Source organism: Pipistrellus hanaki (assembly GCF_964339955.1).
Source record: "Pipistrellus hanaki genome assembly, chromosome: X".
In the NCBI taxonomy this organism is placed as follows: domain Eukaryota; kingdom Metazoa; phylum Chordata; class Mammalia; order Chiroptera; family Vespertilionidae; genus Pipistrellus; species Pipistrellus hanaki.
In genome coordinates this window covers 73,463,534-73,524,481 of record NC_140524.1, presented here as the reverse complement: position 1 = coordinate 73,524,481, position 60,948 = coordinate 73,463,534, and the positions used below count along the sequence as shown (strand labels likewise).

General features: G+C 42.6%; 1 pseudogene across 1 annotated transcript; it reads right to left on the bottom strand.

Annotated features, from left to right (window-relative positions):
* Positions 1-9,771: 9,771 nt before the first annotated feature.
* LOC311614847 (cell division cycle-associated protein 4-like) lies at positions 9,772-29,975 on the bottom strand (annotated as a pseudogene). Its single transcript has 3 exons — positions 29,898-29,975; positions 12,150-12,938; positions 9,772-9,824 (listed from the first exon to the last, which is right to left on the bottom strand). The product of its transcript is annotated as a cell division cycle-associated protein 4-like (transcript).
* Positions 29,976-60,948: the final 30,973 nt, after the last annotated feature.

Here is a 60,948-nt window from a genome sequence, read left to right as displayed (position 1 = left end):
TTATGTTTTCAGAACAGCCTTTCTTAGGAATTTAACACAAACTGTACACCATGTATTTGTTCACTTACTACTTTTGTCATACACTGGCAACCTCTATCACATCTAGAAAGACTATATGTTATAAATTAGGACTCATTTGTCCATTATAAATACTATCTACACAGCTAAGTAAAACACAATGCATGAACATAAAGAACAATGGTTTATCTGCCTCATTTTGAAACACACTGGCATCCAGCTCTTTGCCTTTCCTTCTCCCTTGAACCAGTGCACAAATGTGTACTGTCAAAGAGGTAGTTTGGCCATTCTCACAATAACAGTATTTGAATTTTAACAAGATATTGACTAAAATGTCTTTCTTTACTACCTCTACTTTTATGAGGCACTTCAGAACATACAGAAAGATAGATATTTTTAAAAAGTACTTAGCATTGTCAACTATTATACAATAGTGAGGAATAAAATGCACATATAAAACAATGGTTATAATATGAAAATGTCTTCTAAATATGATCTCTTTTCTTCCTCCTTAAGGTCTTCTCCTTCATGACCTCTAACTCACAGGGCAAATGTGGATGCGTGTCATTCCTGATGTCACATGCCCTTTCTAGAGGTAGTCTGACAATTCCATCTCAAAGTCATTTCCAGAAGACATTTCTTTTGATTTATTTTGTTTTAAATGGGTGTTTGCAAGACGAGTGATTTCCTAACTCTACTTCGGCAACCTCTTTACATCTAAAAGGCCTGGATGTAGCAAAGTTCTCCTTTGGAAGGTTAGAGGGAAAGTTGAGAGCAACTTTTTCATATTATATACAGAGGCGCCTATAAAAGGCCAGTAAATCTTGGCAAAGGGTGGTGGACAGTTCCTATTAGCCAAATGTGGCATGTGCTTCTGCCATTTCTCTTCAGAAACCAAGTTTTACAGTAGAATGAAGACCACCTGCCTGATGGCCTGGCCGTGGATGGGGCTCCACTCACCTTGAGCCCATTAAGGCCTTTGTCCATCATGGTCAGGGCAAGGTGAGGTTTACTCCAACTTGTACAGAGGAGTTACCCAGGAACCCATCCCCACTGCTTCAAGCTCTGAGGGTGGATGCTGTGTCCACGCAGACCCAACTCTCAGACCCGACTCTCAGTCTGAGGCCCTCACAGCCTCCCTTTGCACATCCCAGCCCCTACCATTCTTCTTGTTCGGCCACGCCCGCCCATTGCTCAAGGCAGCTGGCCTTGTCCTGGGGCTTGTTGTGGTAGCTTGGCAGGGGCTCCACCTAGGCCCCAGAGGGGCCTGGAGACCCTGTAGTCCACAGATGTGCCTGGAGGAGGCCACCACCATCAGGTAGCAGAAATAAAGGTGGGGGTGGTAAGAGAGGTTCATTGCTGCTTCAAGACTGGGCCTGGCCAATGGGCAACCACAGGGAGGCCTCTGGGTCTGCAGGACCCCCCAAATCACCTGCCGGCTGGGCAGGAGGGCTCTGGAGGAGCCCGGAGGAGCCTGGAGGAGCCCAGAGGAGAAGGCTGCAATCTACTTCTCACTGCACACTCTGCCAAAACTGTGATTAAAACTTCTTAAAACAGATTACTGGGCTCCACCTCCAGAGCCTCTGATTCGTTGGCTGAAATAGAGCCTGAGAATTTGCCTTTCTAATAAGTTCTCAGGGGCTACTGATGCTTCTGTTCCATTGACCACACTAGGAAAGCCACTGCTCTAGAGTATAGAGTAGACTAACACTTTCCTGGTATAGATGGAGTCTCAGAGAAAGAAGGGACTTATCTAAGGTTACACATGCAGTTGGGCAGATAAGGATCTAGAACTTGCTTTCTGATTTTTCTATGGGCCTTCTCTGCTATCCAGGAATAGTGCTCCCTTATCTGCTTTCCTATATTCCTTAATTATGAGGACTTAACAGGAAGGACTAGAAGAGATTCCTGGTTTTAATCCTTCTTCACTGAATAGAGTGAGACATTGAGGCCCAAGAATCAAAGGCACTTGTCCACAGTCACAATGGCAGGACATGACCATGAACTGTTTCCTACCTCTACCTCAAACCAATACATGGGAGCCTTCACAAGAGAATGAAGACTCAAAGAAGTGACCAGAGCAGCCGAAACCGGTTTGGCTCAATGGATAGAGAGTCGGCTTGGGGACTGAAGGGTCCCGGGTTCGATTCCGGTCAAGGGCATGTACCTTGGTTGCGGGCACATCCCCGGTAGGGGGTGTGCAAGAGGCAGCTGATCGATGACTCTCTCTCATCGATGTTTCTAACTCTCTATCTCTCTCCCTTCCTCTCTGTACAAAATCAATAAAATATATGTAAAAAAAAAAAAAAAAAAAAAGAAGTGACCAGAGCAGAAAGCTTTTTTAGATAAAGAAACAATAAATTTGTGAAGAATTGATAAACAAAGGGGTTCAGATAAGGGTAGTGAATGGTGAGGAAATAACTCAAAAGATAAGGGTTAGTTTAACCAGGTTTGTTTACACGGATCTCCAGGTCCCAAATTCTCTGTCTCTGGTGATAAGACTGTCTTCCTTCCCTCTGATACAAGGAGAGTACCTTTTACTTAGGAGTTGTTGTTTTTTTTTTTTTAAATAAATCTTTATTGTTCAGATTATACAGGTGTACCTCTTTTTGCCCCACCCATAGCTCCCCTCCACCTGATTTCCCACCCCACCCCATGCCCTTACTCCTGCCACTATCTTCATCCATAGGTGTAAGATTTTTGTCCAATCTCTTCCTGCACCCGTCAGACCCCCTTTATCCCTGAGAATTGTCAGTCCACTCCCTTTCTATGTCCCTGATTCTATTATATTCACCAATACATTCTGTTCTTCAGATTTTTTATTCACTTGATTTTTAGATTCACTTGTTGGTAGGTATATATTTGATGTCTTTTTCTTTTCTTTTTTTAATTAAATTATTATCTGTGTACATATCTTACCATTCCCCCGCCTCCCATTCATACCCTCCCTCCCCAGAGTTTTGTATCCATTCGTTGTACTTATATGCATGTATACAAGTCCTTCGGTTGATCTATTATCTCCCCCAGATCTCCCTACCCTCCCCGCTGTAATTTGACAGTCTGCTTGCTGCTTTACTGTCTCTATATCTATCTTTTGGTTCATCAGTTTATAATGTTCTTTATTATCCATAAATGAGTGAGGTCATGTGGTGTTTCCCTTTCATTGACTGGCTTATTTCACTCAGCATGATGTTCTCCAATTCCATCCAGGTTGCTGCAAATGATGAGAATTCCTTCTTTTTTATGGCAGCATAGTATTCCACTGTGTAGCTGTACCATAGTTTTTCGATCCAATCATCTGCTGACAGGCACCTAGGCTGTTTCCAAATTCTAGTTATTGTAGATTGTGCTGCTATGAACATAGGGGTGCATATATCCTTTCTGATTGGTGTTTCTAGTTACTTGGGGTATATTCCTAGGAGTAGGATTACTGGGTCAAATGGGGGATCCATTTTCAGTTTTTTGAGGAAACTCCATACTGTTCTTCACAGTGGTTGCACCAGTCTGCATTCCCACCAGCAGTGCACGAGGGTTCCTTTTTCTCTGTAACCTCACCAACACTTGTCGTTTGTTGATGTTGGCCATTCTGACAGATGTGAGATGGTACCGCATTGTTGTTTTGATTTGCATCTCTCAGATAATTATTGACTTTGAACATGTTTTTACGTGCCTTTTAGCCTTCCTTCTGTCTTCTTTTGAAAATATTCTATTTAGTTCCATTGCCCATTTTTAAAATATATATATTTTTATTGATTTTGTACAGAGAGGAAGGGAGAGAGATAGAGAGTTAGAAACATCGATGAGAGAGAGTCATTGATCAGCTGCCTCTTGCACACCCCCCACTGGGGATATGCCCGCAACCAAGGTACATGCCCTTGACTGGAATCGAACCCAGGACCCTTCAGTCCCCAAGCCGATGCTCTATCCATTGAGCCAAACCGGTCTTGGCATTGCCCATTTTTTAATTGGATCATTCATCTGATGTCTTTTTCTTGTTCATAATTTTTATCTTTACCTTTTCATCTTCTTCCTCTTATTTTTTAAAATATATTTTTATTGATTTTTTACAGAGAGGAAGAGAGAGGAATAGAGAGTTAGAAACATCGATGAGAGAGAATCATTGATCAGCTGCCTCTTGCACACCCCCTACTGGGAATGTGCCCACAACCAAGGTACATGCCCTTGACCAGAATCGAACCCGGGACATTTCAGTCTGCAGGCCGATGCTCCATCCACTGAGTCAAACTGGTTTCAGCTTCTTCCTCTTCTTAAAGAATACCCTTCAGCATTTCATGTTATCCTGGTTTGGTGGTGATAAACTCCTTTAACTTTTTCTTATCTGTGAAGCTCTTTATCTGACCTTCAATTCTGAATGATAGCTTTGCTGGGTAGAGTAATCTATGTAGTTTCTTGCTCTTCATCACTTTGAATATTTCTTGCCACTCCCTTCTGGCCTGCATAGTTTCTGTTGAGAAATCAGCTGACAGTCATGTGGGTACTCCCTTGTATATAATTAACTGTTTTTCTCTTGCTGCTTTCAAGATTCTCTCTTTGTCTTTTGCCCTTGGCTTTTTTTGTTTGTTTGTTTGTTTAAATTTCTTTATTGATTAAGATATCACATATTTGTCCTCATCCCCCATTCCCATTCCAAACTCCTCCCATGGATGGCCCCACCACCCTGTTGTCCTTGACTACTGGTTAGGCTCATATGGATGCACAGAAGTCCTTTGGTTGATCTCTGCCCTTAATCCCCACCCTCTCTAACCTTCCCTCTGAGGTCCGACAGTCTGATCCATGACTCCTTGTCTCTGGGTCTGTTCTTGTTCATCAGTCTATGTTGTTCATCATTTCCCCTAGATGAGTGAGCTCATGTGATACTAGAAATACACTTATAAGAACCAAAAATGAGACAGGCAATAATGTTTATGCTGAGAGGCAAATGAATCAGTCTATTGTGAGTTTCTTTCTGGGCCAACAGTTCTTTTGAGTCCCAATTTCTATGTCAAACAGTTCCTTAATGTACATGTCAGCAATGATATTTCAGTTCTGGATAGTGAACAAATGGTGGTAATGCAGGTCTGATCCTCTCTGGTTTGATCATGGGCAACTTGCAGCAATGCACAGCTGCTGACTGCTAGTATGGCAAAGCATCATCAGTGTCTTCCATCTCTGGACTGTTACTCTTCTGTTTTCATGGCTGCAGCACTCCTGTCAATCTCTCTCTGTTGCAGGAATCCACATGGTCTTGGAGTTGTTTTCTGAAAATATACAAACATATTCTCAACCAAAAGTTAATAAAGGAATCTTTTCTATAAATTTGACTTGAAATCCTTTTTCATTTTTTGCCCAAACAGTTTTCCTTTGGCTTGGTTTGACACCATGTATGTTTTACATGGGTGTCTTGCTGTTAGCATTACAAATGAAAGTTAATTTTCTAAAGTAAAAATTTTCTAGATGTAATTTACTTACAGGATATTTTTCCTTACATGATATTCTTCTACTATCCCCCCTTTTTTATTTAAATATTAGGAGACTTTTGGAAATTTTATAATGTGATCTTGATAGCTTTTAAATTTTAATTTTTTGCACTAAAATATGACTGCTTTAGGTTCATTACATGTTACACAATTTTACCATGAGATGAATTACCAATAAAAATTTTAGTTAACACTTTAGGAACAGCCTTTTGTCCAGTACAATTAATTTTTCTAGAATATTTGCTTATTTCAATTAGCCAATTTAAATTAGTCTGAAAACTTGACTACAGTACTATTTTACTGTCAAATTTAATACTCTAACAACAATCTTATTTTACCCTGTGTATATTAGCGGAAAGGATTATTTGTGTTCTTGAGTAGGCCCTGAGTATTCCTGGTACTAGGCAGAATTTAGATATCAAAAACCCACTTTCCCACACCATGGGTACAAGACAACTCTAACAAGTCTTGTTGCAATGAGAGGGCAGCTGCTGTCGGCCAAGTCTCTGTCTGTTACCTGGGTCCCAATTTGAGCTGGGCATGGGAAGTTAAGCAGCCATGGGGACAGGAGACTTCCCTCAGAAGGGGTGAGGGTTCAGGCCCCTGCAAAGTTGGGGGTGTGAGGGTCTGTGCCCCACCTCTGTTGACCCCCAAGTTCTCTCCTGATGGCCCCTCTGCGACTGTGCCTGTCTTAGTTTGTTCCTTCCCTGAGGAATCTTACCATTCTCTGGCTAACCAGCCATCCTCTGAGGCCAAGCAGGGTGATGTGAGGTTCAGTTCTGTCTCCTTGGTAGCCTATGCCCCCGTGACCTCCACACCCAGCACTACCTTGGGATCCTGGGATCCCCTCACCTACTGGTGGGGTACAACCCCCTTCTGCATGAATTTCATACACCAGGCCTCTAGTATATATATATAGAGAGAGATATATGGAAGCCCATGTCCTGGGTGCCTGCAACCAACCAGAGGAGGGAATCCTGGGTCCCAGGTGCGAGGTGAGGCAGAGGTGGTTTGGAGTGATTAGGTCAGCAGGGAAGCAGGGCCAATCAGGCCAGTAGGGGAACAATTAGGGGTGCTCAGGCAGGCAGGCAGGCAGGCAAGAGGTTAGGATCCAGCAGTCTTGGATTGTGAGAGGCAGTTGGTGGACATCCCCCAACAGGTCCCAGATTGCAGAGGGTGCAGGCTGAGCTGAGGGACTCCCTGCCTTCTCCATCCCCTCCCCCTCAGTACACAAATTTGTTCACTAGCCTCTAGTATGAATGCATATATTTTTATCAGGGTTATATCCTCTGGTTGGGTCAATCTTTTTAGTATTATATAGTGACAATTATTGTTTCTTCTGATGGCTTTTATTTTGAAGTCTATTTTGCCAGATATGAATATTGCTACCCCATCTTTTTTTATGTCCATTTGCATGGAAATTTTTTTCTATCCCTTCATTCTCATCCTGTGTGAGTCTTTTGTTCTGAGGTGAGTGCCTTGTAGATAGCATTGTACTGGTCATGTTTTATTATCCATTCAGCTACACTATGTCTTTTGATTGGAACATTTCACTCATTTATATTTAAGGTTATAATTGATAGACACTCAATTATTGCCATTTTTATGTTTTATGTGTATGTTTCACTCTATATTTTTTTCTTATTATTACAGCAGTCCCTTTAACACTTATTGCAATGCTGTTTTTGTGGTGACCAACTCCTTTAGCAGTTTTTTGGGTAGGAAGCTCTTTATTTCACCATTTATTTTGAATGATAGCCACGCTAGCTATAGTAGTTTTAACTTCAGATCCTTGCTTTTCATTACCTTTAATACTTCATGCCACTCTCTCTGGCCTATAGAACGTCTGTTAAAAAAAAAAAATCAACTGACAGACTTATGGGAGCTCCTTTGTAGGTAAATTGTTTTTCTCTTGCTGCCTTTAAGAATTTCTCTTTGTCTTTTAATTTTTGGCATTTTAATTATGATATATCTGGGCATGGACCTGTTTGGGTTCTTCTTGTTTGAGATTCTCAGTGCCTCCTGGACTTATGTGACTTTTTCTTTACCATGTTAGGGAAGTTTTCTGCCATTATTTCTTCAAACAGGTTCTCTATCCCTTGCTCCCTTCATCTTTTGGCACTCCTATGATGAGAATATTGTTAATTTTCATGTTTTCCCACACTTCTCTTAAGCTATACTCCTGGTTTTAAATTATTTTCCCCGTTTGGTTCTCTGATTGAGTCAAATTTTTCTACTGTGTCTTCTAATTCACTGTTCTGGTCCTTTGCTTCCCATAATCCGCTGTGTATTCTTTCCAATATGTTCTCTTTATAAATATTAAATCTTTATTTTTGAAAGTAATATATATGTCTTTTTTTCCTTATTGATCTCTTCTAGCCTATCCTCATCCCCAACCCCCAGCCTTCACCACCCTATTGTCTGTGTCCATGGGTTATGAATATATCCATGCAAGTTCTTTGGTTGATTTCTTTCCATCCACCCACCCTCCCCTGCCTTTTCTCTGAGATTCTGCAGTATGTTCTATGCTTCTATGTCTCTGGATCTATTTTTTTCATCAGTTTATTTTTTCATTTGATTCCACATATGACTGAGAGCATGTGATCTTGTCTTTTTCTGACTGGCTTATTTCACTTAGTGTAATACTCTCCTGCTCCTTCCATGCTGTCTGATAGGGATCCATATATATATATATTTTTTTTTTTTTTTACTGCTGCATAGTATTCTATGGTGTAAATGTACCACAGCTTTTTTATCCACTCATCTACTGATGGGCACTTGGGTTGTTTCCAGATCTTAGCTATTGTAAATTGTGCTGCTATGAACATAGGGGTTCATATTGTACATTCTTGTAGAGAGCCGCCTGAGAAGGCACATGGACATTCTTTTAATTCTTATCAGCTGAGCCCAAGGGCACTGGCAGAATCCTGTTATCAGTACTGATTTCTTAATCCATGTGCTTGGAATGATGAACAAATAGGACCTTGACTCACCCAGGTCTTGATATGCTAAATCTTGTACCAAAAAATAAGGAGCTTACCCAGATTTTGATGAATAGGATCTGGGCACACCCGAAACTCCTTTTGACCTTAAACTCCCCTTTGGAAGCCAATAAATATGCTGTGTTGTCTATGGTGAGTGTGACTGTCTCTCCATCAGAGAGATGGCACCCACCTAGCTCCCAGCTTTATGAATCTATTTCTGCCTCTTGTCTCTTTCTTTCTCTAATTTCTCAATCCCCAGCTCCTCCCCTCAGGAACCTATCGTTTTTCCATGCAGGATGCGGAAAAAGGAGAAACACCACACATTCTTTATGAATTGTGTTTTGATTTTCTTAGGATATATTCTTAGAAATGGGATCACAGGTTCAAATAGCAATTCCATATTTAATTTTTTGAGGAAACTCCATACTGTTTTCCATAAAGTGGCTCCAGTCTGCATTCCAATGTTTTCTTTACTAGTGCTATGTCATTTTTCATTTCCTACTGGTGATTTTTTTATAGTTTCTGTATCTTTTCTCATGCTGTTCACCATCCTTGTAATCATTATTCTGATCTCTATATATGATAAATTTCTTATATCCATTTAATTTAGCTGTTCTTCTGGAGAATTCTCTTGTTCTTTCATTTGTTGTTGTTGTTAATCCTCACCTGAGGATATTTTAAAATTGATTTTTAGAGAGTGTGAAAGGGAAGGGGAGAGATACACAGAGAGAAGCATCAATGTAAGACAGACACATCGATTGGTTGCCTCCTAAACATGCCCAACCATGTCTGAGAATCAAGCCTACAACCAAGATACATGTCCTTTACTGTAATCAAACCCAGGACCCTTCAGTTCACAAGCTGACAGTCTATTCACTGAGCCAAACTGGCTAGGGCTTGGGCTTTTTCTTTTTTTTCTCCCCATTTTGGTTGTCTGCTTGAGTTTGTGCCTATGTATTAGGCAGATCTGCTACAATTCCCAGTCTCTGGTGCAGGACAATTTCAGACATTTGTGAGTGGCCCTGAGTACTGTTTGGAGCTCTCAGCAATCCAAAACTTGTGGATTCCTCTGCTGTGGCTTTGGGAAAGACCAAGATGTGCACCAAGGTCTGCTTTTCTTAGCCCCATATCCAAAATGAGATCATAAAAAGACTCAAAACCTGCAGATATCCATCTCTACCTGTAGTCTGATTGTTATTCTCAGAATCCACATGTGTCTCAAGCTGTAGACCACAAGGCACAGACTACACAGGGTGAGATGACTGATTTTCCAACAGGGTGGGACAATTGCTTCAGATCCTGTCAAAAGCTGCCTGGATGGTAATGGTCTGCTGAGAAAGATATCCTGTGAAGTTTGAGGGGTATCTCAAGAAGGCAGCACAAAAACCTGGTCAGCTGCCTTCTGAGCTCTAATCCCAGAGCCCCCAAACCTGGATTCTCCTCACACAGTTCTAGTGCACTCTGCCCTCCCTGTGTCAGAAACCAAGGTGAGTGGATGCACATGAAATTTTGTATATTGGCACTTTAAAGGGTGCTTGCCTCTCTAGCCTTCTCTCCCTGGCAGACAGCAACCCCACTGCTTTTCACAACCAGATGTTATATAGACACCTTTCTTAGTTTTGGTGCTCTTTGCTGGGGAGCCCAGCTTTGTGTATAGATCCTAGAGTTCCTAGTGAGATTACCCCATAGTTGAGATATCCCTCTGAAACGTCTGCTGCTCTCTGTGGGAGCCCAGCCAGCCCTTTCGTGTCTCTATCCTTCCTACCAGTCTCTATGCTATCTCCATTTTAAATCTTTGGTTATTAGGGTTCAATCCATCTAGTCTTCAGTTGATTATTCAGGATGGTTTTTCTGTTTTTTAGTTATACTGGTAATTTGTTTCCTTTTGGGTGAATGTCAGTATAGTTTCCACTTAATCTGCCACCATTTTGAAACTTTTTCTAGTTCTATAAGGTGAACTGTTAGATTGTTCATTTGAGATATTTCTTATTTCTTTGTTTAAAATTTTTTTCTTTATTTTTCAAATATAATTTACATTTAATAGTATATTACTTTCAAGTATACAGTATAGTGGTTAGGCATTTATATAACATACTAGAGGCTCAGTGCTCAAAAATCCATGCACTTGGAGGGGGGGGGGTCCCCTCAGCCCAGCCTGAACCCTCTCACAATCTGGGACCCCTCGGGTAGGGTCCGTAGGCCTAGCCTGAACCAGGGCCCATTGGGGCTTTCTTTCCCCTGGCTGCAGGCAGCTGGCCCCATCCTCACTGCTGCCACTGCTTGCCATCTGTGCAGCACTGCCCCGCCCCTGCTATTGGTGGCCTCCCTCTGCAGGCAACAGGCTGGGGTGCAATGGCTTGGCTGGCCTAGGCCTCCCTCTTTCTTTGCTGGGGGTGGAGCCAGCCCTGCAAGGGGCTGTCTCCCTACCTGATCACCCCTAACCACTTGCCTACCTATCTGATCACTCCTTACCTCTGGTCTGCCTACCTGATTCCTTACCACTCTGCCTGCCTGCCTACCTGATTGTCCCTCACCGCTTACTTGGGGGCAGATCCAGCTTGATCACCCCTAACTGCTACTCTGCCTATCTGATCAACCCTAACCACTCTGCCTGCCTGATTGCCCTTAACTGCTTGCTTGGGGGCAAGGCCAGCCCAGGGAAGGGTTGTCAACCTACCTGATCACCACTAACCACTGGTCTGCCTACCTGATCACCCCTAACCACTCTGCCTGCCTGCCTGCCTGATTACCCCTAATTGCTTGCTTAGGGGTGAGACCAGCATTGACTTCCTGTTGGTCAGCTTCCAGTGTTACTGGTTGTTACAACCCAGGGTTTTTATATATTAGGATAATGTGATCCTCTAATAAGCCTAGTACTCCCCTGACACCATACATAGTTATTACAATATTGGTTACTATATTTCCTATGTTGTATTTTACATATCCGTGATTATTTGGTAACTGCTGATTTGTATTTCTTAATAATTGTTTTCACTCAGCCCCCACACCCATTCCCCCTGGCTATCCTCTGTTGGTTATCTATAAATTTGTTTATGATTTTGTTATTTATGTTCCATATCTAAGTAAAACCATATGGTATTTGTCTTTCTCTGTCTGACTTACTGCACTTAGCTTTATACTTTCTAGGCCCATCCATGTTGTTGCAAATGGTAAGATAATAATAATCTGGCCACTCAGTGTATAAACAATGGAATATTATTTGGGTATAAAAAAAGATGACATCTAATCGTGGCTGCAAATGGAGGCAGTTTCATGTAAATTTACAGAGAGAAGTAGAGATGTGCTCGCACTGCTGACTTGGGAAGTGACACTGGTAAGGAAGAACAAATCTTAAAAAGTTAAACACGCCAACTGCCAGTGTGCAGGTCATAAAAGTTTCTAATTAGCAGTAGAAGATGTTTATAAAAATATATATATTTTTAAGAAAGTAGCTGAAAAAATCTAGAGATAAAAATATAAAAAGTTTACAAAATATATTTTAAGTGAAAATGTTTCCCCAGACTTATAAAGCTTAATTTTTAAAAATGCACCTATTTAAAGTTAAACGAGGCTGATGCAGCTGGTCACATCCTCCACGGAGCTGTGTTGGGACTCAGAATAGATGAGAATCCAGGGCTCGTGGCATCTGAGGCAGGCCTGGGCAACCAACCTGTAGGAAACTGCCCAGTCCCTGGGGGAAGGAGGGCAAGCAGTGGGTGGACTGGGTGCTGTTCCTGGACTTCCCTGTAATCACAAAGCAGGGCTGACACCATGGTCAGATGGTGCTTTGGGGGTGTTTGTGGTCTGACAGGGCGAGGCAGATTGGTCTCCACCAGGATCTCCACCACCTGGTCCAGCTCTTCCAGGACCCACTTGCAGCTGGAGCCAGGGGTAGAATGCCCGCGGAGCCCAAGGTCTCAAACCCGTCTCCAGGGACTGACTTGCTGCTCACAATGCTTATCATCATGGAGTCCAAGTTGTGGTAGGGACTGTCAATGTCCACAAATAACTCTTCCACTGAGCTGGGGGCTTTACTCACTAGTGTTTCGAATATTTGATCAGCAATTTCTGAAACCTTCCCCTATTTCCTTGAGGGCTGTCTACTTCCCAAACACATCTCTGCACACATGGGGCAATGGACAATTTGGAGATCAGGTCTGGTTCAGAACCACTGGCTGAATCAGAAGGGAACTCCCCCTGCTGCTCCCATGCTGTTTGATGAAAATGAGGCAGATCAGAGGCACCCGCCCCGCACTCTGGGACAGATGCCAGCACCTGCCAAGTCCCATCCTGGGTCATCATTTCTTGAATCTGCTGGACAGTGTTGGTTATGAGGACCGAGGGGCAGAGAGTGGGTTCAGCCAGCACGTGGCACAGCTGCAGCTTGTCCAGGGACATCCAGGAGCCACTGCTGCTGCAGGCAGTAAGAGCGCGTGGCCAGGACACCCTCAGTGTCCTCCTAGCTGTGGCAACACTTTCTCTTTAACCCTCAGGCAAACATCATTTCATTCTTTCTCCATCTCCTCCTACTCCTCTTCTTCTTCCTCTTCCTTATCAAGAAGTCACTTTTTAAAAATATATTTTTATTGATTTCAGAGAGGGAGAGGGAGAGAGAAATAGAAACATCAATGAGGAGAGAGAATTATTGATAGGCTATCTCCTGAATGTCCCTTACTGGGGATTGAGCCACCAACCCATGCATGTGCCCTTGACTGGAATCAAACCTGGGGCCCTTAAGTCTGCACGCTGACGCTCTATCCACTGAGCAAAACCAGCCAGGGCAAGAAGTCACTTTAACATTTCTTGTAATACTGGTATGGTGGTAATGAACACCTTCAGCTTTATCTTGTATGGTAAGGTTTTTTTAATCTCTCTGTTTCTGAATGGTATAGCCTTGCTTTTAGATTTTTTGAGCTTCCTGGACTTGTATGTCTATTTTCTTTTTAAAATATTTTTATTGGTTTCAGAGAGGAAGAGAGAGGGAGAGAGACACAGAAACATTAATGATGAGAAAGAATCATTGATAAGCTTCCTGCTGCACTCCCCACACTGGGAATCAGAGCCCACAACTCCAGAATATGCTCCCACCAGAATTAAACCATGACCTCCTGATTCATGGATCAATGCTCAACCACGAAGCCATGGCCGGCCAAGCTTCTTATGTGTATTTTCTTTGTCAGGTTAGGGAAGTTTCCAGTCATTATTTCTTCAAATATGTTTTCAACATCATGCCTCTCTTCTCTTTCTGGTAACCCTATGATGCCAATAGTGTTATTATTGAGATCTCAGAGGTTCCTTAAACTATCCTCATTTTTTAAAAAAATATTTTTTTCTCTTCCGATTGTGTGTTTTCCACTACCTTGTCTTTCAAATAGCCGATTTGATTCTCTGCTTCATCTAATCTATTGATTCTAATGTATTCTTTATTTCAATTCATCTATTCTTCAGTTCTGACTGGTTCTTTTTAATGGTTTCTATGCCCTTTTAAAAAATATATATTTTATTGATTTTTTACAGAGAGTAGGAGAGAGTGATAGAGAGCTAGAAACGTCGACGAGAGAGAAACATCGACCAGCTGCCTCTTGCACACCCCCTACCGGGGATGTGCCTGCAACCAAGGTACATGCCCTTGACCGGAATTGAACCTGGGACCTTTCAGTCCGCAGACCAACGCTCTACCACTGAGCCAAACCGGTTTCGGCTCTATGCCGTTTTTTTATGTTTACTAGCTCTTTATTGAAGTTCTTCCTGAGTTAATCTATTCTTCCAGTAAGGTCTTTGCACATCCTTTTAACCAGTATTTTGAACTCCGCATCTGATAGATTGCTTGCCTTCATTTTCTTTTGTTCTTTTTCTGAAGTTTGTCCTGTTCTTTCAATTAGGACATGCTTCTTTGTCTCCTCATTTGTCTGCCTCCCTGTGTTTGTTTCTATATATCAGATAGATCTGCTATATCTCCCACTCTTGGTAGAGCAGTCTTAATTAGTAGGTATCCTATGGTGCCCAGTGGTGCAGTCTCCCTGGTCATCAAAGCTGGGTATTCCAAGGGTATCCATTGTGTGGGTTGCATTTGTCTTACTGTTGTAGTTAAGCCTTGATTACTTTTGGCACGTCAGAGGGTAAAATTGACCCTCAGGCTGACTGCCTGTGAGAACTAAGGGTAAATACAGTGGACAAGCTGTTGTGTGGTGGCTAATGCAATGGAGTGGGATTTGCAAGATCATGGCTCTGATGTCATCTGAGTCCACCCTATGGGTATGTCATTTTTGAAGCTAACTGAGTGGTCCTCTGGTATGGTTTGAAGCCAATCACTGGGTATGTTGGTTCTGTAGCCTCTTGGCAGGATCTCTAGAGAAGGTCTAGGTCAGCCCCTGCCTGAACCTGCCCTGATGCCACCTGGTGAGAATTACAAATAATGTGCTGTTGGTAGCTGCCTGTGCTAGATTTGGGGGTGCTTGGGTAAGGCTATGCTCTGAGTGGAGGCTGTCTGCCACTAGTGCCAACTGGGGGCTGCTAAGCATGTGGTACAGGGAACACTGAGGCCAGTTGCTATTATGGGGTTTGAAAATTTTTACAGTTTTTATGGAAATCCACAGCATGAGCTGAGTCCAGCTACTTGTGAGTAGCAGCTGTTGTGTGTGAGCTGGCTAGGAGTAGTTCTCAGGAAATAATCTGGGTGGGGCAAGTTTAATGATTCACACTCTTCAGCCCCTGCCAGCTCTGTTGGGGGAGAGCAAAACAGAGAATCAAAATGGCTGACAGAGCTTCCCCTCTAACCCTCTCCATGAAACCAGACAGTTTTCTTCTTTCCCATATGTCACTGGTATCACTCAAGCTCAGTATTGGAATGCAGAGTGAGTGCATCTATCAATGAGTAAGTCTGAGCACAGGCCTTTTAAAAGGAATGCCTGGGATTCCAGCAGCCCTCTGTCTCACCTGGATGGACTTCCCATTTTCACAGAAATTGAAAATTTTGGCCAATCACCTTCCCAGCAATGGTGGCCTATGCTGAGGAGCATGGTGTGGGGCTGGGAACATTTACTCCTTAGGGGAGACCTTGCAGGCAAGATATACCTTCTGAGTCTTAACTACCTCATTGATGTATGGGACTAACCTGTTTTGCATGTCTATCCTTCCCACTAGTCTTTTAAAAAAATTAATTTATTGGAGTGACATGGGTCGACATGACCATATAGGTTGCAGGTGTGGGTTTCTTAGTTACAAGATCTGTATATTCCACCATGTGCCCACAACCCAAAGTGAAATTTTCTCTTTTCATCATATATTAGACTTCCTTCTCCCCCGCCACCTCTTCCTCTGTCAACCACCACACTGCTGTTTATGTTAACAAGTTTCAGCTTTATATCCCAGGTATGAGTGAAATCATATGGTTCTTAGCTTTTTCTGACTGACTTATTTCACTCAGCATAATATTCTCAAGATCCATTTATGTTTTTGCAAATGGCACTATTTCATTCTTTCTTATGGTCAAGTAGTATTCTATTGTGTATATGTACACATCTTTATGCAGTCCACTATCGCAGGATACTTTAATTGTTTCCAATTCTTGGCCACCATGAATAATGATGCATATATCTTAGGGTTTTTTTTGTTTTTTTGGGTTTTTTTTTTTTGGTGTATACTCAGGAGAGGAATTTCTGGTTAATATGGTTGCTCTATTCTTAATTTTTGAGGAATTACCAGACTGCTTTCCACAGTGGTTGTACCAGCTGCATTCCCACCAGCAGTAAATAAGGGTTTTCTTTTTTTTCACAACCTCTCCAACACTTGTTATTGCTTGTCTTATTGATAATGGCCATTCTAACAGGTGTAAGGTGGTATCTTATTGTAGTTTTTATTTGCATTTCCCTAAGCTAGTGAGGTTGAAAATCTTTTCATATATCTATTGGTTGTTCATATCTTCTTTGGAGAGGTATATTTTCAGGTTTGCCCACTTTTTGATTGGGTTGTTTGTTAGGTGTTGATTTTTATGAGTTCTTTATATATTTTGTAAATTAAACCTTTGTCAGAGCTACTGTTTGCAAATATCCCCATCTGGTTGGCTCTCTGCTTTGTTGTTCATTTCTTTTGTGTGCAGAAGCTTTTTAGTTTGATATAGTCCTATTCATTTATTTTTGCCTTTACTTCTCTTGCCTTTGGGGTCAAGTTCATAAAATGTTCTCTACGACCAAGGTCTTTAAGTTTGGTGCCTATTTTTTCTTTATGTAACTTATTGTTTCTGGTCTTATAGTTAAGTCTTTGATCCATTTTGTATTAATTTTTGTACATGGGGACAAACTGTAATCCAGTTTCATATGACTTCCAAGTTTTCCCAGCAAAGAGGAAACTATCTTTACTCCATTGTGTGTTTCTGGCCCCTTTGTTGAAAATTATCTGTCCATATACATATGGCTTTATGGCTGGGCTTTCTATTCTGTTCCATTGATCTGTGTGTCTGTTTCTCTGCCAATACTATGCTGTTTTTATTATTGTAGCTCTGTAGTATAATTTGAAGTCAGGTAGCATAGTACTTCCAGCTTCATTATTTGTTCTTGGGATTACTTTGGTTACTGGGGGTCTTTTGTGGTTCCATACAAATCTCATGATTTCTCATTTGATTTATTTTTTTTAAAAGACACTGTGATTGCATTAACTTTACATATTGCTTTGGGTAATATGACCATTTGAACTATGTTGATTCTTCCAATCCATGAGCACAGGATATTTTTCCATTTTGTTGTGTCTTTTTCAATCTCTTATAATAATGCTTTATAATTTTCAGTACATAGTTCTTTCACATTGTTTGTTAAGTTCACTCCTAGGTATTATATTCTTTTGGTTGCAATTGCAAAAGGAATTTTTTTTCATTTCTTTTTCTGAAGTTTTGTTGTTAGTATACAGAAAGGCAATGTGTTTTTTTCATATTGATTTTGTATCCCGCAACATGACTGTATTTGTTTATTGTTTCTAATAGTTTTTATTTATTTATTTATTTTGCAGAGTCTGTAGGGTGTACTATATATAGAATCATGTCATCTGCAAAAAGGTACAGTTTTATTTCTTCCTTCCCTATTTGGATGCCTTTTTTCCCCCGTCTTGCCTTATTTTTCTGTATAGGATTCCCAACATTATGTTGAATAATAGTGGTATGAGTAGACATCCTTGTCTTATTTATAATCTCAGAAGAAAAGCTTTCAGTTTTTCAACATTGAGTATGATATTATCTGAGGGTTTATCATAGATGGCCTTTATTATGTTTCCTTCTAGTTCTATTTTATTCACTATTTTAATCATAAATGGATATTGTATCATATCAAATGTTTTTCTATATTTACTGATAAGATTTATAATTTTTATTCTTTCTTTTGTTAATATGGTTATTACATAGATCAATTTCTGTATGTTAAGTCATTCTTGTGTCCCTGGAATATACCCCACTTGATTGTAAGGTATTATATTTTGGATGTACTGTTATATTCGATTTGCTCATATTTTCTTCAGGATTTTTGCTTCTGTTTTCATCAGAGATATTGGTCTGGAGCTTTCTTTTCTTTTTTAAATTCTTTATTGTTGAAAGTATTACATATGTCTCCTTTCCCCCCATTGACCTCTCCAAGCCTACTCCCACCTCCCAACACAGCCCTCACCCCCCTATTGTCGGTGTCCATTTGGTTATGCTTATATCCAATCATACAGTATAAGACTTTTGTTGATCTCTTGCTTGCCCCCCTCCCCTGACTTCCCTCTGAGGTTTAACGGTATGTTAGATGATTCTATGTCTCTAAACCTATTTCTGTTCATCAGTCATTGTTCTTTATATTCCACAAATATAATCATGTGATACTTATCTTTCTCCAACTGACTTTTTTTGCTTAGCATCCTTCAGGTCCACCCATGCTGTTGCAAATGGTAAGAGTTGATTCTTTTTTATAGCAGCACTAGAGGCCTGGTGCATGAGAATTGTGCATGGAGGTGGGTGTGGTCCCTCAGCCCAGCCTGCACCTTCTCCAATCCAGGACACCTATGGGAATGTCTGATTGCAGGTTTAGGGACTAAACCAGCAGTTGGACATCCCTTTTGCAATCTGGGACTGCTGGCTCTAATCACTCACCTGGCTGCCTATCTGATCGCCCCTAACCACGTCTTCCTGAATGTCCCAGATTCCTTTCAAGCCACTGCACTAGAATTGGATCCCAGACAGATTGAGTCCAAGTCTAGTAATTACTAGACTTAATAAATTAATTCAGCAATGGAAAGTCTTGAATGTTTATTCACTTCTGGTAGGGACATTTTCATCAATCATTTCTTAAAATAGGTTTTCGGTCTCCTTTATACTTCAGAGATCCTATGTTTCAAGTATAGATATGATTGATGTTGTCACATAGGTTCTTTATACTATCCTCATTTTTTAATACTTTTTTTTTCTTTTTGCTGTTCCAATTGGGTAATTTTTACTACCTTGTCTTTCAGCTAGGTGACTTTTTCTTCTGAATCATCTAATCTGCTCTTGATCACTCTAGCATATTTTTTCATTCCAGTTATTGTATTTATTAGGTATCATTTGTTCTTTGCTGAATGGCTCATTGAATTAATCTATTTTTCTCTGAAATTTATTGAGTAACTTTATAACCATTTTTTATTTTTTTTTTTTATTTTTTTTATTTTTTTTTTAAAATCAATCTTTATTGTTCATATTATTACAAAGGTTCCTCATTTCTTCCTCCCTCCACCAGGTTCCCACCCCACCCTCTGCCCCCTCCCCATCCCCCATTGTCCTCATCCATAGGTGCACAGTTTATGTTCAGTCTCTTCCTCCCTCCCTTTCCCCGATAGTAAATCCCTTTTCAGATAGTAAATCTGTTACTTAGCATTTTCTCATATCAATAATACCTCCACATGCCCAATGATACACTTCACACAAAAGACATTTTCAAATAGGTCAACCAGCCTCATCCAGGCCCCACCCAAGGCACTCACAGATCAACACCCCAGCGCTATACTAACTCAACACATCCAGATCTAAGCCTTCATCACTTGATTCAGCAGACCCTCAAGTTCCCGCAAAAGTTTCCAGCCATGTCTGAGAGGCAGCCGTGGGCAGGTACAGGCGAGGAGCAAGCTGTTTCGGGCCTGGCTGCTCCGGGCCTGGCCTCTGTTGCTCTGGTTCGTTCCACAACCAGCTGCTCCCGGTCTGGTCACTGCCGCTCCCGACCTAGTTGCTCTGGACTTGGCTGTTGCTGCTACAGGCCTGGCCGCACCCGACCCGGCTGCTCTGGGACCGGTTGCTCCGGTCCCGGCCGCTCCGGGCCTGGCCGCTCCCAGCCTGTCAGCCGCTGTTCCGGGCCTGGCTGCTCCCAGCCTGGCAGCCACTGCTCCTGGCCTGGCCGCACCAGACCCAGCTGCTCCGGGCCTGGCCGCTCCCAGCCTGGCAGCCGCTGCTCCGGGCCTGGCCGCTCCCAGCCTGGCAGCCGCTGCTCCTGGCCTGGCCGCACCAGACCCGGCTGCTCCAGGCCTGGCCGCTCCCAGCCTGGCAGCCGCTGCTCCTGGCCTGGCCGCACCAGACCCGGCTGCTCCAGGCCTGGCCGCTCCCAGCCTGGCAGCTGCTGCTCCGGGCCTGGCCGCACCAGACCCGGCTGCTCCGGGCCTGGCCGCTCCCAGCCTGGCAGTCGCTGCTCCGGGCCTGGCCGCACCAGACCCAGCTGCTCCGGGCCTGGCCGCTCCCAGCCTGGCAGCTGTTGCTCTGGGCCTGGCCGCTCCCGCCTGGCAGCCGCTGCTCCGGGCCTGGCCACACCAGACCCGGCTGCTCCGGACCTGGCCGCTCCCAGCCTGGCAGCCGCTTCTCCAGGCCTGGCCACTCCCAGCCTGGCAGCCGCTTCTCCAGGCCTGGCCACTCCCAGCCTGGCAGCCACTGCTCCGGGCCTGGCCGCACCAGACCCGGCTGCTCCGGGCCTGGCCGCTCCCAGCCTGGCAGCCGCTGCTCCGGGCCTGGCCGCTCCCAGCCTGGCAGCCACTGCTCCTGGCCTGGCCGCACCAGACCCGGCTGCTCCGGGCCTGGCCGCTCCCAGCCTGGCAGCTGCTGCTCCGGACCTGGCCGCTCCCAGCCTGGCAGCCGCTGCTCCTGGCCTGGCCGCACCAGACCCAGCTGCTCCGGGCCTGGCCGCTCCCAGCCTGGCAGCTGCTGCTCCGGGCCTGGCCGCACCAGACCCGGCTGCTCCGGGCCTGGCCGCTCCCAGCCTGGCAGTCGCTGCTCCGGGCCTGGCCGCACCAGACCCAGCTGCTCCGGGCCTGGCCGCTCCCAGCCTGGCAGCTGTTGCTCTGGGCCTGGCCGCTCCCGCCTGGCAGCCGCTGCTCCGGGCCTGGCCACACCAGACCCGGCTGCTCCGGACCTGGCTGCTCCCAGCCTGGCAGCTGCTGCTCCGGGCCTGGCCGCTCCTAGCCTGGCAGCCGCTGCTCCAGGCCTGGCCACACCAGACCCAGCTGCTCCGGGCCTGGCCGCTCCCAGCCTGGCTGCCGCTGCTCTGGGCCTGGCTGCACCCGACCCAGCTGCTCCGAGCCTGGCCGCTCCCAGCCTGGATGCTCCGTGCTTGGCTACTGCTGTTCTGGGCCTGGCTGCTCCCAACCCGGCTGCTCTGGACCGGGCTTCTCCGGGCCCAGCCACTCCGTGTCTGGGTGTTCCTGGACTGGCCACCCTGGGCTTGGCCGCCTCTGCCTCAGGCCTGGCTGCCACTGCCCCAGGTCTGGCTGCTCCAGTGCTGGCCGTTGATGCTCTTGTTCTGGCTGCTGCTGCTCTGGGGCCTGGCCACTGCTGCTCCGGGCCCAGCTGCCACTGCCTTGTGCCTGGCCACTCTAGGCCTGGTCGCCGCTGTTCCAACATTCTGTCCCTTTTTTCTCCTTTTTTTTTTTCTTTTTTTAAAAAAAAACAAAACGCATTTATGTTGCAATGTTGGCTGGTGCGTTGAGTTCTGACTTAGTCTTTGATTTTTCAAGATCTTCTTTGTATTCTTTCTTAAGTAATTTTACTATCATTTGCTCTCACTTGATTTCTTCACATTGAGAACTTCTTTGGTTTCTTCCTCCTTGTCCTGGGAGCTCAGCAGGTTGGCCTGTGGCACCCCTTTGTTCTCCGTGGGCTCCCGCGCTGCTCCAGCCTGTTGCCGGGGTCGGCGCCGCCCAGGAAGCAGCCCCCGTCCTTGGCTCCGTTGCCAGCGCTCAGCAGTCGAAGGCTCAGGGGCACCCCCCCCATTGGGGGCCCCGTCGCCCGGCTCCTTGCTGGCGCCCGGCTGGCCGGTGTCCGGCATGGGCTCCTGCTCCTCGTGGCGTTCCTCCAGTCTGGAGCTTTCTTTCTCCCTCCCACTAGGGGAGTCCAGGATCAAAGTCAACAGACTGTCCTCTGCACACAGTGTGCGCGACTCCGGGGGCTCGGCCTTTCGCCGCGCTCCCAGGACTCCACCTCACAGCTCCGTCTCCCCCTGCCCGAGCCTGGGTCCCCAGGGACTGGCCCAGACCTGGAGTTCGGGGCGGTCTGGACTGAGGCTCAGAGCTGCCGCCGGAGGCTTTGTTTCTTCCGGCTAGGGTAATCCAGCATCAGAGTCAACATTCAGTCCTCTGCGCGCCATGTGCGCGCGACTCCGGGGGCCCCGCATTTTGCCGTCCCCCGGGATTGTCTCCCCCTGCCGGAGCCTGGGTCCCCAGGGTCTGGCACATAACTTGGGGCTCAGCGCTGCCGGTTCGGGGGTTCAGCCCAGGCTGGGGGTTCTATTTCCTTCCTGCTAGGGAACGCCAGGCAGCACCCAGCCCTCTCCTCCTCTCCGGCTGCGACCTCTCCGCGCGCGCGTGCGTGCGAGCGCGCAGCATGTCTCCGTACCTTAGGCTTTTTTTCAGCTCCTCTGATTTTCCTTCTGGTTTTCTCCCTCCTTCCTATTGTAGAGTTTTCAGTCAGTCGACTACCTGTAGCTCTGGGCAATGTCCACTCTACATTTTAGTTGTATTCCCTTGAAATTGTTGTGAGCTGCTGCGGCTAGGTGTATACCCGAGCAGCCATCTTGGATCCTCTCTGATTCTTCTCTATAACCATTTTTTAAACTATCTAGTATATTGCTGATTTCCATTTAATTTAGCTCTTTTTATGGTGTTTTGTTCTGTTCTTTCATTGGAAACATATTTCTGTCTCCTTGTTTTGGCCCTCTCTCTGTATTTGTTTCTATGTAACAGGCCAAACAGCAATCTCCTGTTGATTTGAAGGAGAGGCCTGTGTAGGCGCTTTTTCTTTGTAGACTATATGTGCAAGTCTGTTAGGCAGAAGGGCTAAAGCTGATGTTATAGTGGGCTTGGATGAAGAGGGACTGAGGGACTGGAGGATGAGCCACACAGGGGCCATCTTGGCATGCTGGTTTGAGCTAAAGTGTGAACAGGTACAAGCCATGGAGACAAGTTTTGCTGGGGCCTCTTTGGTGGGTAATCTGGAGCTATAGTTAGAGCTGGCTCAGAAACTGGAGTATCCTGAGTCAAGTCCTACTGGAGTCATCTTTTCAAGCTTTAATTAGAACAGGCTCAGACTATGGGTAGTCCCTGGGGATAAGCTGTTTTGAGTCCCAGAGCTATAGCTGGAATGGACAGGGGCCACAATAAGTGCTGGAAGCAAGCTATGCTGAGCCCATCTTTCTAGGCTGGCTGAACATGTAGCTCTAGCAGGCACAGACAGCAGGAAAATTCAAGGAAAAACCACACCAAGGCTGATTTGGCAGTTAAGTTGAACCTGTAGTTGGAGTTCACTGAGGGCATGGGAATCCCCAGGATCAATCCCATGCTAGGCTCTGAAGCTTTATCTGAAGCAGGTGTGAGCAGCAGTGAGTCAAAGGGACAAGCCATGTCAAGACCACCTTGGCAGAATAATTGGAGCTGTATTCAGAGCAGGCTCAGGCTGTGGTTAATTCCAGGGGAAATTTATGTTGAGCCCTGGAGCTGTGCCTGGAGTGGGTGTGAGTCAAAAGGAGCCCTGAAGGCGAGCCTCACTGAGACCACTTGGTAAGATGTTTGGAGTTGGAATAGGCTCAGGCCATGGGGAATCCCAAGGGCAAGCAATTTTAGAGCCTGGAGCTTGAGCTGGAGAAGACTTGGTTTGCAATAAGTCCCAGAGATAAGTTTCATTGTGATGTGAGCTATAAGTAGAGCGGACATGAGCCACGTGTGTTCCGGGGGGCAAACCAAGCTGGGCCTGCCTTGGCAGGCTGACTAGAAGCTGTAGCTTGAGCAGACCATGATAAGACTGTGAGTAAGCTGTGTCAGGTACTGGAGCTATAATTGGAATGGGTGTGGGCTGAGAGACATCAAAGGGAAAAGTCTTTCTAGGGCTTGAAACTGGGTCTAGAGAAGGTGCAGGCTGGGGTGAAGGGAGGTCCTAGAGCAAGCCATGGATCTGTTGTGGGCCAGTTTCTTGGGTCACACTAGGATAGTCTTTTCCTGGTGGGATAGAATGCCTGGATTATGCTCCTTCCCATGTGATCAATATGAAGGAAGAGCACAATAAATGGCACTCTCTTGTGTTTTTTACTCTGGAGAGGATTATCACAGCTCCCCTCTCATTTGGCATATGCTCTAGGGTTAGTGAATAGATTTTCTTTCTGTATATTGCAGGTGACTTTAAACCATAGTTTGCTTGTTTGTTTTTGCTATGCCCCAGGGCAACCTAGTCTGAGCATAGGCTTTTCAGTAATCCTTCCCTACTGTAGGTCTGTAGGACTGCACATTGGGGATGAGGTTCCCACAATACTGTCTTTGTCTTCTCTCTCAATCTCTCTCTCTCTCTCTCTCTCTCTCTCTCTCTCTCTCTCTCTCTCTCTCTCTCTCTCTCTTTCTCTCTCTCTCTCTCTCCCCCCTCTGTTTGTTGTGTAGAAGTTGTCCAGTAAGACCTCAGTTCTTTGTTTTTGAATTCTATGTGCTCATGGAAAAATAAAAAGTGAGTTCAGGGTCTTCCAATGAGGCTATCTTGGATCATAAGCTGTACTCTAAATAATTCCAACATGTGATTCCTCTCATATGCAGCTTCTCTAACATGATCTTTTTTTTCCTTTTCAGATTTTTTTTTTTAGTTTTCTCCACTCTTTTTTAAAATTTATTGATTGATTAAGGTGTTACATATGTGTCCTTAAACCCCCATTACCCACCTCATCCCCCCACTCTCATACCTTCCCCCGCCCTATTGTCTGTGTCCATTGGTTATGCTTATATGCATGCATACAAGTCCTTTGGTTGATCTCTCTCCCTTACCCTCACCCTCCTTACCTTCCCTCTCAGGTTTGATGATCTGATCTGTTTCTCTGTCTCTGGATATATTTTTGTTAATCCGTTTATGTTGTTCATTATATTTCATAAATGAGTGAGATCATGTAATATTTATCTTTCTCTGACTGACTTATTTCGTTTAGCATAATATTCACCAGTTCCATCCATACTGTTGCAAATGGTAAAAATGCCTTCTATTTTACTGCAGTGTAGTAATCCATTGTGTAGATGTACCACAATTTTTTATATCCACTCATCTGCTGATGGGCACTTAGGCTGTTTCTAAATCTTAGCTATGGTAAATTGTGCTGCTATGAAGATAGGGGTGCATATATCCTTTCTGATTGGTGTTTCTAGCTTCTTGGAATATATTCTTAGAAGTGAGATCAATGGATCAAATGGGAGTTCCAGTTTTAGTTTTTTAAGGAAACTCATGCCTGCTGGTGGCTACACCAGTCTGCATTCCCACCAGCAGTGCATGAGGGTTCCTTTTTCTCTGCATCTTTGCCAGCACTTGTCATTTGTTGATTAGTTGATGATAGCCATTCTGACAGATGTGATATGGTACCTCATTGTCGTTTTGATTTGCATCTCTTGGGTGATTAGTGACTTTGAGCATGTTTTCATATGTCTCTTGACCTTTCTTCTGTCTTCTTTTGAAAAGTATCTATTTAGATCCACTGCTCATTTTTTTTAAATTGGGTTGTTCATCTTCCTTTTGTTAAGTTGTATGTGTTCCCTGTAAATGTTGGAGATTAAGCCCTTATCAGTGATAATATTGGCAAATATGTTCTTCAATGCAGTGGGCTTTCTTATTGCTTTGTTGATGGTTTCTTTTGCTGTGCAAAAGCTTTTTATTTTGATGTAGTCCCATTTGTTTATTTTTTCTTTAGTTTCCCTGGGAGGAGTATCAGTGAAGAAATTGCTTCAGCATATGTCTGAGATTTTGCTGCCTGTGGATTCCTCAAGTATTTTTATGGTTTCCCATCTTATGATTAAGTCCTTTATCCATTTTGAGTTTATTCTTGTGTATGATGTAAGTTGGTGGTCTAATTTCATTTTTTTTATGTATCTGTCCAATTTTCCCGACACCATTTATTGAAGAGACTGTCTTAACTCCATTGTATGTTCATGCCTGCTTTGTCAAATAATAATTGAGCATAGTGGCTTGGGTCAATTTCTGAGTTTTCTATTCTATTCCATTGGTCTATATGTCTGTTCTTGTGCCAGTACCAGGCTGTTTTGAGAACAGTGGCTTTGTAATACAGCTTGAAATATTTTATTTAGATCCCACCTACTTTATTTTTCTTTCTCAGGATTGCTGTGGCTATTCAGGGTCTTTTTTTTTCCAGATGAATTTTAGGAGAGTTCGTTCTTGGTCTGCAAAATATGCCATTGCTATTTTAATGGGGAGCGCATTGAATCTATAGATTGCTATGGGTACTATGGACATTTTACTGATTTTGATTCTATGAGTCCATGAACATGGTATGTTATCCCATCTATTTACACCTTCCTCTGTCTCGTTTTTCACTGTCTTATAGTTTCTGCATATAGGCTTTTTATCTCCTTAGTTAAGTTTATTCCTGTGTTTTTTTTTGTTTTTTTTTTGCAATGGTAAATGGGATTGCTCTTTTAGTCTCTCTTTCTGTAAGTTCATTATTGGTGGATAGAAATGCCATAGAATTCCTGGCATTAATTTTGTATTCTACTACATTGCTGAATTCGTTTATTAAGTCTAGTAATTTTTTGATGGAGTCTTTAAGGTTTTCTATGTACAGTATCATGTCATCTGCGAATAAGGACAGTTTTACTACTTCTTTTCTAATTTGGATGCCTTTTATTTCTTCCACTTGTTTGATCACAAAGGCTAGTACTTCGAGTATTATGTTGAACAGGAGTGGTGAAAGTGGGCATCCTTGTCTTGTTCCTGTTCTCAGGGGAAATGGTTATAGTTTTTGCCCATTGAGTATGATGTTGGCTGTAGATTTATTATATATGGCTTTTCTTATGTTGAGGTGTGATCTGTCTATTCCCACTTTTCTTAGAGTTTTTATCAAGACAGGGTGTTGGATTTTGTCAAATGATTTTTTTGCATCAATTGATATGACTATGATTTTTATCTCTCAATGTGTTTATGTGATGTATCACGTTTATTGATTTGCAGATATTGTACCATCTTTGCATTCTGGGATAAATCCTACTTGGTCTATGTATATGATATTTCTGATGTACTGCTGGAGCCGATTTGCTAGAATTTTATTGAGGATTTTAGCATCTATGTTCATGAGGGATATTGGCCTGTAATTCTCTTTCATTGTGTTGTCTTTATCTGTTTTTGGTATTAGGGTGATGCTGGCTTTACAGAAGGAGCTTGGAAGTGTTCCTTCCTCTTGAATTTTTTGGAAAAAATAATTGTCTTTGGCCACTGGCTAGGCCCATATGTATGCACACAAGTCTTTTGGTTGATCTCTTCCCCTTACCCCCATCCACCCTTACTTTCCCTCTGAGGTTTGAGAGTCTGATTGCTGGTTCTCTTTCTCTGGGTCTGTTTATGTTGTTCATTATTTCCTCTAGATGTGTATGTGAGATCATGTGATCCAAGAAATACCCTTGTAAGAACCTAAACTGCAACAAGCCATAATGGTTATGCTGAGAGGCAAATGAATCAGTCTGTATTGAGTTCCTTTCTGCACCAACAGTTCTTTTGAGTCCCAATTTCAATGCCAGATAGATGTAAAAGCTATCAAGACTACAGTATAAAATTTTCAAAAGTTTCCTATTACTTGAAGTAAAAAAAGGGGGTGACAGTGGAAGAATATCATGTAAGGAAAAATATTCTGAGAATAATTTACATCTAAAAAATTTGTGCTTTAGAAAATTAACCTTCATTCAAAACGCTAATAGCAAGATACCCATGAAAATGCACACATGGTGACAAAACAAGCCAGGGGAAAATCATTTGGAGGGGGGAATGGAAAAGAATCCCAAATCAAATTTAAAGAAAATATCCCTTTATTAACTTTTGGTCGAGAATATGTTTGTATATTTTCAGAAAACAACTCCGAGACCATCTGGAATTCTGTAACAGAGAGCAATAGACAGAAGCGCTCCAGCCATGAAGACAGAAGAGATACAATTCAGAGATGGAAGATGCTGACGATGCCTCAATATACCAGTAGACAGCAGCTGCAGGTTGCTGAAGGATGCCCAGGACCAAACCAGAGACGGGCGGACCTGCATTACCACCATTTGTCCACCAACCAGATCTGAAATAACATGGCTGGCATGTACACATAAGGAACTATCTGACATTTCATTCTTATGTCCCTGGGATTCTAAAATACCCGTGATGGCTGAGTCTTCCATATTACATATATATATATATATATATATATATATATATATATATATATATATATATATATATATATGAAATCTAAACACCAAAGGCTACTCTTACAACTATAATGTAACAGTGTGCTTCCCTGTTAATAAATCACCTCTTCTAAAAAGAATTTTACATGATTTGATCAAAGTGGGGGGCACTAAACACATTTCAAAATAGAAACACTATTTTGAAGTCTACAGTTTCAAAGTAGAGACACTAAATCAGAGGCTTGAATGTTCAATCACCAGAACTGCTGTAAACGTGTTGGACAACAGGCAGCAAGGAGTATGCTATAAATAGAATGTCTCCAATGTAACTTACCATGTGAAACCTCAACACAAAAACAGAACATGGGGAAGTTCTTCTTACAACCACTATGTAACTGACATTCCATGATACATTTAAGTTTATTTTTGTCTTCAAATGCAACATGTCTATTGTAGTGAACAGTATCTTCCACAATATTTTCTGCACTTCTCAAATATATTAGAGATGCAGGTAAAAACCTCTGTCAGAATGGTTTCTACTCCACCTATTACAACATTTTATTTGACAGCTACAAAGGCTGCTTTGTTGCAATTAAATCAATTTTTAACAAAAGTACAGTACCTGATTTGTTTTTCTCACATATTTGAATAAAAAGCCTGCAGAACAAAACTGTTTACATCTTCAGTCTTTCTAGTAAAACAAATTACTTACTCCTATCTTTTAAAAAATTACAGTTATAAATTAAAACACCATATTTCATAATTGACAAGACAGGCTATTTATAGTGGTTTTGTAAAAACAAAAACAAAAACAAAAAACGCACCGCAGTATCTGGCTTGAAGGACTAGGAGTAAAGCACATATTGATGTTATGGGAAGATTGCAAGAGAAACTCAGTGTGGACCTGAGAGTGCCTGGTCTGATGTCCTCCTTGGCACTGACTGGTGTTGCCAACCAATAGCCTGTGACAAACAGGTGGTACCTAATGAGCAACAACATCTTTAGCCTGGCTCCATTGTGACTTCAATACTGAAAGTATATCTTTCAAAAAGATACGTTTTTCAAAATGTTCCATAATGAGCCTAGACTGGACAAAGCTTCTGTTCTCAGTGGGTATGCTGAAAAGCCTTTCTGAAGGGACAGTACTTGGGGGACAATCCAAAAACCTGGTGGCCAAGGCAGAGTCCTGGCCAGGCAAACTTCTTTAGGTTCCAATAGGTAAATGGGTCACAGCTGTGTTTAAGCACCTTCTTCTCCAGGTAAGAAAGCACCATGGCCCCAGGAACCTTCATCATTTCTCTTGGGCTTTTCTTTTTTATCTTGGCCATGAGTGACCACTGACTCTCGTCCCCACTAGAGTTTCTGGATGGGGAGCCTGGAGCACACCTATTCAAAGTGTCTTCTGATGTAGAATTCAGCATTTTTAGTTCCCTGATTAAATCCTGCTTATACTGCTCTGCCTCCTCCTCAGAGAACAGGGAGGCTTTGTAACGAGGATCAAACAATGTAGCAAAGGTGTACCTGGGGCCGAAACCAGTTTGGCTCAATGGATAGAGCGTCGGCCTGCAGACTGAAAGGTCCCAGGTTCGATTCCAGTCAGGGGCATGTACCTTGGTTGCGGGCACATACCCAGTGGGGGGTGTGCAGAAGGCAGCTGATGGATGATTCTCTCTCATCGATGTTTCGAACTCTCTATCCCTCTCTCTTCTTCTCTGTAAAAAGTCAATAAAATATATTAAAAAAAAAAAAAAAGATGTACCTGGGGGTCATGGAGGGTGGCAGACAGTTGGCTCAACATGGCTTCCTTCAGAGACTTCAGCATGGTATTGATGCTCATGATCTCCTAAACAGCATCTCGATTTTTCTGTTCAGGATGTGGATCATGGGGATTACATAGCTGAGGGTGGACATGTGGACGGTCATCTCCCAAATTGCAGTGTCAAAGGGCTTCAACGCATGACACACAGACTTCAGGACCTCCCACTGGTTGCAACTGATCAATTCTTTGAAATTACACTTGATGGAAATCTCTTTAATTGCTCTTTTTTGCTCAATGAGCCGTTCGAGCATATGAAACATGTGCCATTTGGATGGGACATCCTGAATAAGATGGAGGAGTGGAAATTCATACTCCTGCAGTTCTGCCAGTTTCTCTTTTGCTACATGTGAATGAAGGACCTGCTCACATATCTTCCCACCAATGAGTAAATTCTGCACCATTCTCTGGCTTTTAATGGCCTCATTGACAATGAGGTTCACTGTGTGACTGAAGCACTGCACGCTGGAGTACTCTCCTTCATTCAGCGTCTTTCCTATGCTGGGATTGTCAGTCACTGTAATGCCAACCTGAAGGCCAGTGGATGTAACCCAGGTCTCCCACCAACATTCCAGCTGCTTCTGAATGCTGTTGCTGCTATAGTCACAGTCAATCTGTGACACGTCTACCGTGTTTCCCCGAAAATAAGACATCCTCCGAAAATAAGACCTACTTACAGGTTTCCTTCTGAGTGAAATATAAGGCATCCCCCAGAAAATAAGCCCCCCCCCCAGGCTAAACATGAGAGATTTGGTCCACTGATTCTGAAAGAAATGGAGTCACAAGAAATTCAGGAATTGGATTGTTATGATGATGTTCCAGAAGATGATGACATGATTGTCATTGAATAAATGAGTAAATTCTTGATACTGTAGGATTCACAGTTTGTCTGGTTTGTGTTGACAACTACCATACTACCGTACCGTATACAGGTAATAAATTTCCTTTATTTTCATTTAACAATAAATGTGTACCATATTCTTCTTCATGGAAAAATAAGACATCCCCTGAAAATAAGACCTAGCGCATCTTTGGGAGCAAAAATTATTATAAGACACTATCTTATTTTTGGGGAAACAGGGTAACAGTGCTGAGTAGTGGTGGTCCTCACAGTGAGATCGGACCGACGACTCGAAGGTGACCCAGTAAGCAGTAAGTGTAAGGTACTCCTGGGTCTGGTTACTCATTCATATTCCAGATGTGAAGTGGACCATACCATTCTCAGCTTCCTTAAGGTGTGACATAATTATCTGTTTCACATTATCATACATTCTAGGGATAGCTGTCCTGGAAAAGTAGGAAGGGGATGGCAAAGACTACGGAGGTTTCAAGTATTTGAGCAGCCTGTTAAAGCCAACATTGTCTACAAAAGAATATGGCTGAAGATCAAATGCAATCATTTCATCTATGAAAGTTGTTATATTTTTGGCAACTGGATGAGAATCATAAAACTTCTCATCCGTATCGTTAAAGGAAGAAGCTCCTTACAATTCTGCACTCAGAGGCACACTGATGCCTGGAGAAGAGGGCAGCATGGTCTTGGTGATGTTGGTCTTCAGCATGCTGTCGTGGAACCTTTGTAAATGCCTCAGAAGACAACTGGTGCCTAGGTTAGTCTGCTTCTTCCCCCTACTTATCATCTGGCCACAATGCAAGCACATGACTTTAGTGGGGTCTGTAGAGCAGACAGAAAAGTGATTCCACAGCTTGTAGGTCTTTTTTCTGTGAACTGGAAATAGAACTGGACTGCTTTTTGTAACCACTGTTGGAAGGTCAGTTAATTTGGAGGAAGTTTCTGTGGACACCAAGTTGTTGTATGAAGGATTTGACAAAACAGGATGCCCTTTTGGTTCCCAACAACTTCTGGGTGGTTCTTGTAGAGATGTCTCATCAGACATCTGGTGCCCATGTTACCCTTCTTTCCTCAACTGATGACACAGCCAGTGTCTGCACACTGCCTTCAGACTATCCATGGGGGCAAGGGATAAGTTATACCAGACCTCTGACTTCAGTCTCTTCATCACCTTTTGATCCTATTGGAATATAGCACCAGACTAGACCATGTGAGGGCTCGACTTATCACCTGCTGCTTCTCAGGGGAGACACCAACAAGGCCTCATCCACATCATCAGAAGATGACAACACTGATACATCTTCCATCAGTGAATCCCCAGACTTCAGATGTGCTTGCAAGTGTTCAGTCAGCTGGTTAGAGGAGGAGGATGCCAAGGGGGACTTTTGTACCGCCTTGCTTGATGATGAGGACATCAAGCTTGGATCTTTCTCACGAGGCGGGAGGGCAGGCAGCAGGGTTGGCGGTGTGAAGTAGGGGGATGCTCCCCCATTCTTCTTTTATAGCACGATTGGCACAGTATTCCCGCCACATGTGCCAGATGAGGCAGCTGGTGCCTAGGTCCTTCCCATTTTTCCCTCTGCTGAACTCACTCATGCAATGAATGCACATGGCCTTCAAGCTATCCAGAGGTGACAGGTAGAAGTGCTTTCAGACTGCGGACCACTTTTGGGATCCAGAGGTGCTCTTTGGAAGTGGAAGGCTCTTCTTTAGCCCACTCTCTGCAGAATCATACTGGCGAGTAAAGGGGTGGGGGTGGGGGCTCCACCAGGGTTTCTTCCTGGCTGTACTTCTCAGAGATGGACACATCAGAGGAGACCTCTTCAGAAGATATTCCTCTGTCTTGTGCTCAGAAGACGGGATCTTGGGAGACTATTTTCTGGACAAGTTTGATGGGTGACAGTACGGTACCAAATCTCTAAAGGGTATGGACTGAGGAGAAAGCACCAGCGCAGGGAAGGAGAGGGAGGCCGGGGCGGACACACTGTCTTCCTCCTGGATGAGTGCTGTGGGATTCACCCTCTTCACATGCTGCATGAGATAGCTCATGCTCAGGTCCTTCTAATTTTTGCCACAGCTGAACTCTTTCATGCAGTAAACATACACTGCCTTCATGCTGTCCCAAGGAAAGAGGAAGAAATGTTTCCAGGCTGGAGACTTCTTCTTGGAGTTTATACTGCGGCTGGACGGGAGGCTCTGTGTCACAGCTTCCATGGTGACATTGTACAATGTGCTGCTGTACTGTGAGAACAGGGCCCCTTAGTTGTCCTCGTGATTGACAGGGAAACACTTCCCCGGTGGCTTACAGCTGTAGCTCATTTCTCTGATCTCTGCCTCTTCATCACTACTTCCAGCTGCTTTCCTGTCCTCTTGTTCAATCTTAAAGTCCACTCTTTCCAAACTGTGATTCGGAATTCTATCATTTTCCTCTTCTATTTTAAAATTTTATTTTGTCAGAAACAAAGTCACCATCCTCTTTGGGATGGGCTCCCTAGTTATTCTCCATGATTTGCCATAACTATTCTGGCTGTGTCATCATGTTGCTATCTCAGGTTGGTAGGAAAATGATCCAAGCACTCATTTGTGCCCTCAGACGTACATTATATTCAGTGTTTTCAAAATAATTCTATCTTTTGGGATGTTTATGAACATGGCTAATCATACATGTTACTGGAAAACAGAAGATGTAACTGAGGAGCACATCATCTCAGGGCCCAGACCACTGCTTTCTAGAAGTTGTATAAAGTACTTCTTGGTGTAGACCTAAATTCATGCTGTGCAGACCTGCTTGTTGCCTTGGAAATATGATCGCCGCCATCTTGATGGTCCTGCATTACCATGATCACTGCTCTTCATGTGCCAACAGCTCCATTTCCCCATCTGGTTAGTCACTCTCTGAAAGCTATGAAGGGCAGGGACCGCAGGCTTCGGCTTGGGCAGTGGGTCCCACGGGCTGCAGAAGCGCTCCCATTCATTAGTTGCCCCTTTATCTGCCCCCAAGGCCCAGATATTCTATTTTTTAATCCAATTCCACACCAATGTGCATTTAGGCTTTTTTTTTTAACTTCTTCCTATCAAAATTCATATTTAAATGTACATTCTGCTACATATACACACCTTCACACGTTTCATTATTTCCTGAAGTTAAACTCCCAGAAGATAAATTGATGGGTCTAAATTGCATTTTCTGTTCAGATTATCATGTTAATTTATATTTTGTTTTCAGTTAGATTGACCTGGCTCTTTTGCTTGCGTCTAAACAAGCTCATATCCACAAGGCTGATCACAAACAACTTATCAAGTGTTCTTTCTTCTACATGTTGATCCCTCTAAAATTGTCTCGTGGCTCCACCTCACAAATATCATGTCATTTTCCCCCCCAAAATTTAGACCACCCGTCTAACACCCAGCTTGCCTGTGAGGGAGTTCAAATCATGTACAAATGTGTAAAATAGATTTGAAAAATTGGTTAAGAGTGTGGGATCTGGAGTCGGGCAGTGTAAGTACAAATTACACTTCAAATACTTACTAGCTATGTACAATTGGGCAAGATACTTAATGTTTTAATGCTCCAATACAATGGGAGGGGGTTGTGTACCCAAAATCAGAGTCTCCTAGTGCGTGTCATGAGTCAGAGGCCCCCCTGTGCCCACGCCGAGAATCAGGTATCAGAGTCTCTTTTGCTTGGTGTGGCCTTGCACCGAGAATCAGGTTCCCTGTGTCTTCACAGGTCAAGAATTAGAGTCACTGGCTCTTAATGTGAATCAGGTATCTCTGAGACGCGTGATGAGAAACAGTCAAGTCACTGGTGCTCAGTCCTGCCTCTCCCTAAGAGAATCAGGGTCCCTGGTCTGCTTGGGGGACTGGGTAGCACAGTCACACTGTGTCAGCAGGAGGTCCACTCTTGCCCTGTGTAAAACAGCCTTCCATGTGCACTTGCACTGAATCAAGGTCAGGTGGCTCTGCCAACCTATGTGGGCATGTGATCTGGTCCCATGGGTGTGTGCTGTGGGAAAGAAACTCCCTGTGTCCGTGCACCTAGGCTCAAATTCAGCACAGCCTTCCTGAGTGGGCCCAGGTCTGGTGACGAGAAACAAACTCCCCAAGATTGCACTCCCCTGCTCAAATTTAGCACAGCCTCCCTGTGTTGGAGTGGGGTTTGGCCACAGGACACAAACTTCCCATGTCCACACACCCAGGCTCATATTCAGGTAGAGCCACAATTGCTGTGTGGGCAGGAGAACTGTATGAGCAGAGAGGGTCTGGCAGTTTCTATGCCACTTACAGGAAACTAGCAGGGAGGGGCTTGGCTCTGTGACACACAGAAATCTGTGGCTGCGGTGCCTGGGGTCTTGGTGTTCGTGGGTCTGCAGCTGTGGTTGCAGGTCTTTTACCCTAGTGCAGGGGTCCTCAAACTTTTTAAAGTGGGGGCCAGATCACGGTCCCTCAGAGAGCTGGAGGGCCGGACTATATGAACTACTAATTCCTACTGTAACACCTTGGCTGTGCTCACTGCCCAAAAAACCTGGCGGGCAGGATCAGACTCCCCTGGGGGCTGCATGTGGCCCGCGGGCCGTAGTTTGAAGACCCCTGCTAGTGGCTCTAGGATCCCAGGTTGTGTCTGAGACCAGATTGGGTAGTTGCAAGGTTAGTATCTTAGTCTCAAGCAGTTCTGTTCTTCAAGATGGTGTGGTCTCTGTGCCTGTGTTGGCTACCCTTGGAATGTTTACAGTGACAGCTGGGTTTTGCTGTCTATAACTTCCTAGTTTTACGGCTATTTGGAATACCTGCAGGATCTAACTATCCTTGGCTCTCACTCACACACACCACTCACGTCCACACACTCCTCTATCACTCCCTCACTCTATCACACACTCTCCCTCCCTACCTTCTTGCTGGTTGCCATCTTGGGTACCCCATATCATGTTCTTAGCTATATCTCCTGACCTAGCCCATCAATTTCCTTGAAGCACATACTCAAAATATCTTGAAGTTGGAAAAGACTTTAGAAATCACTTAGTCCAACCTCTTGCTCAGCTCATTTTACAGATGATGAAAGAGAGAGCCAGAAGGGGAAAGCTATTTGTTTAAAATCAGAGAGATTTAAAAATAATGGAGGTTGAAAACAAGGTCTCTTTTTCTTAATCTGATTTTCCCCATCACATAACAATATTATTGCTGCTACTCTCCAATGGTATGCCACAAGTCTTTTTACTCACCCATATTCTGATCAACTGTATTAAATGTGGCCTAAATGAGGGAATGGGTGATTGGATGCATGGATGCAAAACATCTAAGCTAGGAAGTGTCAGTCAGATTTTGGATAACAGAGATGAGCTAAAAAACAAAAACAAAAAACAAACAAAAAACAACAACTCAACAGTGTATATTAGTAGCCTAAATTAAACAAAAATGTTTTAAAATATAAATAATTATTACCTATTAAACTCAATACATGCTCATTATAGAACATTAGAGGCCTGGTGCATGAAATTCATGCACAGGGAGGCAGGATTCCTCAGCCCATCTTGCACCCTCTCCAAACTGGGAGCCCTCAGGAGATGTCCAACTGCCAGTTTAGGCCCAATCCCGCAAAAGACATCTCTCACAATCTGGGACTGATGACTCCTAACCATTCACCTGCTTGCCTACCCTAACCACTCTGCCTGCCTGCCTGATTCCCCTAACTGCCCTCCCCTGCTGGCCTGGTCACCCCTAACTGCCCTTCCCTGCCAGCCTGGTAACCCCTATTAACTTTTAAAAAAATCTTATCCCCTTTGTATTTGTGGGTTTAATTCCCAGCTGGCACACGTACAGGAGGCAACCAATGTTTCTCTCACATGGATGGCTCTGTCTCTCTCTTTTTCCCTCTCTAAATATCAATAAAAACCAATCATTTCTTATTGGCTTCTTCCTCTCACACATTTTTTCTATCTCCTTTATGTAACACTTTTTTTCTACCGACTCATCATTTACAATCTTTTCTTTCCTCATTTCCTACTTCTGTTCCATCATACTTCTTCCCATCTTTCTCCTACCTCCCTCCCCTTTTCCTTCCTTCCCACCTTATTTTTTTTTTTTTTGTCACTTCCTCCCTCAGACCTGTTTTACTCCCTCCCCCATTTCTTTCTTCTTCCCATTCTCCTTTAAAGCTCTACTGGCTCCCCTTTAAAACTTTCTCCTCTCCCTTTTTCTCTCTCATCCACATTCTTCTCTATTTCATTGTTTTAATATCTACCTACCTGCCTAATTATTTGCTATCATTTATCTTTTTTTCTTTTCTGACTCCTACTTTTAAAATCTCTCCCCAGTACAGAACTATGCTTGATTTTCATTATAGCTCCTACAGTTCACTCACACATCCTCTTTCCTTCTTTAACTCTGCTCTACTGACTCCTTTATAAAGTTCTTTTCTCCCTCCTTCCCTTCTTAAAGCTTCCATTGGAGGGCATTAACACCCAACCCAGGGCTCAGCCCCAGCCAGGTGTTCACTGCCCCCCCACCCCACCCCTGCCTGGCCTCTGCACCACTGTCCAGCTCCCATTCCCTGCCAGGGATGCCCAACCCAGAGAGGGTGGCTGAGGCCTGTGTGGCCTAGGCGCTGCTGCCACAAAGCAGGAGCACCTCAGCCCAGAAGAACTTGGACTGTCCTCCACTCTGTCCCAGACTAGTGGGTGCCTCCCCACCAATGGCCACCACTGCCCTCCTCCCTAGTCTGGGCGCACTTGCTATACACCCCACCCTCACCCCCTGGTGGTTGCCACCCCCTTCCATGTACAGTTTCCTTCCTTTGTCCATTCCTTTTTTTTTTTTCTTGTTCCCTTGCTGTATTTCTATTTCTCCTCTCAGCCTGTCTGCATGAAGGCCTGCGTTCCTCTCCCTCTTCTTTTTTATCCCCTCCTATAATATCTTATCCTACCTCTGTCCTTGTAGCTGCCTGAGCAGATGGTGGGGACACAACCTGTTGATCTGGTCATGATGTGACACTGTAATGGACAAAGGTGCATATTCCTCTATTATTAGATTAGATTATGCAAATACTGAGAAATAATAAAAGTAAAAATTACCCCTAAGCTCACTTTATTAGGTATCTCAGACTGCCATCAGAAAATACCTGACTGGGTGACTTTAATAGCACATTTATTTCTCATACTTATGAAGATTAAGAAGTTTAAGATTAAGATTCTGGCAGATTCAGTTTCTGGTGAGAACCCTCTTCCTGGCTTGCAGTTGGCTACCTTCCTGCTGTATTTTCATATTATGGATTCCTTCATGGGATCCCTATGATTTTTATCTCATCTAAATCTAATTACATAAAAAAATTACCATTTCAAATAACATCATATGGTGAGTTAGGACTTCAACATATAAATTTTGGGTGGACACAAACATTCAGCCAATAACACCCATCATTCAGACGTAATTGTTATTAATTTGGGAGAGACATATAGTTTAATAGAAATTTCTATGCAACTACATATATTTACATATGTGTGTGTGTATATATATATATATATATATATATATATATATGTGTGTGTGTGTGTGTGTGTGTGTGTGTGTGTGTGTATTATAAAATAAAGATCAATTTGTACATATTATCTTGTAACCTACTTTTCATATTTAACAATATGACTTTTTAAATGTACTTAATGGTTTTATAAATGACTAGAGACCAGGTGCATGAATTTGTGCATCAGTGGGGTCCCTAGGCTTAGCCTGTGGGATTGGGACAAAACCAGCTCTCCGACATCCCTTGAGGGGTCCTGGATTGTGAGAGGGTTCAGGCAAGGCCGAGGGACCCCACCAGTGCACAATCAGAGTCAGAGAGAGATGTGGGATGTTGGCCAGCCAGGGAGGAATCACAGGAAGGCTCCAGTTGTTTCTGGCCCACTCACTCAGTCCATATCAGCCAGACCCCAGCTGCAAGTTAACCTAGTGGTCAGAGTGTCTTCCCCCAGGTGGTCAGTGCATGTCATAGCAAGCAGTTGAATGGCCTTAGTATGTCATTAGCATATTACACTTTGATTGGTTGAATGGCCAACCAGTTGCCCAGATACTTAGCATATTAGGCTTTTATTATATAGGATTTAAATGACCATGTTTGAATTTAATTAATTAAATCATTCTCTTCTTAGAAGACTTGCCAAATTTCACATTATTGAGTCATCACTGAGCTAAGAATAGAATAGGAGCATTAATATTATTGCTAATCTAGTTACAAAAGGTTACATATGTTGTGGACTTACCTTGTCCACTTATTTATTTTTATTTAACCAATGTTCTCTTGTTGAATATTTAGGTTTTTCTCATTTGCTCAATGTTATTAAATGCATCTTTGTACATATTTCTTGTATGATTCAGATTACTTCCATAGGATATATTCTTAGAAGTAGAATGATTGGGTAATAAGGTTGCACTTACAAAAGCCCTTTTTTGTGTTATTTCTTGCCAAATTGTACTTTGGAAAGGTTGCACTAAATTTCATTTCCACAGAATACTATTTTCTTGTACCCACCAAAATACTGGGTTTTAACATTTTAAAAAAATATATTTTATTGAGTTTTTACAGAAAGGAAGAGAGAGAGATAGAGAGTTAGGAACATCAATGAGAGAGAAACATCAATCAGCTGCCTCTTGCACACCCCCTCCTGGGGATGTGCCCGCAACCAAGGCACATGCCCTAGACTGGAATCGATCCTGGGACCTTTCAGTCTGCAGATCAACACTCTAACCAATGAGCCAAACCGGTTTCGGCTGAGTTTTAACATTTTAAAAGTTTTCTGCCAATTTAATATTTCCCAAATGACATAATTTACTTTAATTTGAATTTCTTGGATTTTACTATCATTTCATGAGTTGTTTAACAAGGTGAAGTTCAGTTTAGATAATGTCAAGATCTGCACTCAGGTAACATAGCTCAACTAAAGGACAGCTATCAATCTTACTTTAAAGCAGCTTATGTGGAAACTTTCCACATAAGGTGGAGGTTTTATTTAATAGTAAATTTAATATAAATCAATAGCATGATGTAGTTGGTAATAAAGCTACTTTAAACATAGTGGGAATTAATAAAAGTCTAGTGTACTGATGAAGGAAAGTGATAAATCCAACTTTACTTCTTTTTAGTCTGTACCTGAGACACTGCCTACACCAGCTCCAGGCCCCATACCACTAATATTAGCCCACACAGACTAATGTATGTTCAGAAGAAAGTGAGCAGTCTAGAGAAAGAAGAAGAAACTATGCCCTATGAAAAGTGGCTGAATAAGCTTAGAAGAAAAGGAGACTCAGGGAGACATAATTTCTGTCTTTAGAGTTTGAAGAAATCGTGGAACAAAGAATGTAGGTACATTCTGGTTGGTCCCAGAGGACAGATACAGCAGTAAATGCCACAATGAGAATAATTTTACCTCAACACAAGGAATCTGTCTAAAAATTCATGGAAATGTATGGACTAGATACCTTCTAGCCTGAGTCTTGAGTTTCTCAGTCTATGTGGATGCAACTGTTTCTAATAATCTTAACCAGAGATAATCAGCTTTGTGTTTTGGGGAGAAGCCTTGAAGAACAGTGCTTTTCAAATTTAAAATGTATATGGCATACTTGGAAGGTATTTTTTTTTTTTTTTTTTTTTTTTTTTTTTTTTATTAGCTTGTATATATTTAGAACAGCGTTAGGAATATGTGACAAACCGAACACAGGTCCTTTCCAAGGAGAGAAATTGGTGGCAGGGAGGTAGAGAAGAGACCCTTTTTATAGTGTTCTCCTTCGTACCTTGAATCCTGAACCAGTGAATTGCTTATTTGAGAAAATAAAAGCCAAAATCAGGGGTGCCAGATCTTTAAAACTTTGGTGACATTTTGACCCTCCGTCTAGGAGTCCCCAACTCAGGCTAGCAAACAAAGCCACGAGCAGTGAAATCCCTGCCCCCAGGCAGCCAGGCCCTGAGTGGAACCAGAACGTGGGCTCCTCAGTCAAAGACCCTCTCTCCTTCTCTTCCTCTTCCTTCGGTAAAATGCTGGGCGGGGCAGCTCCTGAGAGAGGAAGTCTGAGGCCAGTTTGCGAGGAGGGATTTCATCTTCCATTCTTGCCCCAGGTGTTCTGGCTTGCGGGCTCCCTGCTCATCATCGGTCTGGCCTCTGTGGTCATCCCCACCATCGGGTGGCGCTGGCTCATCCGCATCGCCTCCATTCCCGGCATCATCCTCATCTTGGCCTTCAAGGTGAGGAAGCTCCCTGGGCTCTCCATCCCTCCCTCCAGTGGTCCAGTGGCCTTTGGGTCCCTCACCCCCCTCTTCCCTTTATTTAAGGATCCGTCTCAGTAAGCATGGTGGCAGGGCTAACGAGCAAGGCCTGTCCGAGGGTGTGAAGGTATTTTTTTTAATGTGGGTTCAGATTCACTAGGTCTGGGATTGGCTTGAGATTCTGCATTTCTATCAAATTCCAAGTGAGGCCAATGTCATTGATTTAGAAGCACACTTTGAATAACAATCTCTTAGCATGCATTCCCAACTTGGACAACATAGTCCCAAAACAGGTGAAAATTGGCTTTTGAGGGTTTGGGAGGAGAATTTTAGTTATTACACTGCTTTGTGGCCTGACAAAAGGTCACAATACATGAACAGTGAAACAGTAAAATTGTGGTATTAAAATTTCATAGGTGGGGTGATTTGGAAAATAAATGTTTAAAAATGTCTTTAGGGAGATCTGATTGAATACTACACTTGCTTTATTGTTTTTCCATGTTTCCCCATTGTTCAGGCCAAACTGTTGGAAGCTGCCCATTGCCTCCACTAGCAGAAAGGGGTGGATAAGGAGTCTGAAAAGCTGGTCAACTTTGAGGCTCTGGCAAGGATCAGAACCATACACTCACTGTCTAGTTGAGACAAAGGTGGCTGAAGCAACTTCCACCTTTTAGTCTTATGTAAATCCTTGCTGATAGTCATCTGTGCACGACATCCTCCAGAGCTCAAACCTGAACCCTGAACCACGTGGGACATGGGACACTCGCAACTGGTGTCTTTGACGTGAGACCTCTGGAGGGGATGGTTTCACCTAGAGCGAAGAAAGGAAGATTTCACCAAATAGGTGGGGAAGAATTCACAATATAGGTGAAGAAAATTCACTGCATGCAAAGCCAGGATAAGTTGCAAAATGTCTCAATCTGTAAGTAGGGTGGGAATGTCTTTTTCAGCCAGGCCAAATGAGACAGACTTTTTCTTAAAAAAAGATGGCAAAGGGATAGAGCGTCGGCTTGGAGACTGAGGGGTCCCGGGTTCGATTCCGGTCAAGGGCATGTACCTTGGTTGCGGGCATATCCCCAGTAGGGGGTGTGCAGGAGGCAGCTGATCGATGATTCTCTCTCATTGATGTTCCTAACTTTATCTCTCTCCCTTCCTCTCTGTATAAAAATCAATAAAATATATTAAAAAACAAAAAACAAAAAACATCTCCTGCCGAGACCGGTTTGGCTCAATGGATAGAGCGTCGGCTTGGAGACTGAAAGGTCCCGGGTTCGATTCCGGTCAAGGGCATGAAAAAAAAAAAGATGGCAAAAATGACACGAGGAAATATACAGGCTGTATTTAGGCAATAGGATTAATGCTTCCATAATAATGATAGTTCTTGAATAATAATATGTCACATTACAAGGTTGCCTCCCAAATCTTGGAGGCACCCCTGTTTTTATAAAATAATACTTTAGCATTGAAAATTTTATAAATACTTTTAGCACTAAAAGCCAATAAATTATCTCTGTTACAAAAATTTGCCAAATAAAATGCCTTAAGATAATTATAATTGGATTTAAATCTCAAAAAAATTGTTGGAACATAGATAAATAATATATTAATTATAAAGGTCCAATAGACTGGGGGTAAGGCTAGCAGTGCCTGTCTAATGGAGGAAAGGGCTAGTAGCCCTTCCCCCAGCAGAAAAAAGGGGCATTTTAAAATCAAGCGGCCTGGCTCTCACCAGCCAAAAACATAAGTTTCCTGCTGGTAGCAACTTCTAAAGACAAGCTTGCTTCCTGGCTTCCCCTCCTTGGGGCTGGTCACATTTCCAACAACAACAACAACAACAACAACAACAAAAGTAACTAATTTGCATTTGTATGGCTACCTAATTCTAGCAGCCTAATCTAAGAAATGCTAAATATTTGACTTGCCAGCTCTAAAAATTCAAGGTTATAATTACATTGGGAGAAATTATGTAGTTGTGGTAACTAAATGCCTAAAGTATAGAAATTTATTTTATATATATTTGATGGTCTTTCCAAGTTAAATTTCAAAGCTATAACTGAGGGATAATTTTGTAGCATTTCACGAGCCCTGGAATTATTAAAAGAATTTGTTCTCTCTTCTTAAAGAAAATATTTTAAGTTCGGCCAATCTAATATACTTGAAATCTCATGGAAAGCTTTATCAAATGAAAACTGATAGCTATATTTTACTTATATACATATATTTGAAATGTTATGAGGGTTTTGGCCACTAAGAAGGGCAAGATAAAGTAACAATATAGTTCTTAAATACACCCAAATTTTTCAACAGCAGATTTTTAAGAAGGAATTTTAAAAAGCCCATAGCCGCCTGCGTTTTAATTAGGCTGGAGGGGGAGCGATGTTTGTACCTTGTGAATCAGAAATATAAGTTTTACTAAAATGTACTTGTTTTACCTTTTTAATAAAGATAACTACTTTAATTACTTTATAAATTAGCTTTTTAAATTATAATCAAGGTTCTATATAATTTCAAGCTAAATAAAAAGCCAATATTTTTATAAAAATTAAATTCTAATAAAGCCACCAGAAATAGCTAGTGATATTTGTTTCTCTGCAATATAATTTTGACTGTCTATCTTTTAGGGATTTTGGTTTGCTCTTCCCTTGTTTATTGTGAGGATAAACAAATCATCTTTTCTGTCAAAGAACAGTTTAGACAGCCACCATTTTGGACTATCTGACTTGGCAGCTGCCATGTTGGCCACAGGGCTTGTCACTCCCCTGGGGGCCACCATCTTGGAACAGCAAAGGCCAACCCCTCCCTTTGAATTAGCCAATTGGAAAAGTCCATGCACCTGAGCTCCAATCAAGAGCAAGGGACAGTTCATGCACCTTGTTAAGGCACTCTGCTTCAGAAAGGAAATTGCAAAGCTTCAGAGTGAAATTCAAACAGGAAACTTTCAGGGTGGTAGCATGTGTTCAGTCAGGGACACTAGGCAAGCCAAGAGTCATGATTCCCTGTGGAGGCCTCTTCCAGTAATACTCTGGGCACTTGCATTTCACAGATTGGAAGTTTATGAACTATTTTCAATGCTCAATACACTGCTTGCGACAAGCCATGGACCTCATTTTAAAATCTTACATATTGGGGGGGGGGGGCAATGTTAAAATATGTACACAGATAATAATTTAATAAATAAATAAATAAATAAAATAGCTAAGAAAAAAAATAAAATCTTACATATTATTTATTCTTTATATGCTGAAATTAAAACTGAATCCTAGAAAATTACTGAAACTTCCCATAATCCCTCTGTATATGCAAATAAACCAAAGGAGATACTCTTTAAAATAAAATTCTAAGCTTAATAAAAATGAGAAATTTTTTTAAAATATATTTTATTGATTTTGTACAGAGAGGAAGGGAGAGAGATAGAGAGTTAGAAACATCGATGAGAGAGTCATCGATCAGCTGCCTCTTGCACACCCCCTATTGGGGATATGCCCACAACCAAGGTACATGCCCTTGACTGGAATCGAACCTGGGGACCCTTCAGTCCCCAAGCCGACGCTCTATCCATTGAGCCAAACTGGTCTTGGCAAAAAGGAGAAATTTTAAAATTTTGAAATCTCTTCAACTAATATTTACAGAGTAAACTGAAAAATTATTATAAATCTGATCATAAATAGTCAACATAATGTAAAGAGAGTCAATGCAATGTATCTATTCGGCCACATTACTCAGTATTCAAGCAGTAGCCCTGTAGGTTGCTTGGTATAAAAAAAGAAGACAAAAACTCTCCAAAAGCTGGCCTTGAAATTATTCTGGAAGGAAATAAAGAGTTTTCCTTCAAATGTCTGGGAAACAGTAATTAAAAAGTCAATGTATTAGGCTTTGAAACATAAATAATTTGTACTTTTGCCTCTCTAGACAAAGCTTATGTAAAATAACTCAAAGACTAATAGCAGAAATTTAATTGATGTCATTTACTGACAATAACCTAGAACAAGTAAAGTTAAAAATAAATAAATAAACCTTATTTCAGATAGATTTAAATTGGCTAATTAAAATAAATGAATATTCATAAAAACCTTGTTGTACTGGGCAGGAAAACTGTTCCTGAAGCATTAACTATTTTTTTTTTTAATAATGGTTTATCTCATAGATCAAAAACTGCATAACATGCAATGAATCCAAAGCAGTCATATTTCTGTGCATAAAATTTAAAATTAAAAAGTTATCAAGACTGCATTGCAAAATTTCCAAAAGCCTCTTAATATTATTTAAATTAAAAGAAAGAAGGGGGATAGTGAGATAATCCCCTGTGAGTAAATTACATCAAGAAAAATTTTTACTTTAAAAATTTTCATTTATAATGCTGAAAGCAAGACACCCATGAAAACACACATGGTGTCAAAATAAGCTAACGGAAAATGGTTTGGGCACAATGAAAAGAAAGGATCCCAAGTCTAGTTTATATAAAAGATGGCTTTATTAACCTTTGGTCGAAATTATGTTTGTATATTTCCAGAACACTCCTCCAAGCCTGTGTGGATTCCTGCAACAATGGATCCCAGAGAGGAACTGACTGGACTGTTCCAGCCACAAAGACAAGAGAAATGCTGAAGACGCCTTGCCATGCTAGCAATCAGCAGCTGTGCATAACTGCAGTTTGCCCAGGACCAAGCCAGATAAGGTCAGACCTGCATTGCCACCATTTGCCCAACATCCAGAACTAGCATATCATTGCTGGCATGTAAACATAAGGAACTGCTGGACATTGAAATTGGAACTCAAAGAACTGGTGGCCCAGAAAGAAACTTACTACAGACTGATTCATTTGCCTCTCAGCATACACAATTGCTTGTCTCATTTTTGTTCCAAATGTTTATTTCTAGTCTTCAGATGCAAGATTTTTTAAGTAAAAGAACAGGGGGAGATGTTGGAAGCTGACCATTGCCTTCACTAGCAGAAAGGGGTGGACAAGAAATCCAGAAGGCTGGTCAACCTTGAGGCTCTGGCAAGGGTCAGAGCCATACACCCACTGTCTAGTTGAGACAAAGGTAGCTGAAACAACTTCCACCTTTTAGTCTTATGTAAATCCTTGCTGATAGGCTATCATCAAGCTATTACTGGAATTGCCTGCCTAAGGGCTATGGGTGTATCCCAAACCTGAATACAAGGGATGGCAAGGCAAGAGCAAAATGGAGTCCTTCCTTGGGCTTCTGCCTGGCCCCCAATTTCCAACTTATTATTTCTTGTCTTGTCTGTTTCATTTGCACATGGCTTCCTCCAGAGCCCAAACCCAAACCCTGAACCTTAACCTTGAACCATGCAAGATGTGGGACACTTGCACAAAACTGTCTCTACAGCATGGATTCTAAAGCTTTCACTGTCTTGTTCTCTACTTCAGCCCACATCTCCCATGTCAAGGCCCTCGTGCATTTGTGGCTTATGGAGCCAGTTGCCTCAGTTCAAAGATAAACACTGCCAGCTTGGATGACCTTGGACAAGTCATTGCACTTCTCTGTGCCTCATTTTTCTCATATGTCAAATGGAGATAATTTGAGGAAAATTATCATGAGTTACTGCATGATAAGTACTCAGAATGGTGTCTGCCACATAGGAAGTATTCAGTAAAGCTCAGTGTTAACTTTTCTCACTCAGCAGAATGGAGAAATCAGGATGGAGACTGAGAATACAAAATTCAGTGGGAATTAGGAAAATGCCATGATATCAAGCTGTGTGCACAGGGGTATGTGCCGGGGGTCTTATCCAGCATCTAGAAGGGTTCTAGAATCTAGAGAAGGGCTGCATGTAAATTATTAAAGAGTCCAGAGATGAAACATAAAGTTGGATGGCATTTTGGGGAGCCAGAGGAGCTTAGCTATAGGAACCAAGTTCTTCTTGTCTCAGGACCCCTTGCTTTTTATTTTTTTTTATTTTTATTAAATTATTATCTGTGTACATATTTTAACCTTGACCCCCCCTCCCATACATACCCTCCCTCCCCAGAGTTTTGTGTCCATTGGTTGTACTTATATGCATGTATACAAGTCCTTCGGTTGATCTCTTATCTCCCCCAGATCTCCCTACTCTCCCTGCTGTAATTTTACAGTCTGCTTATTGCTTTACTGTCTTTATATCTGACTTTTGGTTTGTCGGTTTATAATGATCTTTAATATCCATAAATGAGTGAGGCCATGTGGTATTTCTCTTTCACTGACTGGCTTATTTCACTCAGCATGATGTTCTCTAGTTCTATCCAGGTTGCTGCAAATGATGAGAATTCCTTCTTTTTTATGGCAGCATAGAATTCCATTGTGTAGATGTACCACAGTTTTTTGATCCAATCATCTGCTGATGGGCACCTACACAAATTGTCCTAAGGCAAAGTACTGTTACTCCCAGACTTCACGATCCCCAAGGACCACCAGGGAGCGAGTCCAATGCAATAAACAAAAGAGCCTCTTCCATGCTAGCATGGGCTCTGTCCCACTCACACCGGCAGCATGGCGGAAGAGAGAGCGAATTTCACTAAGCCATGGGGTTTTACTCTGGTGGTGATGTCACTGCTTTGGCTGACCCTGATTGGGCTGGGGCCAGTTACAAAATGGAGGATAACTCCGCCCTGCCCCACAGTGGAGTCAGGAGCTCATCCTCCCCCCGCCCTGCCCTCTCATTCCCCCCTTGTCTTATGTCCATGAGACAAATCATTGATTCAGCCTACTTTCTTTCAGCATAAACAACAAATACAATTACCAAGACCTTTAGTACCACAGTTCCCATCAGTATTGTCCTCACTGAAGTCCAGTTCCCCTCCTGCAGGCATCAGTTCTCCTCCTGGCCTGCGTGGAGCCCAGGCTGGGGATCTCACAGGTGAGGCCACTAGTTGTCAGGATCCAGGCCATGCAGGAGCTGGGAATCATGTAGTCAGATCTGGGTGCCATCTACTTCAACAGCAGTGGGCGTGCTCAGAATAACAGGGTAGCGTCCCTTTGAGTCCTTGGGCAGTGAATTTCTTTACCCACAGAGTTCCCGGGCTACAGGATCTGCGGTGGGCACTGGCAGTGCATCTGGAACAAGCAAACTGCAGAGTCTGTAAGGACTTGAGCAAGGGAATGGTTACCATACATGATCCCCTCCAAAAAAGGGGAACTTGTCCCAGTAAGGGGTACACCTGACCCATAAGAGGGTGAAGGACAGGGGTTGGTCCAATTTTCATGGATTCTAGGACACATTTAGTTAAATCCTTTTTCCAGAATCTCGCTTTACCTGTCCTAAAGCTAGAGCTATACTTTGAGATACCTTAGCTACAGAGGTGGGGCTGTTATCTGATACTGGCAGCCTGAATCTAGGTATAATCTCCTGGAGTAATCTCCTGACCACTATAGAGGCAGTTTCCATCCTAGTGGGGTATACTTCAACCTAATCTGAAGTGTCTACAAAAACTAGACCTTATTGCTGGTGGCTTAATTTCTGAAATCCATCTACCAATGCTCTCCTGGGGAAGTTCCCTGGGACCCGAATTCCTAGGGGGACCCCCTTACCTTGCTTAGCATTTACCTGTGCACAGACAGTACTTCTAGCAACTCTGCCTCACAGAAGCGCAGAAGTCTTGGTGACACTTAAGTGGGTAACCTGGTGTCAATGGGCAACTCTGACCTAGAGCCTCTGGACCAACAGTCTTGCATATGGAGGGTCCACCAATCATCTGGTCCTTCGGTGGCTTGCTTCTGTTCAGCTGATTCCTTCCGGCTGCAGTTGGTAACCCTCTTTTCTTTGTGGATGGCACAGTGTCTCCATCAAAGGGCCTGGATTAAGGCCAAAAGTTCAGGAACTGTGCCCAAATGATGTGGTCCAGGATGACTACCACTGCCTCTGCATATCAGGTCCCATCCTGAACGTAACTGCTCCCATCCGTGAACAGTACCTCGTCGTCTGTTACCTCTGTGCAGACATGAATGGGTTCCTCCATCATCATCTGGAAGCAGGCTGGCAGGGTTGATGGCCAGTCTTATGAATCCAGACACAGGGCTGGTCCAGGAGAAAAGCTTGGCCCATCCGGGTTAGCTCCTGGCCCAGAGTCTGCTTATCTGCCTCCTTCACCAGCAATGCTATGGTGGTGTCCCGACCAGCGGGAGATCAACGTGGGGGCGAGGAGGCACCTAGAAGGGAATGATAGAGGACAGGAGACGCGAAGAAATGGAGGCAAGACAAAGTTCTGATCAAGCCTCGAACTTTATTTTTTGAAATGGCAGTATATATGCAGCAGGAACAAAGGGGGGCAGGGTTGCCTATGCAGAGGGGTCTTTGGCAGTGTATAATTGGTTGAGGCACTGAGTGACAAGGTGGTAAGGTATCTGGCAACACAGGATTGGCTAACTGCCAGGGCGGTGTAACATTCCAAGGCTGGGCTAGCTATGGGGGAGGATCAGGAAGGGGAAGTTGCAAAGATGCTAAGCAGCAGGTTAATCTTAGCTTCTGGCCAAACCCTCAGGGCACCGCATAACTTCTGCTAGAAGGAACTTAATTCTATTTCCTTAAGACAGAGTTGCTTGTCTCAACTCTGATGGCTCCCAACATGGTGGCCACTGCCCGGAGACACACTGGCCACCCTGCTGCCACAGGGTCCAGTCTCTCACTCATGTAGAGGTGAAAGGGCTTCGCAATGTCTGGCAAGGCTAGGGCAGGTGCTGAGACGAGAGCCTTCTTTAGCTCCTCAAAGGCCCATTGTCCAGTTCAGCAGCTGTGTTCCTTCAGTACGTGTTCCTTCTGAGGTCCACAGTCCTTCTTCGATGTCCAAGTAGGCTCTCTGCTTTCTACAATAAACATACTAATTACTTCCTATTAGTTGCTGGCCTTTTATAATTTCAAATTAACTTCTAAACTTTCTTTCTATATCCTTCAAAAATACATAACCATGCCTCAAATTTTAAAGAAAAGGCAAGGGAGGAGGGAGCAGGTCCAGTACTCTGTTCCCAGGCCTCTAACTGCTTGCAATTTAAAATGCCACATTTTTCCTACAGATACAGATTTATCTGTATTTCTAAGCCACCCTCTACTGCTCCCCCCCCCCCCCCACAGAACATCGGTGAAAATTGTCCAAGCAGTCGCGGGGGGTTAAATCATACAAACAATTGTTTTCACATTGTTTTAACAAAATTCTAAATAAATTATAAACCTTTGTGATGAAGTCTACTTAAATCTATAAAGTAGACACACATGACTGAAACCAAAAATGACTCCCAAAGTTTACAAAATACAAGCTGCAGGTACAAGCCCAAATTCAAGCTTACAATGTGATTACAAATGACAACAATGGCATATAAAGCAAAACAAAACAGATCAAATATAAAAGTTTCATATGTTACATTAAAATATTACTTCAGAAAAACTGACTTAAAAAAATACTGCATCACAAGTGTAAGCATCACATACTTTCTCATCTGACAAATCAGAATAAATCAATCCTTGAGATCTTTGATCATTACTGCTTATTTTTAACACATGTAATACTGTTCAGCCTGCCATATTCTAGGCATTTAGTTACTGCAATTAACTTTTCCTAATTTAATTTATATTTTAAACTTTTAAAGCTGGCAAGTCAAATATATTTGGCATTTTTTAGATTAATAACATTACATTTCTAAGAAAAATACAAGACATAATAATTAAGAGCTTCAATTCTGTTCTTTTGATTTTTGATGAGGCAAATCTAAACTTTACTTTCCTATTTCTCTTCCTTCTTTTACATCCTGCTTACTTAGGAAGAAGTTTCAGCAACAGATCTGGCCATTCCCTGTAGATCACTGGGGGAGGGATTGGACAAAGGGGGCCATTCAAATGCAAATGAACACATTCTTTAGCTGAAGACTCCCAGCATTACCATCTAGTCCTGCCTCAGGGCGGGAAATTTCAAAAGCTGCTTACAATGCCTAGGGAACTAGTTTTAATTTATCTCCCAGTTAATCTCCACCATTTTTAAAACTCATTCTGTACACAGAAAAGAGTTTAAGCACAGCCCAAAACTATGCGCACTCGTTTTGAACTGGCTTTTTCCCTTTACACGAGCATAGAAATTCAAGATGCATAAAAACTTTCTTGAGGAGTGGCTTCGCCACGTGTCTCCCCTCCCCCACCCCCTGCCTGCTTTGGGGGGAGAGAGTAGCAAATTTACAAAGAGCACAGAAACAGACAGAGGGCTCCTGAGAACAGTCTTCCAACTCCGTGGAAGCCAAACCAAACAACGGCCTCAATCCAACCGGTGGCCCTCCGACATTGAAAGCTGGCCACCCAATAGAACGAGTCTGCCATTGGCCATTCCAGACCTCCACAACACAGAAAATCACAACAACCAACAAGAGGGCGCCCAACATCAACATTTCAACTTAAAACCAGACTTGGGAGAGGTCCACTTGTCTCCCACCTTTACAAGAGCACAGAAATTTGCCCATGAGGCCTCTTCTCCCGGACCCGATGCCACCACGCCGGCCCAGGCCCCGGAGCGAGGCTGCTGCCACCGCCCCAGCCTCACTGCTCGGGCAGCCCCCGAGGAGGAAGCGCGGGTCGCCCCAGCGGCTTCCCGGCTCTGCCTCCCCTTCTCCAGGCAGCCAGCAAAATTAACCCAGGTGCCTGCTCCCCGAGCAAGGCCGCCACTTCCCAGCCACGCTCCAACGTGCAGACTGAGCCCCATGGAAGCCCCCGTTCCAACCCAACGCAGCCAGGGGGCCCTGCATGTGAGGCAATGGCTCACGCCACTCACCTTGTCCTGGGAGAGGCTTCCATCCCTCTCCCCAAGTGAGGGTCCCTCTAGGAGAGGATTCAACATCTCTCCTGACTGAGGGACCCTCCCAGGAGGTCAGAATGTCTTCTGAATCCTCCTGCCCGTGATCTTAATGGCACATCTGCCAGACATATTCAGGCACCAAAGACACGAGGAGTTTCCACTTATCCTCCAGAGCGCTCACACAAGGACATAGACAAACACACACCTACCGCGGCCAGTCAGGCTCTCCGGATCGGGGTCCCTCATGGTCCTGGGGTCCCAGGCGAGCCCCCATCTGTTACGCCCAGACTTCGTGATCCCCAAGGACCACCAGGGAGCTGAGTCCGATGCAATAAACAAAAGAGCCTCTTCCATGCTAGCATGGGCTCTGTCCCACTCACGCCGGCAGCATGGCAGAAGAGAGAGTGAATTTCACTAAGCCCTGGGGTTTTACTCCGGTGGTAATGTCACTGCTTTGGCTGACCCTGATTGGGCTGGGTCCAGTTACAAAATGGAGGATAACTCCGCCCTGCCCCACAGTGGAGTCAGGAGCTCATCCTCGCCCCGCCCTGCCCTCTCAGTACACAATACAGATCAAAGGCAAGGTTTAGTATACAGAATCCATTGTCAGATTGGGAGAACTGCCTATGGCTGTTCAGGTGTTTGGCCAGTAGGAGGTAATAACATGTACATTAAAATGCCCTCAGCTGTCTTCCAGCAAGCAATCATCTATGCAAATCTTTAAGTGCGGTGAAATGCCCTTAGCTATTTCCAGCAGGCAATCCATCAACCTTTTGATGAAACTTCTTACATTTATGACATGGTGGAATTAGCTTCCAGCGGGTATGTCTAAATGTAACCCCTGAAGTAAGAAGACAAGACATTCAATCAAAGCTGTATTCATTGTGTACTAGGTTGTGGGAGAAATACAGGGATTAAAAAGTTTAGGTTTCTGCTCTCCTGCAGCTCTTAGTACAGGCCAGCAGAGGGAGAAGTAAAGAAAGGAGCACTTCACTATTATAAATGCATGGGATTAAGAGGTATTAGGAGATAAATTGCAAAAATAAACTGGGATCAGACCCTGGAAGGGAGATTGTATATAATGTTAAGCCTGAATTGACCAGTCTTTTGAATATCAATGTCCCAGTCTCTATAGTGGGATGAATCATTCTACCTTTGCCCCTTCAACCCTGGGGAATTGCCTTTGAATTCTGTAGATGCACCTTTGAATTCCCAGAAGTATGGATTTAAGCATGCACAAAGTGACATCTGTTTGTGGTCTATATACTACTGCCAAAATTTCAATAAATCCAGGGCTCATATTGTGACCTCAAATTCAATCAAGTTCCTGAAGACAACTCAAATTCCTCAAAATAAACATATGTCTTTTTTTTTTTAAGTATGGTGAAAAAAATGTTTCTCTTTTTGGAATGGTTAATTATTGCCTCCTGATGCAGTTGTCTTTGGGACTATGATGGTGGGATAGTAGCACAAATAGTCAGATGATTTGCTTCAGATTACATAAGTAGACAATTTAGTCAGGATAACAGATACACAGACACTTATAATTGGAGATCTCCTTAAAAATCTGTTGGTTCAATTCCCACCCATTTAAGTCTTAAATTACTCCTACTGCAATGCTTACCAATGGTTTTCCAGTTCAAATCACATTCCAGTGACAAGAAGCTTGCTCCTTTCTAAGATACCCCATCTCATCTCTGAATAACTCTTCACATTACATATTTATTTATTCTGTTAAACTGAAATGTATCTTCCTATGGCTTTCACCCACAGGCCTTAGATTTATTAACTGGGTCTCTTCTACCATGATAGTCCTTTAAATATTTAAAGGCAGATAAAATATCTCCCTAAATTGTTCTCTGGACTAAATAGGTTTAGTTCTTTCAAAGGTTCCTCAAGGTCCTTATTAGAAGCCCTTTTCAGACTGTTAACTACCTTTTGGATATACTCCAGTTTGTTCATTTACTAGATATAAAATCTTCTCAAACTGAATCCAACACCAAAAATCTGTGGCTACCATTGTTTAGCTCTGTTGGAAGAACCTTGAAAGTCAGAAACCTTATATCTTTGTTCCCATTCTGTCACTGCTTCACTGGGTTATTTCATGTAGGCCTCTTCTCTTCTCTATGCCTAAGCTTCCCCAGATGCTGAGAAAGACAGCTTTTTTGATTTGTGAATACTTTCTTGGTCAGAAAATCCCATGGCTCTGTTTAAGATAAAATAATAAACTCAAATGAAGAATGAAGGTCTGGCTTTATGGTAGGAATGTCTGGGCCAAATAACTTATCCTTAGCCCCAACATGTGAAAAATGTTGGTCTGTAACTGTTTCCCACACTTTATTCGGTGACCTAGAATCCCAGCCTGGTGGTTTAAAGACCATATAATGTTTGGAAAACCAGAGTCAAAACTTGCAGACACAAAATAAAGCTGGGAACCTTTGTGACTCTTCCAAAGGAGAACAGGTTCACAGGTATGAATGGTAACTCAAACTATGGCTTCAGAGCCTTACAAACATGTCTCTTACACATTAACATGTCTAGAAATTCAGCCACCAGAGTCCATCTTTTTTGAATATCTGTTATAATCCCACTTTCTTCTATCTCAATCCTTGCTATGGCAGAATATGGCTGTCTTGTGATGGAGCCCTAGGAAGCCCCACATGGAAGAATGCCTTTTCTTGACATAGTATAAAAATACCCTCTTAAGACTTCTGCTACCAACAAAATGGCATAAACCAGGCAAGATTACATTTTCTTTGTTTTTCCCTGCCAAGGACAACTACAAATTCTAAAACAATACCTAAAGGCAACAAATCAGAATTCTGAAATGTGGTTAGTAAAAGCTAAGTGGTTTGAAACTCTAGGCCTAAAGGAATAGCACAGTGATAGGATGTCTTACACCATAAATTTGACCATTTAATACAAATGGATCAATTCTGGCAATCTACTGGAATAAACAATTGAAGACTGTCTGAAGAGAAGTCTTAAAACCAAGTATTTACATAAGAAGACACATAGAGACTGGTAAGGAAGGTGGGGATGCAAAAAGGGTTGGCCCCACTCCCAGGGGCAGCAGCTGGGATTCCAGAGCGATATCTCAGCTGCAAAGTTTTCCTTTGAGAAGCATGTCTGAACCCCAAGACAGGCTCCTCAGACCACAGGACCAGAACCAAAAAGAGGCATCCATATAACACCTGGCTGTGAAAACTATAACAACAGGGAGAGATAGAAGTTTGCTAGAGACACAAGAACCCTCTTTTTGTTCTTCGATCCTTACCAGAGGATATGTTTTTAATGATTTCTAGATAGAGAAAAGGAAAGACATAAAGAGATTAAAAATGAGAGAGAGAGAGAGAGAGAGAGAGAGAGAGAGAGAGAGAGAGAGAGAGAGAGAGAAATTGATATAATAGAGAAACATCAACATAGATTGGTTGCCTCCTATATATGAGCCAACTGGAGATTGAACCCACAACCACGGTATATGCCTTGACTGAGAATAAAACCCTCAATCTTTTGGTAAATGAGATGATGCTGCAACCAATTGAGCCACCCAGCTAGGACACATGTTCCCTTTTAAAGGGCCCAAAACAAAATCTCATTCACAGCCACTCACCCTGGGCTTCAGCAGAGGAAGGGCAGAGCAAAATAGAATCATATGAAGAGAAATTGGTTATGGCTCTGAGAAGAGAAATAATGGGACAGTAACCAGGATCCCTGTGCTGACTTCCTCTCCCACACTACAGATGCCATATTTCTTGGGTGGGACATTTTCCTCCCTAAGGCATCAGCTTGGGGGAATGAAACAGACCCACCTTCAGGGATCCATGTCACATAGTCCTGCAGAGCTTAGGCCCTCCTAAGAAGAAACCTGCCTGGGCCAGAGTGTAGAATTCTGAGCAGGCTGAGAGGGTGTCAATGATTGAGTTGTGTAGTATTGAACCTGACTGTTGCCTCCCCTTATGGGAGATCTGCTATCCCCACTCTGTAGTCTTTCATCAGCACCACTTTCCCAAATGCAGGACAGGCTGAGTTCTGTGGCTCAAGGACAGGGATCACTCTCCCACCTTATATCAAACCTGACCAGAACCTTTCCCTCATAGAAGATTCACTAGCCCCATCCTCCCTACTCTTGGTGGACCTGCTCTCCCTGCTGAGAGTAGATTTCTAGCAGAATCTTGGACAAATTAAGTGGTGTGGCTCTAGGATAGGGACTATTTTTAACTCACACACCTGATCAATGCAGAGCCCTCTTTCGCATGGAAAAACAATGGTATTATTGGGCCTGATAAACTCTGCTGGCCTCACCCTGACCCTCTGATGTGGTGCAGGCAGGATCCCTGATTCTAGGTGTGCACATGAGGCCACTCTAAGCCCTGTGAAATGGAAGCATGCAACAAGACAGAAAAAGTATTCAGAGTAATGGTCATACAGTTCATACCCCGGATGGATGAGAAACTCAACAATCTATGCAAAAATCAGGAATAAATGAAAAAATGATATAGCTACAATAAAAATTAAAAAAAACATCATGGAAGGCTTCAACAGTAGACTAGAAGCAGAGGACCAAGTTAGTGAGTTAGAAAATAAAGTACAGTAACAAACCCAATCTGAACAGCAACTAGAGAAAAAAAATAAAAAGCAGGAGAGCCTAAGAAGCTTTGGGACAATGGAAAACAAAGTAACATACCTCTAATAGTGCTGCCAGAAGGACAAGAAGAGCAGCAAGGATTAGAAAATTTATTTGAAGAAACAATGACAAAAAATTTCCCTGATATTGGGAAGAAAAAAGTTACACAAGTACAGAGATCCCAAGAAAGATGAATCCTAAAAGACCCACACTAAGACAAGCCATAATTACAATGGCAAATGTTAATGACAGGAGCTAATCTTAAAGGCTGCAAGAGAGAGAGAGAGAGAATTACCTACAAAGGTCCCCCATCAGACTGTAAAGTGATTTCTCAACATAAACACATCAGGCTAGAAGGGAATGGAAGGAGATATACAAAATGATGCAAAGCAAAGGAGTGAATCCAAGAACACTCCGTCATGCAAGACTATAAATCAAAATTGAAGGAGACATTAGGAGCTTTGCAGACAAAAAAGGCTAAGGGAATTTATCACTACCAAGCCTGCAATGCAAGAAATGTTAAAGGAAATGCTGTAAAAAAAAGAAATAGAAAGGTAAGAAGGAACACAGGCTCAAAAAATAAAAATGGCACTCCCCATTAAAATATCAACTGCATATTTCACAGACCTAGAAAAAACTCTCCAAAAATTCATCTGGAATAAAAAGAGACTCTGAATAGCCACAGAAATCTGGAGAATGAAGAACAAACTAGGTGGAATATTAATACCAGATTTCAAGCTGTACTAGAAAGCCACTGTTCTCAAAACAACCTGATACTGGCACAAGAACAGACATATATATCAATAGAATAGAGAACTCCAATATCGACCCAAACCACTATGCTCAATTAATATTTGACAAAGAAGGCATGAACATATATTGGAGTCAATACAGTCTCTGCAATAAATGGAATTGGGAAAATTGGACAGATACATGCAAAAAAATGAAACTAGACCACCAACTTACACCATACACAAAAATAAACTAAAAATGGATAAAGGACTTAAACCTAAGTCAGGAAACCATAAAAATACTAAAGAAATCCACAAGGAGAGAAATCTCAGACATATGCCGAAACAATTTCTTCACTGGTACTGCTCCTAGGGCAATGGAAATTAAAGAGAAAATAACCAAATGGGACTACATCAAAATAAAAAGCTTATGCACAGCAAAAGAAACCATCAATAAAACAACAAGAAAACCCACAGTATGGAAGAACATATTTGCAAATGTTATCACTGATAAAGTTTTAATCTCCTACATCTACAGGAAACTTATACAATTTAATAAAAGGAAGATAAATGATCCAGTAAAAAATGGGTAATGGATCTAACTAGAATATTTTTGAAAGAAGACAGAAGGAAGGCCAAGAGACATATAAAAACATGTTCACAGTCACTAATCATCTGAGAGATGCAAATGAAAACAACAATGTGGTACCATCTCACACCTGTCAGAATGGCAATCATCAACAAATCAACAAACGGCAAGTGCTGGCAAGGAAGCAGATAAAAAGGAACCCTAGCACTGCTTGTGGGAATTCAGACTGGTGCAGCCACTGAAGAGAACAGTATGGAGTTTCCTCAAAAAAACTAAACCATTTGAACCAGTAATCCCACTTCTAGGAATATATCCCCAAAACTAGAAATACCAATCAGAAAGGATATATGCACCACTATGTTCATAGCATCACAGTTCACCATAGTTAAGATTTGGAAACAGCTTAAATGCCCATCAGTATATGAGTGGATTAGAAAACTATGGTACATCTACACAATGAAATACTACACTGCTATAAAAAGAAGAAATTCTTACTATTTGCAGCAGCATGGATGAACCTGTAGAGCATTATGTGAAGTGAAACAAGCCAGGCAATGAAAGAAAAATACCACATGATCTCACCCATTTATCTAAAAAAAAAAAAAAAAAAAAAAAAAAGAATATTATATCCTGACGAACAAAAAGATAGGTACAGAGGCTGTAAAACACCGAATAGACTGTCAATTTACAGAGCGAAGGCTGGGGAGTGTTAGGGAGGGAGGGGAAGAGATCAACGAAAGGACTTGTATGCACGCATATATGCACACCAATGGACACAAGACACTGGGGGTGGGTGGGATGAGGGCATTCGACAGGGAGTAGGGGAGGCTGGGGAGGGTTCAATGGGGGGAAAAAGGAGATATATGTATTACTATAGAATATATACTACTTTAAACAATAAAAAAAAGGTGTTGGATTTTGTCAAATTCCTTTTTTTGCATCAATTGATATGATTATGTAATTTTTGTCTCTCACTTTGTTTATGTGATGTATCACATATATTAACTTGTGGATATTGTACCGTGCTTGCATTCCTGGAATAAATCCCACTTGGTCATGGTGTATGATCTTTCTAATGTAATGCTGGATCCAGTTTGCTAGAATTTTTTTTGAGGATTTTAGCATCTATGTTCATCAGGGATATTGGTCTATAATTCTCTTTCTTTGTGGTGTCTTTATCTGGTTTTGAGATTAGGGTAATGCTGGCTTCATAGAAAGAGTTTGGAAGTGTGCCTTCTTGAATTTTTTGGAATAGAATAATTGGTTTTAGCTCTTCTTTGAATAGTTGGTAAAACTCCCCTGTGAAGCCTTCTGGTCCAGGGCTTTTGTTTTCTGGAAGCTTTTTGATTACTGTTTTAATTTCATCAGTAGTTATCAGCCTATTCAGGTTTTTTTAAACTTCCTTATTGAGTTTTAGAAGCTTGTATTTTTCTATGAATGTGTCCAATTCTTTGAGGTTGTCCAGTTTGTTGGAGTAGTTTGTTTTTTCTTGTTGTTTTTTTGGTTTTTTGTTTTGTTTTGTTTTTTTACAATATTTTGTTTATCTGTCGGGTCAGTTGTTATGTCATATCTTTCATTTCTGATTTTGTTAATTTGGGCCCTGTCTTTTTGTTTCTTAGTGAGCCTGGCTAGAGGTTCATCAATCTTATTTATCCTTTCAAAGTATCAGCTCTTAGTTTCATTGATCTTATGTACTCTTTTTTGGTGAGGTTTTTGTTTGTTTGTTTGTTTTGTTTGGTCTCTATGTCATTTATTTCTGCTCTGATCTTTATAATCTCCTTCCTTCTGGTCACTGTGGGCTTTTCTTGTTGCTCTCTTTCTAGTTCTTTAAGTTGCAAAGTTAGATAATTTATTACCATTTTTTCTTATTTTTTTGAGATAGCATTAGATAGGCCTCTAATGCTGTGAACTTCCTTCTCATGACTGCTTTCATTGTGTCTTATAGATTATGGATTGTTGTGTTTTCATTGTCATTTGTTCTCAGGATCCTTTTAATTTTTTCTTTGATCCCTTTGGTTATTCAATCATAGTTTAATAGCATGCTATTTAGCCCCCGTTTGATTTTTTCCATTGTTTTTATTGTAGTTGATTTCTAGTTTTATGCCATCATGCACTGAGAAGATGCTTGTTATGATTTCTATTTTCTTGAATTTGAAGAGACTTTGCATGTGTTATGACATGTGTTCTATCTTTGAAAATGTTCCATGTGCACTGTAGAAGAATGTACATTCTGTAGCTTTGGGGTGAAATGTTCTGAAGATGTCAATTAAGTCCATCTGATCTAGTGAGTCATTTAAGATTTCTGTTTCTTTGCTGATTTTTTGTTTAGCAGATTTTTCCAGTGGTGTCAGTGGGGTATTAAAGTCCCCTGCTATGATTATATTGCTATCGATCTCTCCCTTGATATCTTCCAGAAATTGTTTTATATATTTGGGTGCTCCTGTATTAGGTGCATATATGTTTACCAGAGTAATATTCTCTTGTTGAATTGCTCCCTTTCGTATTATGAAGTGGCCTTCCTTATCTCTTTTTTCTGGCCTTTACTTTGAGGTCTATTTTGTCAGATATAAATATTGCAATCCCAGATTTTTTTTCATTTCCATTTGCCTGAAAAATTTTTCCCATTCCTTCACTATCAGTCTGTGTGAATCCTTTGTTCTGAGGTGTATCTCTTGCAGACAGCATATATATGGGTCATGTTTTCTTATCCATTCAACTATCCTATGACTTTTGATTAGAGCATTTAGTTCATTTACATTTAATGTTATTATTGACTAGATGCCCTTTGCATAAAATTTGTGCATGGGGAGGAGGTTGTGTCCCTCAGCCCAGCCTTCGTCCTGTCCAATCAGGGATATCTCTCTCACAATCCAGGACTGCTGGTTCTCAAACACTCGCCTGCCTGCCAGCCTGATCTCCCCCTAACACTTCTCTGCCAGCCTGATCAATGCCTATACTGCTTCCCTGCTGGCCCAATTGCCTCTATCTGCCCTCCCCTGCCAGTCTGGTCACCCCTAACTGCCCTCCCTTGCCATCCTGGTTGCCCTTAACTCCCATCCTCTACTGGCCCAATTGCCCCTAACTGCCCTCCCTTATAGGCCTGGTTGCCCCTAACTATCTTCCCCTGCAGTCCTGGTCTCCCCCAACTTCCCTCCCCTGAAGGCCTAGTTCTCCCCAACT